The 72,089-nt window shown below is 39.2% G+C and overlaps 3 protein-coding genes across 4 annotated transcripts; all 3 read right to left on the bottom strand.

Moving 5' to 3' along the window:
* Window positions 1-43,180: 43,180 nt before the first annotated feature.
* LOC116180827 (glutathione S-transferase-like) lies at window positions 43,181-43,983 on the bottom strand. The gene is given in 3 exon segments (XM_031500964.1): window positions 43,181-43,429; window positions 43,481-43,623; window positions 43,674-43,983. Coding segments are annotated over 3 exon segments (615 nt in total). The 5' UTR covers window positions 43,978-43,983; the 3' UTR covers window positions 43,181-43,261.
* A 3,244-nt stretch (window positions 43,984-47,227) lies between these two features.
* LOC116180694 (uncharacterized protein DDB_G0290301-like) lies at window positions 47,228-47,958 on the bottom strand. Its single transcript, XM_031500810.1, has 2 exons — window positions 47,864-47,958; window positions 47,228-47,819 (listed from the first exon to the last, which is right to left on the bottom strand). Exons 1-2 carry the CDS (start codon window positions 47,956-47,958, stop codon window positions 47,228-47,230), a joined length of 687 nt encoding a protein of 228 aa, XP_031356670.1.
* Window positions 47,959-57,488: 9,530 nt separating this feature from the next.
* LOC116180929 lies at window positions 57,489-67,394 on the bottom strand. 2 transcript variants are annotated; one of them, XM_031501114.1, is made up of 11 exons: window positions 67,269-67,394; window positions 62,857-62,943; window positions 62,505-62,807; window positions 62,188-62,459; window positions 61,944-62,140; window positions 61,781-61,900; window positions 58,653-58,731; window positions 58,263-58,607; window positions 57,962-58,218; window positions 57,707-57,916; window positions 57,489-57,659 (listed from the first exon to the last, which is right to left on the bottom strand). In XM_031501114.1, exons 1-11 carry the CDS (start codon window positions 67,278-67,280, stop codon window positions 57,616-57,618), a joined length of 1,926 nt encoding a protein of 641 aa, XP_031356974.1. In that variant the 5' UTR covers window positions 67,281-67,394; the 3' UTR covers window positions 57,489-57,615. The 2 variants fall into 2 exon arrangements, with proteins under 2 accessions (XP_031356974.1, XP_031356973.1); XM_031501113.1 differs by lacking the exon at window positions 67,269-67,394 and having other exon boundaries at window positions 62,857-63,334.
* Between the last annotated feature and the right edge of the window lie 4,695 nt (window positions 67,395-72,089).

Raw genomic sequence — 72,089 nt, 5'->3', positions numbered from 1 at the left:
GTTTACAAGGGCATCCAAGGTATCGTAAAAACCCATCCATTTGTCATAACTTCCATCAAATTCGGGAAGATGCATTGTGGGTAATTTAATAATGCTATTGTGAGGGTTAAACGAGCTCTGGTGACCCTGAACGCTATTGGAATTTGTACCGTTAGAAGAAGCATTTGCAGAATGGCACGTTTCAATAAGTTTTCGTGCCCTAGACATAACTTTAAAAAAAATTATTTTCAAATTCCATGATTTGATCTGAATCGTCTAATTCATCTGAATGTTCCAAAGTTTCAATACGATCTTGTATAGATTCAAACTCGCTTAAAAGGTTTTCCGATCTGTGCACCCTTGCCTTTAATTCGAAAATATCGAAAGATTCTTCTAAACCGGCAACGTAATTTTGAAAACGAGTAAGAGAGGATTTTAAATTCTTACGTTTGTTTTTAAATAATTTTAATGATTCAACGCTACCACCTGCTAGTTCTTCCTGATTAGGCATGATTGTTATATTTACGCAATACAAGAATATAGAAATATAAATCGCAATATTTGTTCAAATTGAGTAGTAAGAATAGGAAGTAAATAATTAAAGGATGACTTACTGGCTGTAAATCGTATGTATCGCTTTTCCGCATCCATCCCCTCGTGTTGACGTCCTTGAGTTCACCGAACAGCAACTTCGCATTGATTTAATGGAGAATCGAAATTCCACAAATCACAAATAATTTTCACGAACGCGTTAATTGAATAATATCCGGCTACGTATGACCAATTTTATGTTACAAAAAGACTGGTTCAAGGATAAAAAATACGAATATTAATAATTCCGTTTAATGCAATGGACTGTATCGCTTGCAAGTCAACTTGCTAATGACTGCTATATTACAAAAATACATGAATCATACAAATTCCTGTCCCTTACCTGAAACTGGTTACTGGCTTGGGATGCAAACAATATATTATAATAAAAAATGAAGAAAATAAGCCATTATTAGATGAACTTCTACAAGCGCTAAATAAGATCAAAGAAGCAGGAATTAAAATAAATATTATTAAAAACATTCAAAGTATAAATGATAAAGAAACACAACAGTTGATTCTGAATGATTTTCACATGCTACCAACAGGTGGACACGCGGGGTGCAGTAGGATGTATAAAAATATTTGTAGGTATTATTATTGGCCACAACTTAAGAAAAATGGTGATGAATTTGTTAAACGTTGTGACGGGTGTCAAAGGTACAAATACTCAAATTTATGTAAGTATCCTTTAAGTGTAACGACCACAGCTGCAACGGCATTTCAAAAAGTATTTCTAGATTTGGTAGGACCGATGCCACCAGATCAAGAGAATAATAAATATATTTTAACATTACAGTGTGAGTTAAGCAAATTTGTCGAATGTTATCCACTTCATAATAAAGAAACCGTTTCAGTCGCAAAAGTTTTTGTTGAAAATTTTATTTTGAGATATGGAGTTCCATTGGAAATTGTAACGGATAGGGGAACTGAATTTTTGTCAAATATTTTTAGAGAAACAGCAAAATTATTAAACATTAAACAGTTGAACTCAACTGCGTACCATCATGAAACGTTAGGAGCTTTAGAAAATTCGCATAAACATTTAATAGCTTATTTACGCATTCAAACTGCCAAACATCCGAATTCATGGGGTTCTTGGCTAAATTTTTGGAGTTTTGCATACAATAACACAGTACATTCAGCAACTAGGTATACACCTTATGAATTAGTATTTGGAAAAACTTGCTTATTACCATCGAATTTAACTAATAGAATAGATCCTTTATATAATAGTAGTGATTATGTTTTAGAACTAAAATATAGATTACAAACGGCATGCAACGATGCAAAAAATAATTTAGTGTACTCTAAAATAAAGAGAAAGATAAGTTATGATGTTAAAAGTAAAAGAACAGTGTATAGAAAAGGTGATAAAGTGTTAGTGAAAAACGAATAATGTGAAAAGTGAACCAATTTTTCAAGGTCCATATACAATAATAAAAGACGATGATGTAAATGTTTTAGTTAGAAATAAAGATAATAAAGAAATGTTAGTTCATAAGAATAGGGTTAAGCTATATCATGAATGAGAAAAAAATAATAATAGTTTTTTTTCTTTTCTATCAGTGGGGAGGTGTGGTGCCATATGTTACGAAAATACACAATAACTGCAGGCACCGCATTTTCACCCAATAAATAACTAAGTAGGTTAACTTGTAAGTAGAGTAGATTACAAGTAGACTGTAAGTAAGGTCAAAGCGAGTGAGCAGTGTGTAACAATAAATGTAGTCGAAGATAGACCGTGTTTCCTTACAGAAGATAATAGGAGATTATCACAAAATAAGAAGAAGCCAACACGCAGCCGGGGAAAGTATTTACCCAAAAGGGGCTTCCGCAGAATCAACTGACTTTCAAACCAAGTAATAATCACAACATGTTAGTATCAAAAACCAAAATGTAATCAAACGTTAAAAGGGAAAAACGACGAAAACAACTAAATTTACCTTTGAACTACGGTCGCAACCTTCTGAGCTCAGAGGACTCGGAATTGCAAATCTGTAAACAGACAGACACACAAACAAAAAAAATATAAGAAGGGTAATGATTCGCGTTGCACAATATATCGCATAAGCAATGGTTAACGTAAGACACGAAAGGTTATTCTTATACGTAGAATTGCAATCAATACTAAAAAGAATCAAAAACTCAAATGACTTTGCAACAAAACAAAATTTGGTTCGACTAAGGGTTGGTTTTTACAATCGGTATAAGATATCAAAAAGTGACATGAAGTCAAGAAAAAAATACTATAAAATACAAATAACTGAATCTCTCTTCAATAACAAAGCAATCTTATCAATTCAAATGAAAACAAACTTACACGAGCAAGTTCTTCAGAGCAAAATACATAACGTGAATTTGTAGAAATTTACTTCGGACAAAGTCTCTGCAATTTTAAGAACTAGATCACAAACAAAAATAGTTAATATGAAGGATAAAATACAGTAAACTAACAAATATAAGTATCGGAGTAACACAAATATGATGTCGATCGTAGATGATATTATAGTTAATCTAAACTTCGGTAACGACAAAACTAAACGTACTTACTCGGTAACTGGGTATACCAATACATACGAACGATTTACACAGTACCAAATCCACACGTCTTGTTATTTAGGTCAACGAACTTCACAAAATTGGTTCATCAATTCAAATCGGTTTCGCACGAAATGGCGGTAATTCTTCAGTCGATACGGTAGAAATATGCAGGGCGTTTTTGACGTAATGGCGTCGAAATGTTAATGGAATTCTCTTGCACAATATCGAAAATCGGGAATTCGCGTTTCCACTTAGAAATATCAGGATCAGGAAGCAATTGGTAACTCCAAAATAAGAAGTAAGAAAACTCAGGCAGTACGAAAGTAGCCTGAAATGGATTATTTAAAGTAAAAAAGATAATGCGTCAGAGATAACATACCGTAAACGGCCTTAAACTTGTAAGATAAATCCGCTGAAATGCGTCAGCGAAGTTGGAGTAAGATAATAAGAGAAAAACTTCACTAATCTTAATACAACCACCACATAATATCCCAAAAAGGTAGACAATAATATCAAGTAAGTGTAATAGCGTGTAGCTCAAGTACATGTAAAGATCGATTCGAGTTGTTCAACACGGTCTGCGCGCGCCAACAGCAAGTGGGAGAAAACGCGCAACGGAAATCTAGACGGGAAGGTTTTAAAAGAAAGCTATATCACAAATAAAGGATCGGGTTACAATGTGAACACCTAGATGGCGTAAGGATTGCTATATAAAAGTAAGAGTTCGCATAATGTTATTCGAGATGAATTCCACATAGTAATTCAAATGCAAGCCGAAGCAAAGATTAAACGGTAAAGAAAAGAACGTCACAATGTCATCCGCGAGATCTAAAAAAACTCACATCAGTAGCTACAACGTTTAGTGCTCGAGGTTTTATAGATTAAGGCACAAAGTTTTAGGTAAAAAGTTCAAGAAGCAATGTTCAAGGTTTTGGCACAAGCCTTCATGTTGAAAGCTCAAAGATTAGTCTGTATGGATAAAAAAGGCACAATTTTTAAGGTTTAGAGTTTAAGGTTCACAGTTAACAAGATTTAAGGCTCGAAGATTCAAAGTGAAAGCCGGGAAGCGGAAGTTCGAAAATGAAAATTTCAAGGGTCACGGCTCAAGGCCATAAGATAATGGTTCATGTCCCATGTAAAGGGTTTAAGGTTAAAGGTTAAGGACTAAGACGATATACAAAACGTTTGAATGTCCCAGGGGCAAGATTCAAGTTCCGATGCTTAGGGCCCAAGATCCTAGCTTAAGCGGCGTAATACTCAAGGCCCAATTCGGGTCATAAGTTTCAAACCTCAATGGTAAAGGCACGATGCCGATGGGTCAAAGTTCTAGGGACCAAAGTTTAATGTTTAAGGTTTAAGGATAAAGGATCGAGATTCGAACCCCAAAATTAGTCTCTAGGATCAATGTTGAAATGTTGAAGACACAAGTGCTATGGTTCAAGACCCAAAGGTCAATATTCAAGGTTTAAAGTTAAAAGATCATCGATAATATCGGTCTAAAATGCTTAAAACCCAGGATCCCTTGATATAGACCAACGGTTCACAGATTAAGGGTAGGTATGACTGGAAAAGTGCGCCTGAAAACTGATAGGGTTTGAAAATAAAGGTTCAAGGCACAAGACTCAAACTTCAATAATTGAATTATTGTTTTAGAAATAACCGTAAGGTTGGTGGGTCAAAGTTTGAAGTTTAAAGTACATGGATAGACATTGTAGGGTTATTATTGAACACTGAAAGTGCAAGGTTTATGTAAGGTTCAAAGTTCAAGGCCCAGGGTTAGAATCTAAGCTCAATTCTCCTGCACACAATTTATTATTAAAGATACAACGTTAAATAGTCCACGCTCAAGACACGTACAGGGTTCAGTGCTCGAAGCCTAAGCCACAAAGTGACTCAGGACATCTACCTAGAGGGTTAAGGTTCGAGACATGGAGACTGGAGAGCCCTAGAGATCAAAATTCAATGCATAATACCTCCTCTAGGACTTAATGTCTAGGCCTTTGAGTTTTATCCTTCGGGCCTAGGACACAAGGCTTAAAGCTGAAGGTATAAATCCCACCGTGCAAGAATGGAGGCGGAACGTGTAAAGGCTGAAGCTTAAACCTCAAAATAAGAGCTCAAGGTTTAAGGTTCAATGTTCAAAGTTCAGGTTTAAGGCTCTAAATTTGAAATACGAGGGGTACAAATTAATGCTGAGGTTCAAGGTTTAAGCTCAGGTTCATGTCGCATGGTTCAAAGCTCAATACTGAAGGCTCAAAGATGACGTCAAGATTTAAAGTTTAAGGTTTTGCGATCAAGATTGGGATCCGAAAGTTAAAACTACAAGGGTTAAGGTTCAAGCCCAAGGTCTACGGCCCAAGGTCAAGGGTTTAAGGTTAAAGACGGAGGTCTAATACGCATACTCAAGGTTTCAAGCGCAACGTTTGTGACAAGACTCAATGCCTACTAATACAAATCAATGTGTAAGTTTAAGATGTACTGAACGGCCCTGTTTCAAGGCTCAAAGGCCCATTCAAAGTCATTGATTCAAAGACTACGCTTAAAATTAAGCAGTATTAGGGTTCAAAGCCCAGTGGTCAAAGATTGAGGTTTAAGCTCAGGTTTTAAAAGTCGTGTCAAAAGCTGGGGAATAGTTGGTATTAAGAGAGAGGTAATTAATTAATTCGTTTTGAGCCATCATAGAGCTCAAGATAGGGCAATTTGCCTTGAAAGGGCTCATATCAAAGAAACCGTAATTAAAATTAGTGCAAACCCGTACACCAATGCAAATTCAAGTAGGTAAATTAGTTTAAATGATCTCAAAACATTAAAATAGGACACTGTAATACCAGGATCTGAAATGTCAACGTTTAAATTTAAAATCAATTTTTAGCAGACAGTTATCAACTCGTAGTCAGGGAAATTATCAATATCAAAACTGGCTTCCGCAGAACACAACGGATCTATAATTGTTAAATGACTAATTACGTAATTACAATGCGATTGTATCAAAAACCAATATGTAATCAAACGTTATATCAAGGAGTCGTCAAAATAAAAATCTTTGAAAGTCTGCTTTTAACGACATTTTGAGCTCAGACGGGTGTTTTTCCGCCTTATCTGTAACAGAACCATTTATAACGTGCCGTAGTCAAATGTCAATCTCACAAAGATGGCGGATTCATGTAAAAATGCCTTGTGATTCAGATTCTTCTTCGAAGTAAGTCGAAATACTGAGATATATAGTAACGAAAATGTAATTCCGAAGAGAAAATTATGACAACAAATGTAAATCCGCTAAGCGTATTCAATGGAGCAGCCACAATACATCAGAAATAGGGAGAAACACTCCAAAGAAATATAAAGGTATTCACTACAAAGTACCTTTTCAGGTAGACATAATTTAAGTAAAAGTAATGGCGTACCAAGAAAAAAATTGCAAGTAACCACTATGATACAGAATTTTCTCTGAACGAAACAAGTGCAATGAATGTGCTAGACAAAATTAAAGCAAGAGTAGAATTATGCGCAAAAACTATGGCCTCTAGCGGCAAACTAAAGAACCAAGGTAATAACAAATCTACTAAAGAACTAACTTACATGTTAACTAAACGGGTTTACAAAGGAATACAATAGGAATAGGTAATTGGTAGAACATTGAGCTGGGTTGGGACTTAGGTTGCACAGTTTTGAGGGAGAAATCACAAAGTATGTAATCTTTCTAGGCCTGCCATTAAACAAAACATAGAAGGGTGTGTGATTCAATTCCACCAATAAGTCTAAAAAGATCAAGCCCTGGATAGAAAAATCTCTCATACGTAACAATAACAAAGGAATAAAACAAAAAAGGGAATTTCGCAAGCTGAAACTTTCCCTCGAATGTACAAAAAGCGCGCTACAAGTTCCAACGAACAGAGAAAAAGAATATAAATATAAATAAATCTCCAAAGATGAAAAAGTTAATTTCCACTACACCGCATAATTCATGTTTCGGATTGAAAACTTGAATAGTTTCTACGTCTGCAACTCGAGCATAATGTTAATGGAAATATATTACGACCTTACAAACCTGTACGGCACGGCTGAGTTACTTAACAAGAAAAGGAACGAAAAGAAAATTCTCATTTCCCTCGCAGTCAATAATACGAAAATATACTGAAATAGACAATTTCAGAGCTCTCGGGAGTAAATAAGGACCAAATATAATTTAACGCCTTTCGTAATAAGAAACTGTTACATTCTGCGCGACCGGCTGTTATTGATAGTTTCTACCTGTTGTTGGGGGAGTCTGCTCGAATTAGAACGGGCGCGGGGACGGGGGACGTCAATACCAGACGTCTATGCGTGTTCGTTAATGTAGGCTTGTAATTATGCAGTATCTCGGTACCCTTACGTTGCCGTGGTAACGGAAGTGTTCCGATTATTATTGTCCAATAGGAAGTTTCTAGATTCATTGAATTTGATCGGACAAGTAAGCGACACTTGCGAATCATAAATTCATCTTAGATGTGCCCTAATTTTGTATAAGCAATAGACTAAACTATTATCGACAACCAAACTCAAATTAATTAGGCTCACGTGCGCTACAATTACATAAGATTCAGTACAATTCTTTAAAAAGCTAATAAATTCAATTGTCTCAAAAAAATATTGACAGAAATATTTCAAAATGGCAACGTGTGCACGATTCTAATCGAAAAAATAAAATAATTGCAATTAAAACCCGACATTTTACACGGGTCGCCGACCAGAAGTTTTTCGTATTTACTCACATATGTTGAAGAGCTGTATTAAGATTTTAAGGGCGATTAAAACATTTGATTAACCCCTAAAATCTTTTGACACACGTTAAAGGCTGTTCTCTAAAAGCTTTTTAAAACATCTAAGTGGCTTCAGTTAACACCAGAGGTTTTCTCTCCAAGAATTTCTAATGGTTCCCGCAGTCTATAAATTTGGCCCCCACCATACTTTTTAATGGTTTCTAACAGCCTCAAACAGTTTCAAAAAGTAAGTGATGGTAACAGAAGTCTAATAAAGGGTTTGAGGGCATTAAAAAACGTTATCAATTCTTTTAAGGTACTCTGATGGCGTTCTAGAGCCTTTAACTTACCTTTGGTTTTTGAGTCTGTATTTTCATAATATTCTTTGAACCCTATACAGTTGAAAGATATTAGAAACCGCTTTTGTAGGGTCATTAGAATGATTACAAAGAGTTAAGGTGCCTCCGAGGGATTCAGAAGGTCCTTCCCCTTTAAGAGCTGGGCCATCGAAAGCTTTCATACGTCTCGTAAGTATCTTGGAGAGTATTAAAACCTCATTAAGTGCTTTAAGAGCCTTCAAAACTTTCCAAGAGCTTTTAACCACAGATTTATTAAAGGAAGCATGAGAAATAAAAGAGGAAGAGAGTATTATTTAATGTATGGGAGATCTAAACGTTAAGAGGGGTGAATAAAGAGGGGCGAAACAGGGTAAATAACAGAACAAAGAGAGAGAAAAAGAATTTGAGAACACAAAGGAGGATTTGAAAAGAATGACAGAGTACTGGAAATGCAATATCATGTAATTTATTATTAACAGAAACAGAAGGGAGGGAGAGAAAAAAAAGAATAGCGGGACAGGAAAAATATACTAGGTGAAAGATAAAAATGAACAATACGAGGATTTCGGGACCACTTTTAGTAGGTACCACTAGTAAATTTAAATGGCGGAAACCTAATGCATAAACCCTGAAACTTGAAGGCTGGAGTCTACAAGTTGAAAACTACAACGCCACCATGGCTTTCTCTTAAATTTCGGAGCCTAAAACCACAATGCTATGTCTAAAAAATACTGGAATCCGGGAACAGGTCACAGGGTTCTAGAAACGCAAAACAGACAAGGACCAATCAGAGAATCCAGTTGGTGAAAACCCTAAATTTGGATCTAGTAAAATATAGACTATTTCTGCTTCAAGCGCGTCATTAAAGGTAAAAGGCGAAACCCTGAAGCCTGTTTCGTAAATCTGGACCTCCACTTTGAAGCCCGTTACTTGGAATATAAACCCAAAAGACAGGTCGGGCTGGCAAATAAAAACTGGAATCGATAAAATCGATCACCTGAAACAAGCTGTGAGGACTTGAGTCTGATCCTGAGGCGTCAGGTTTCGAGGTGGGTAGATCATCTATGGTCGAATACACTGTTTGTTTCTGGCAATTCGTGCACTAAGGTCTACGTTTGTACTTTCAGTTTCCAGGCTGTCGTTTTTAGGTTTAAGGTTATAGTCACTTAGGGTTCAGACTATTGGTGATTTAGATTTCGCACACTTTGGACTTGGCTATAATAAGAGTAAAAATCGTCGGGGTCTGGGTTTAGATTTCGGTTTAGGATTAGCCCTGGATTTGGATTAAGGTTTACATTTTGGTTCGGGTTCGGGTTTGAGCTTGGGTTTTGGTTTTAGTTTTAGTTTTGGTTTTGGGTTTGGTTTTGGGTTTGGTTTTGGTTTTCGTTTTGATTTTTTGATTTCGTTTTCGTTTTCGTTTTCGTTTTCGTTTTCGTTTTCGTTTTCGTTTTCGTTTTCGTTTTCGTTTTCGTTTTCGTTTTCGTTTTCGTTTTCGTTTGTTTGCGTTTGCGTTTGCGTTGGGTTTTCGTTTTCGTTTTCGTTTTCGTTTTCGTTTTCGTTTTCGTTTTCGTTTTCGTTTTCGTTTTCGTTTTCGTTTTGCGTTTGCGTTTGCGTTTGCGTTTGCGTTTGCGTTTGCGTTTTCGTTTTCGTTTTCGTTTTCGTTTTCGTTTTCGTTTTCGTTTTCGTTTTCGTTTTCGTTTTCGTTTTCGTTTTCGCTTTCGCTTTCGCTTTCGCTTTCGCTTTCGCTTTCGCTTTCGCTTTCGCTTTCGCTTTCGCTTTCGCTTTCGCTTTCGCTTTCGCTTTCGCTTTCCCTTTCGTTTTCGTTTTCGTTTTCGTTTTCGTTTTCGTTTTCGTTTTCGTTTTCGTTTTCGTTTTCGTTCGCGTTTTCGTTTTCGTTTTCGTTTTCGTTTTCGTTTTCGTTTTCCTTTTTTTTCGTTTTCGTTTTCGTTTTTGTTTTCGTTTTCGTTTTCGTTTTCGTTTTCGTTTTCGTTTTCGTTTTCGTTTTCGTTTTCGTTTTCGTTTTCGTTTTCGTTTTCGTTTTCGTTTTCGTTCTGGTTCTGGTTCTGATTCTGGTTCTGGTTCTGGTTCCGGTTCTGGTTCTGGTTGTTGTTCTGGTTCTGGTTCTGGTTTTGGTTTTAGTGTGCGTAAGTTAATTAGGGTTCGGCTTCAGTTTCGGTTTCGGTTCCGGTTCCGGTTTCGGTTTGAGCTTTGTTTTGGGATTGGGTTTCGGTTTGGGTTTGGGTTTGAGTTTGGATTTTGGTTTGAGTTTGGGTTTGGGATTTGGGTTTGGATTTGGATTTGGGTTTGGGTTTATGTTTGGAGTTAAGCTTTAACCGTTACTATTGAACCTTAGACTACAAGCCGTAAATGATGGATATTTGATTCAGATCCTATTAGTATTTTGTTTCAGGTTGAAGTTTAGGTTTAGGGTTGGGTTTAGGGTTTGGGTAGTGGGTTTGGGTTTGGGTTAGGGTTCGGGTTCGGTTTGCGTTTGGATTTAACTTTGGATTTGTGTTTTAGCGTGTGTGAGTTTGCATTTGAATTTGGGTTCGAGTTCGGTTTGGGTTTGGTTTGGGTATGTGTTTGGGTTTGGCTTTAGGTTTGGGTTTTGGATTTGGTTTTAGTGTGGGTGTGAGTTTGGGTTAGGGTTCGGGTTCTGTTTCGGGTTCGGGTATGGTTTCCGATTCGGGTTTTATTGTCGGTTTCGGTTTCGGTTTCGGATTCGGTTTAGGTTTCGGTTTCGCTTTGTGTGTAGGTTAGCGTTTGGGTTTTGTGTGTTTGACTCTGCTCGCTATGGGTTTTTGGTGTCAGTTAAGGTCTATGCTTTCACGGTTTTAGAGGTTATGTAGACGTATTTTAATACGAATTCGCTCATGTTTGAGCATTCGACTTGTTCTCAAGTTTGAAATCTAAACCTGAAAAAAACCTGAATCCTAACTAACACTTACACCACAAAATTTGCCTCTGAAACTTGCCTCTTGAACATCTGAATTCTAAAAACAGCATTCGTTCTGGTGAACCCCATTCTTAGCAACAGGCAGAGCTGGGCCTAGCGTTCTAAAAAACCTCTCGAGCGACGAGCGCTCTAATTGTCTCAAAAATGCTCGCGAACATCGAGCTATTTTGTAAAGCGAAACCGTTTGCGAGCTCCGGGCACTCCTAAAAGTGCTCGAGCGGTTTATTGCCAGCGAAAAAAGAGCTTGCGAGCGAAACAAAAACGCTCATGAGCGGAAAAAGGCTCGCGGGCAGAAAAAAAAACGCTTTTTTCCGCTTGGAGCGCTTTTTGCGAACAGTACCCAGCTCTGGAAACAGGATCGGTGGTGGTGGGTAGGTTGCGTCCTGTTTAAGCATTTTTTTATATTCTTAAGCTAAAAATCTAAATCTGGGAAAACCTAGAACACCAACGAACATTTGCATCACAAAATTTTCCCCTGAAACTTGCCTGTTAAGCAGTTAAATTGTACATTCTTATCAAGAATTGCCTCATTGATTGTAAGTAAAGTATACCCCTCCTTGAGCAACTTTTACATTCTTCAGTTCAAGAAAACCTGAATCTTAGCGAAGGCCTAGATCACAAATTTTTTTCCTGAAACCTGCCCCTTGAACAGCTAAACCCTAAACCCAAAATCTAAAAATGCGAAAGCCAGGATCGCAACGAATACGTGAGGTACAAAATGTACCCCTCAAAATTGCCTTTTGGACAGCTAAGCCATAAATTAAGCAATCGTTCTGGTGGACTGCATTTTTAACAATAAGATCGTTGGTGGTGGGTAGATTGAGTATACTCTCTTTTTTTCAGCATTTTCTTATACTCTTAAGTTTAACATCTTGAACTGCAAAAAACTGGATCCTAACAAACAATTGAATCACAAAATTTGCCCCTGAAACCTGCTCCTTGAGCAGCCCTAAATTAAGCAATCGCTTTGGTCGATCTTTCTTCATAATGAGATCGTTGGTGGTGGGTAGGTTATTTTATATTCGAAAGTTCAAAATATAAAAATGCAAAATCCCGGATCCAAGTGAACATTTGCGTCACAAAATATGCCCCTGAAACTTGCTTTTTGCACAGATAAACCCTAAATTAAGCAAGCATTCTGGTGGATCTCATTCGTAGCAAAGCAACATCAGCATTGGTGGTGGGTAGATTAAACCCTTTTTTAAGCAATTTTTATATTCTTAAGTTGAATCAAAGACTGAGAAAACCCGGATCCTAACGGGAACGCAGCTGAGATCTGTTGTTTGAACCCTTTAAACTTGAATCCCACAGCCCTTTTCCACTATGACAGATTGGTGAAAATCCTTCTCCCCCTTCTCGGCCACAAAAATTTTTGGTGGTTGGTCTTTGTTTTTCTAATTTTGTATTTTATTGCCTTCCCTCGATTTTGGTACGAAACGAGAGCGCATTACGTTTGACCCCCGCTACGAACGATTAAACTCTTCATTACAACAAAATCAATTTCGCAATAATTGCTTTATGGTGGCTTTTAGTGTGTAGTTCGGGCATTAAATAGATTTTTAATCGCTCGCTCGTGTAAAAACCATTAATTTCGAATTTCGCGTCGCGCGATTAAAACCAATATGTCAGCGGTATAATTCGCGCGGCGCGTTTTTTCCCCGTCCTCCCACCGCCCTCTCCCGACGGTTCGAACTTATGGAAATCGGAAACGTAATTCGGCCTGCTTTATTATTTTCGGACGGCGCCGGGCGTCTTGCGAAGTTTTTTTCGTTATTATTTCAAATTGTATATTTTAATATATATAGAGCTTTGAGCGATGTCGACCGTCCGTCGAGAGCTGGTGCCAAAAAGAGGGAAGTTAAGGATTGCATAAACGCCGGGTTGTCCACATTCATCACGTTTAGGGCATTTACGATTAATGGTTAGTGGGTGCGTTTACATGACCGCTTTTCCTTTCCCCAATGATATCTAAATCAAACTTTTTCAGACCCGATTAGCGTCGTGCCGATGGGGCGCGTGCCTGATATTGATGACACATTTAAAATACGATTTAGTGCCAAAGGTGTGTAATAATTTAATGGTGGTTAAGATAAGTTTTCATTTAAACTACTTTATCATGTCACCCTGTGCAGTTTATTAATTCTCCTGCGGAAATTATTGAATGAATTACTAATTCATTTGCTTATTTATTTATTTATTTATTTATTTATTTATTTATTTATTTATTTATTTATTTATTTATTTATTTATTTATTTATATATTTATTTATTTATTTATTTATTTATTTATTTATTTATTTATTTATTTATTTATTTATTTATTTATTTATTTATTTATTTATTTATTTATTTATTTTATTTATTTATATACGTCGTCAGCGCAAAAAAATGCTCCATGGCTTTCTACAGTTCCAAGGCAAGGCTTGAACCCCAAACGCCCCAAGGACCCTAAGTATTTCCGGATTTAGAGAATGCAATGGTTCGGTACTACAACGTTCCAAAGCACGAAGTCCTCCCGACTTCCCAGAGCTTCAATCTGTATTATAGAGGCTTAGGGATTTAAGGTGTTAAAGGTGCCCCAATCACCCAACATGTCAAGACTCTATAGTGCCAAGCCTTGAAAAAACCTAGGCTTCAAAAGGTAAGGTTTTACTTTGTAGGGTTTCAAAGCGTCAAAGCTCTTCAAGGTATAAAAGGCTCAAAAGGATTCAAAGTTTGAATATATCATTTCTAAGGTTAGTAAAAGAAGTAAGGTTCAAGGTTACATATCTTCCACGCCTCCAAAACCTCCAAAACCTGAAAACCCCTTCGATAGGGTCAGAAGATCTTATGGTCCTCAGTACACAAATGGTTTCAAAGCTTCAAGGCTAGAAATCACTAGGCTTCCTAGGCCTTAAGGCTCCCAGTACTTTCAAAACGTAAGAGCCCTAAATATTTTTAATTTGTTTCATAGGTTTGAAGAGCTTCGAGGCCTTTAATCGCAAAACAATTGAAGGATGTGGGTTGCAGAGATTCCAAAGATTCAAAAGTTGAGAGCTTAAAAGCATAATACCTCAAACATGCAGGTCCTCATCGCTCTAAGGCTTTCTTTCTAAAGACCTAGGGTCTTCAATATACAAACGATCTATGGTTTCAAGACTCTTTCATTTACTCAAAGTTAAAAGAAGCACTAACTTTTCCAGGTCTTAAAGCTCTCAAATCTTTCTACGCAAAGCTCTTAAGATTTATAGTTAGTGCTTCAGAGTTATAGATGGTGGTTACAATCAGGGCCTTGGGACCACATAACATCAAAGACTTAAAGCCACAGCGTTTCCGAACCCCAATTGTCAGACGTTCGGACCTTTTTCTCCCTCTCCATCAAGCTTAGTAGTAATATATGGCCGCTCCTAAATCACACTAGATGAAAATCCCTAGAAAACTCACTAGAATTGCGTGGTTCTGAGCTGCGCTAGCGAGGTTTGCGCCTGTGCTACCGTCAAGGTCAAGGGGTCGAGGTTTGTGCTCGAGATAAAGTATCGGAGGTTTGCGTCCGAGCTCAAGTAATTTGGTTTGCGCCTGAGTCAATGGTTCTTATCGATGGTAGTGTACGGCCGATTCTAAATCACACTAGATGAAAATCCCCCTAGAAAAGTCACTAGGATTGAGTGGTTCTGAACTGCGCTAGCGAGGTTTGCGCCTGTGCTAACGTCAAGGTCAAGGGGTCGAGGTTTGTGCTCGAGATAAAGTATCGGAGGTTTGCGCCCGAGCTAAAGTAAGTCGGCTTGCGCCTGAGTCGAGGGTTCTTGTCGATGGTAGTGTACAGCCGACTCTAAATCACACTAGATGAAAATCCCCCTAGAAAGTCACTAGGATTGAGGGGGTCTGAACTGCATTAGCGAGGTTTGCGCCTGTGCTAATGTCAAGGTCAAGGGATCGAGGTTTGTGCCCGAGATAAAGTATCGGTAGTCGAGGGTTCTTGTCAATGGTAGTGTACGGCCGATTCTAAATCACACTCTGGGACCTAAAGGTATTTGCGGTGCAACGAAATTACTTTAGCTCGGACGCAAACCTCCGATACTTTATCTCGGGCACAAACCTCGACCCCTTGACTTGACGTTAGCACAGGCGCAAACCTCACTAGCGAAGTTCAGAACCACTCAATGCTAGTGACTTTTCTAAGGATTTTCATCTTGTGTGATTTAGAAACGGCCATATATTACTACTAAGCTTTAAAGCTTTATCGCTTCAGAGTTTTAAAGCTTCAGAGTGTCAAGCTTTCATTATTTTAGGATTCACTACCTAAAGACATCAGGGTTCCTAGACCTTATGTGGTTTCGTAGTCTTAGAGCTTCAAAGCACCGATTCTTCAGAGGGCCAGGATAACTGAGTTTCAGTGTCTCAGGGATATTTTCACATTTTCAAGGTTTCAGGAATTTAGGACCGATATTCAAGGCTTTATGATGTCCCCAGCGTCCAAAATCTCGGGGTGTCATGGTCTAGGGGAACCAGAAGATTCAGGGTTTCGGTTTTTGGAAGCTCCGAAACGTCAACGAACTTCCGTGTCTCATATTATAGTCATAGTCACCGAATTTGTGAGGACTTGGAGCCCGATACTGTTAAAGATTCAACGAATCAGAGCCTTAAAGTGCCATGGTCTCAGGGTTTTGGAGCCTTCTGAGACCCAACGCTCACAGCGTCTTAGAGACTGCCAGCGTCGAAGGAATTCAGGGACTTGAGGACCTAGAAGTTAAAGTCCTTGGAAAATTAGGTGCTTACAAAGTCAGCACCTTCGCATTCCAGCATCTTTGAAAATCTGTGACCCGAAATTTCCTGAGCTTCTGAGCTTGGAAGCTGTAGAAACTGAAACGCTCAGATTCTAAAAGTTAGATTCTAGATGCTTGGAATCCCAAAGCTTCTGAGCGTCAAAACCCCAGAGCATTAAAGCCTCAGAACGTCAGATCCTAAAAGTTTTGAGGATGGGGCAGAAAGTTAAAGAACCTCGGTGTTTCGGGGCCTTGGAGCTCCAGACATTCGGATTCAATTACATTATTCTCCTACAACTTTAACCCTATTTAACTAAACAATGGAGCAGTTCATCAACCATAGAGAGCATGAATCTACACGTTACTTGGACGTGTGATCATTATGTCTATATGTCAACAAGTACGGTAAGTACCCTGTCGGTCATTTCTAGCTTTAAAGCTTTTGGATTTACGTGACCTTAACCACGGAGTCTTCGAAGCTCTTTAATCCATGATTATGTGTTTCGGGACTATAAGGTAGCAAAGTAGCATAAAAGGCGCGTTGCTAAATGTAAAGGAACCATGGTTTCCAACGTTCAATACATTTACACAGTTTAGGGCTTTAAGTTTTTCAAGACGCCGTGGAGAAGACACCAAAGCACGAATTCTGCTCATCTGTTCCTTTCCCTTTCTGCTGCCCTTTGCAATTCTTTAATTTTATAGATCGTTTTAATTTCTCGGAAACCATAACCTGAAAACCAAAAGGTTTTAAGTATTGAATCATTAGCTGTAATACCCATAGCGACCGAGATGGCCCATTTTTCGGTAGTACACCAATTTACTTCGGTCGCGTCTTCCTTTTTCCTTTCAAAGGACACGATCGTACTACCCCCTACGCTCCTGTAATCACAAGAACGCATCCAATAAAAACTACCACCCTAATAGCAACTCCCTTTTCAAGTAATTATAAACATTAACGCGCTCTTTGCTTGTTACCCTCGTTATCTTTCGAGTCTAATTACGCCCCTACTTAAAGACTTAATTTTCGAACTAAATTACCTGTTAATAACAAAATTAATGGAAGGTGGCACGATTAACGTCGAACGTCTTCTTCGGGAGAAATTGAATTTCTTTAGAGCACCTAAAAGTTAATTGGCGTTAAGAACTATCGCGAGGATTCCGCCATTGTTGGTCAATTTTTGATAAGAAAACCGCGCGTTCCTTTCGGTAGTTTAACCGGCAAGGGGGTTAGAATTTTTCTGCGGCTCAGGTTTAACGACGCGCGAACTTCAGCCGAGAGATCGGTCGCCAGCTGCTGTGGCAATCTCCGAGTGTCTCATGAAATTTGAATTGGCAGAAGTGGGATTTCCCAAATTAAAATTGTATTTTGGCGGAAATAAGTTGCGCGATGCAATTTCTTTCGTTCATATCGTGTACGGCGAATGAAATTTTCGACGACGATGGCGCACTGACCACAAGAGAATTGGGTCAGAATTGCCAATAAAATAAAATAGACGCCCTCGACCGGCTACAACACAAAAAGGGAGTAACATTTCTTCCGATTTATTTCGTTTTGTTGTTCCGTATAAATGATTCATTTTTATCGAGGTAATTCTGTCATTTTCTTATTGTTTAGCGCGACACAAATTTATATTCTCTCCTTTTGATTATATTCAGACTCGCAAATGTACAAAAGTTGTTGTTTTTTTAAAAGAAATTATAAGTTAAGGGTGCCGTCTAAATCAACTTTTTTAAAGGGAATATTATCTTTATTTCCTAATGGCTTTTAAATGTATACGAAGTTTTCGAGGCCCCCCCGGGATTTAAACATTAACCACGGATATAAATGGAAGAAGACGCATCCGGGAATTTAATTCAGCCCAGTCGAACCTGATTTTGTAAAAAAAACTGTGCGTAGGACCTTCACACGACAGAAGTGAAACTGCCCTAGTTTGAAATGTAAATCCAATGCCCATTGTTTAGGAACAATAGCAATGGCAAATACACGAGGTAATTAACTGGATTCACAAAATAAAATTACAATTTATACTTTTCATGGAGCATGCTCGAAGTCTTTGCTCGGGCGCCATATGTGGGGCTACCAAACAAAACAGTGTAATATAAAATAAAACTAAAACTTTGTATACAGTCCTCGTATGTCGGTATGGTCGGTACTTCTCTCTAGCTTCGAAACTTCAAAGCATGCCCGGTCAGCTGCCACTGTTCGCAAGTGGGAGTATATCGGCGGTTGTAGCTGCAATTGAAAGGTTAGTAAATGATCGGTGAGGAGTTCAAGACCACAAGGATCCGGGGTGTATTATATCGCAGCGGTGGCACTCTTTAGTCAGGACACCAGAACCGTTTAGTTGAGTGTGATATGGTGAACTAAGGTTATTTATTAAAAAAAATTTCTAATAAATAACCTTAGTTCAATTACAAGTCTCCCACAACTTTCACACTACTGAACTAAACAATGGAGCAGTTCATCAACCATAAAGAGCATTACTCTATACGTTACTTGGACGTGTGATTATTATATCTATCTGTCAACAAGTACGCGAAGTACCCTGTCGGTTATCTAAGGTTTCTGGTTTTAAAAGCTTTTGGATTTGACTGAACCAATTCTTTCAGCGACTTCTGAATAGGGAGGCGTAATCATAGAACGTCAGTTAAGTCTGAAGTAGCCCAAAGGTTTGTAATTATCACATGTAATATGTGAATCAGATAATTTGGTCAAACCAGAGACGCTTCGATTTTATCCGCAGGAATATGGACCGGGGGTAATTTAAAGGGGGTAGGTATAAGAGGTAGATGTAATTGGTTGTAATAGTAACCCGTCCGTTTGAGAGTTCACCGAGGAACTGTGAAAAAGCGGGAAAAGCGACAGATCGAGTTGATACAGATAATGGTTCTTTGCTTTAGATAAGGTTTCGAAAGAATGGTCGTTCTATCTCTCTTACCTTAAAGGGGCCCCCCACTGTTCAAACCTAGACACCCGTAATTCTAAACTCTCACTGGGTCGCATTTTGGGTTCGATTAAACACAATTTAAATGACTAAGAAAACAATTTATTCCGCAAAACATGAAAAACAAGGAGAAAGAGGCTTTTATAGCTTGTTTTTCTACACATACCCCGTACGCAGTCGGTCGACAGACAATTAAATAAAGGAATCTTAATTTCGTACAGTTATTAATTAATCTAATCCCGGTCTTAAAAAATTTGCAATATTCAAGCGCACTAAAATTGGCACACAAACACTATGCTACAGGGAACATCGCATATTCTTGATAACACTGAACTTAATGACAGAATCTGGCACACGTACTTTTTCCGAAAATGGACAACACGATGTCAACGACTTAAATCTTTGTTTATCTGCCACTGCACACTTTATTACAATACTGACGATATACGTTTTTACGTCCATAGGCTGAATGTCCGAAAATTTAGCGTAAACAAATTTACACGCTCCCGAACCGTCGCAAAAAAGAGCACAACAAATCGCTTTCTTTTCGTTGTCTGCAGTATTTAAAGAAACACCACTTCCACCATAAAATAAACTCCTTTTTCTTGAATTTTTAAATAAATCGCAAATCACAATTAGTTTAGGTACATGCCAGCCACAAAAAAACCCGAAATTCTACTTATCCCCCTCTCATATCAACGATAACACATGTGCATTAATTAAATTTCGCCTAGCAACCAAACTTCTTATCACAACGACCAGATGTACCTTACTTCTAAGACCTTACCTAAATCAAATAATTTTCAAAAACGTACAAAATTTAAGCACCACATTTCTAAAAGGGCAAAAACACTGAGATACAAATTCAAGTAGAATAGAGCAACTTTGCGCTTATTCGTAAATAATCCGCATTGCGTAAAGATATTTAAGGGCCTGAACATACAGATACCAGAAAACTCCAATACCCCCAAAGTGACTCTCAAGGGCTCATAAAATTCTTTCAAAGCTGCGCTGTCAAATGTTACTAAGGTCCTTAAGTTCTTACAGGGTTATTAAAAACCTTAATGGCTCAAAGTAATTGAGCACTAAAGCCTTGTAAAGGCTATAGACCTTTTAGAAGGCTCTTGGAGACTGAATGTAACCCTTAAGAGCCCTTTTGGTACCTTTAACGAGCCTAATGTAGGGTATTAAAGGCTTTTCAAGGTGTGGCTTTCACGCGCACTTAAAGGCTAAGGTTTTTGAAGGTTCTTAAAGACTAAATGTCTATTAAAAGCCCTAGAACATTCTTGAGAGGCTTTGAAACTATTTGGGGTAATGGTAGGAATTTAAAAAATGTTCTTAGATGTTTATAAGACCCCTTAAAGCTTGTTTAAAACACTGGAAGGTTCTCAAAAGCTTACAATGCTTTCTAGAGGCTTGGTTCTTAAAATAGCTCTTGGAGACTATTTGAGATCCTTGAACTTAAAATCAAAACTCCCACCGAAACTAACTGAAACGCACGGCACATGATCGTCTAGTGACGGGATCTACGTTGTGTTGTGTGTGGGTATCTGTCGCTCAAAGGATTCACATGAGAGTAGCTCTAGGGACTTCATTAGTTACAAGGAAGGAAAAAAGAGCTATCGAAAGCCTTTTCAACGGCGTTTTGTAGAGCTCAAAAAGTAGCAATGAGAAAGAGTTTTTTTTAAATTTTTTTGTCCGTTCAAGTAGCATCAGAACAAAATTCAAATGGTTTTATGGATTTTAAAAATGGCCAAATTAGATGAGGTGCCAGCAGTGAAACACATCTGGTCAAATTTTGCGGCGTGGTTTGTTAAAGGTTTTATCTGGTCGTTTGCGATAAGAAAATTTATTGTTAGGCCAAATGTACGCGTTTCTTGGCGTAAGTGGAGACGCTGGACGCGTTTTGATGAAACTGGCTGTACTTCAAGTCTAATTGTGATTGGTGGTTTATGCTAAAATTCATCAAGAAGGAGATTATTTTATGGTGGAAGTGGCGGATGCTTTAAATATGTAAGATAATAAAAAAACAAGGCTTTGTTGTAGTTCGACGAGAGTTTTAGGATCATTTCATTGAAAATCATATGACCCTAAAGCCACCCCGCATCTTACCCAATTCACAGTTTTTAAAGTTTGACGTGCAGTTTATGAAACTAGTTAAAACAACGTTAAGAGTAATTAGAGCGAAATTGTAATAGTTATAAACGGCCGGATAAGTAAATATCTAAATAACGATGAGCAGGGCACGTATCGCTGTAACATTACAGTATATTACAACAAAACTTTCTGAATTACGGCAACTAATCCGAACGTTCCGTTGGGTATAATAAACAGTATTAATAGAGGAATACCGACGCACATAAAACAAAATTAATTATGGATGATCTGTTGAGAGCGCCCGTTCGCCGGGGGTCGCGATCATCCCCAACCTCCCCTCAACCAAAAATTGCATAAGCGCCTTCAAAGTAACTTTCCACGCTAAATAGATAGAAAGCATCACTTTATTAAAATTAAGAGATGACTGTCACTAATCCGCAAAGTTCCTCGAGATTTACCTTTAGACGCGCACACTGAAAAGAGAAATTGGATTATGAAATAAACTGCGCAGAAAAAAAAGGGAGCATGCTTTATTTATTTCATCTGCCGCAATAACAGTAAATAAAAGTTAGTGGGCCACAAAACTTCAATTTTCCACTTAATCCCATTTCATTAACTGTCGCATTGGAAAAGATCGGACAGTTTAAGTACAGTTAAAACCGCAAAATCAATAAATAAGCGACATTGCGACCCCTTTTGTTTCGCACGCGGGAAGAATCGAAATTACGACTTTCAGGATCTTTTTGCATGTACGATATTACACCGAAAGCGCGTGTTTAATTTCGTTACGGATTAAGCGGTATAGTTTCCGGTTTTAGCGATGATAGATTGAACCGGATTTTTTTCTCTCGGAGTAAGCCGCTATTCACATTGAATTTGATCTCGGTTACGCCGGAATTAATGCCGCGACATTATAATTAATTGTGGTTTAAAGCGGGTTGTAATGAGATCGAAATTAGTCACGTGGTGGTACACAATCGATTCTTATCTCCAAAATGTAATTTGTACTCTTATTCTCAAAATCATGGCTTTACCGTATGAATTCGTCGCATCACTTTGCAATACTTTTATTGTAATGTGGATAGTTCAGAATCGATTCAGATTATTACATCCCGACATCAGATCCAGATTTTGGTACAAACCTCTGCTTAAACTACATCTCGAGTATAGGAGCGGTAATATTTCCATGCTCAAACACAAATTCAGGGTCAGTCCATGATCAGACTCTGACAACGGCTTAAGAACTGATTCAGGTTCAAAATGACGCTAAAGATCCCTCATGTTTTGATTTTGATTCAGTTTCGGAGGTAGATTCGGATTCGCATTGAATTTGAAATGGGGTTGAGATCCTCAATCGAAGTCGTATTTATGTTCGGGCCGGGGTTAGATTTAGATTTAGGTTTAGTAAGAGTCAAAGACAGATTCAGTCAATTCTTATCTCTAAAATGTTATTTAGACCACACATGCTATCTCAAAATCATAGCCTTGCCGTATAAAACACTTAGGTCGCTGTGTTTTTGACTTAAAAAAGGTTTTAAGGTTTCTGAATATCCACTGTCCAGACACTGTTCCATTGTTATAAATGTGGGGGAACCGGGTACATTTCAACGATTGTCCCTAATGTTCGGGAAACGATTCGAAAAGTAGTTATAAATATGGGAAAACCGAATACACTTCAAGGTTTGTCACTAATGTTCGGGAAACGATTCGAAAAGTCGCTGTGAAACTCCGTCAAAACCGGGTACATTTCAACGATTGTCGCTGTGAAACTCCGTCAACAAAGAGAAACACTGTTACCTTACTGAGTCCTAGCTTCTCCGAACAAACCAAGAATTAAGTTCTGTTTCATTAATTTATGGGTCCATGTCAGTATAAGATTGACTGTTCAGAATCGTTTCAGATTACTTCCTGGGATCAGATTCGGATTTTGGTACTCACACAGTACTTCATCTCCAGTATAGGTGCAGTATCATTTCCATGCTCAAACACAAATTGAGAGTCAGTCCATGATCAGACCGAATTGTAGACTGTGACTACGGCTTAGGGACTAATTCAGGTTTAAAATGCGGTCAAAGACTACTCATGTTTAGATTTTGATTCAAATCCGTAAGTATATTTGGAATCGCCTCGAATTTCAAATCGGAATCAGACCCTCAACCGAATTTGTCGGGGGAGATCGAGTCTATGAACGCCTTGAAGTCCTAGCCTGAAGCTCAATCTCACCTTTAGTTTGTGTGTGAATCAGTATACGGGTCTGAAAAACCTGGATATTAGGCTTTGAGCCTAGTCTAAGTTTCATCTCAGGCCTGGGGGAAGTTTGATTTCCAATCTGGATCTAGTCTGATGCGGATCCGCAGCCGCGTCTGGGTTTGGGTAGGTGTCTAGACAGTGTTACGGAGTACCACATATCTAATCAGGTTTGCAAAAATATATACGAATATATATATACTCCTATAAAGTGGTTGTCTATAACACACATTCACACGGATATTTCCATACATTCAGAGGCTTCTCGGAATGTTTCCAAGAAGATTTCCACAAGGCCAGAAAGTCCAACCAGGTTTCTAAGTTTACTAGCTTTTTGATTTCTAAGAAAACTTCACAGGTTTCTGAATCTTCTGCCCTGTCAGTTTTATTGATATAAATGTGGGGATACCGGAGACACTGCAAGGGTTTGTCCCTATTACTCGGGAAACGAATCGAGAACCACTTACGTCGCTCTGTTTTTGACTTTAAAAAGGTTTTAAGGTTTCTGAATATTCACTGTTCACACACTGTTACATTGTTATAAATGTGTGGGAACCGGGTACACTTTAACGAATTGTCCCTAATGTTCGGAAAACTATTCGAAAAGAACTGTTATAAATGTGGGGAAACCGGATACACTTCAAGGATTCTCACTAAAGTTCGGGAAACGCTTCGAAAAGTCGCTGTGAAGCTGCGTCAACAAAGAGAAACACTGTTACCTTGTTATAAATGTGGGGAAACCGGATATACTTCAACTAATTTTCCCTAATGATCAGGAAACGATTCGAAAAGTAATGTTATAAATGTGAGAAAACCGGATACAGTACAAGGTTTGTCCCTAATGTTCGGGAAACGATTCGAAAAGTCGCTGTGAAGCTTCGTCGACAAAGAGAAACACTGTTACCTCATTATAAATGTGGGGAAACCGGATACACTTCAACGAATTGTCCCTAATATTCAGGAAACGATTCGAAAAGTACTGTTATAAATGTGGGAAAACCGGATACAATTCAAGGATTGTCACTAAAGTTCGGGACACTCTTCGGAAAGTCGCTGTGAAGCTTCGTCAACAAAGAGAAACACTGTTACCTTGTTATAAATGTGGGGAAACCGGATACACTTCAACTAAATGTCCCTAATGTTCAGGAAACGATTCGAAAGGTACGGTTATAAATGTGGGAAAACCGGATGCTGTACAAGGTTTGTTCCTAATGTTCGGGAAACGATTCGAAAAGTCGCTGTGAAGCTCCGTCAACATAGAGAAACACTGTCACCTTGGTATAAAAGTGGGAGAACCGGATGCACTTCACCGAATTGTCCCTAATGTTCAGGAAACGATTCGAAAAGTACTGTTATAAATGTGGGAAAACCGGATACACTTCAAGGATTGTCCCTAAAGTTCGGGAAACGCTTCGGAAAGTCGCTGTGAAGCTTCGTCAACAAAGAGAAACACTGTTACCTTGTTATAAATGTGGGGAAACCGGATACACTTCAACTAAATGTCCCTAATGTTCAGGAAACGATTCGAAAGGTACGGTTATAAATGTGGGAAAACCGGATGCTGTACAAGGTTTGTTCCTAATGTTCGGGAAACGATTCGAAAAGTCGCTGTGAAGCTCCGTCAACATAGAGAAACACTGTCACCTTGGTATAAAAGTGGGAGAACCGGATGCACTTCACCGAATTGTCCCTAATGTTCAGGAAACGATTCGAAAAGTACTGTTATAAATGTGGGAAAACCGGATACACTTCAAGGATTGTCCCTAAAGTTCGGGAAACGCTTCGGAAAGTCGCTGTGAAGCTTCGTCAACAAAGAGAAACACTGTTACCTTGTTATAAATGTGGGGAAACCGGATACACTTCAACTAAATGTCCCTAATGTTCAGGAAACGATTCGAAAAGTAATGTTATAAATGTGAGAAAACCGGATACAGTACAAGGTTTGTCCCTAATGTTCGGGAAACGATTCGAAAAGTCGCTGTGAAGCTTCGTCGACAAAGAGAAACACTGTTACCTCATTATAAATGTGGGGAAACCGGATACACTTCAACGAATTGTCCCTAATATTCAGGAAACGATTCGAAAAGTCGCGGTGAAGAATTTGGAATCGCCTCGAATTTCAAATCGGAATCAGATCGTCAATCGAAGTCGTATTAAATGTTCGGGACAGGGTTAAATTCAGATTTAGGTTTAGTAAGAGGCGAAGATACTCAGGCGGTATTGAAGGTTCTGAATTAGGATATGGGGCCTAATGCCCATTCAAATCATCGACATTTAGGTGTATGTTCAGGTTGAAATTAGGATCGGATTCGTATGTGTGCACTCAAATGCGGCCTAGTCTCAAATTGAAACTGAAACTCAGGTTTATTTTTAAGACTCAAGTCTTTGCCAATATCCAAATCGTGAATGTGTGAGAACAGATGTACCAAAGTTAGTTCCCATCGGTTTAGTCGTTGAGCCGGAAATGAGACAGTCCTACAAATCGACAAGCAAACCTCAATACAATGCCTCCCTTACTAATGTTCGGGTGGTTCAAACATTAATAAGTCCCGGCCCAGGCGAGTTTTGGATAAACAGCACCCAAGAGCAAAAGATAAAAAGCCGATTTCAGCTGTGAACCAAAACTTGGAGTCATGATTGGTTACCACCGTCTATGACATAATCTCATTTTTAGGGTCAAGCAGGTTCAGTGACCCTGTTTTCAGTTTTTTTTCCACAGTTTGACTCAATGACCCATTTCGATTTAGGCCAGTTCAACATTCTTGACACGTTTTTACAGGTACCGAATGCTTGCCCGCAAGTGGTTTAACCATACGAGTTAGTTACATCACTATAACCTGTAAATATTCCAGAAGACCGCTCCATTCAGAAATTTACAATTAGCGAGCTATTTTCAGGATGAACAACACGCATCTTAAATATTTAAGAGCCTTAGATTTTCACCAATAATTAAAAAAAACTACACGTTCTAGTATTCCGCAGGGTAGGTACCAACTTAATGCAAGCTTCGCTCGTAAATTTCAAACCACTGGTGTTGGACAACTATGACAATTCAATTAAAAAACGAAATCAACGCGGTTTTAAGAATTATAATCGCATAGACCCTATACCTTGTAACCCACGGATTGCGTACCGCTTTATATTGCTGACAATGTCGCAAGAACGTTAAAAAATGCAAGGGTTAGTTTTATGGCTTCCCATTTTCATTAATTTTATTCTTGTTACACCGCCGAATGTCGCAATGCTTCAAGTTTTATTGTAATTCGGCGGTTTTAAACGTAACGGCACTTCCCTTCGTAGTGTACTAATCGATGTTCTACAATCGGCGCGTGTGTTTTCGAAGGTTAACTGATGAAAGAGAACGTGGCGCGCGGTTTTGGAGGGGTAGGGGTATAGCCCGCAATAATGGTGTTAATCCCTTTCGTGATTGGATCACGTGCTTTGATTCGATTTATTTGAGCCGTGTGTCTGAATGTAATCCCGAGATGTTTTTCTCCGTTCAAAGGCGCTATTCATTGAGGATACCTCAATAACGCCTTTCAGAATCGCGCAGTAATAATGAAGGGAAATGTACATTAAATCGGTTGTATGTATTTTGACCTCAGCAACTAGTACGGGTTGGTTATGACCTTCCCAAAAAAACTATACACATTGGTTCTAAGAAAATGTTGGTAACGCACTCTGAGGTCATTTGAGTAAAGGATTTTGGCATCTACAACTTCATTCCTTATAGATTTTATTATGAATTTATCACAAACCCAAGTATTATGTCATATTTCCTACGAGCAATTCCATTGTATTAATTTTAAGTCTGAATTCGACCACAAATCCGAGTTGCACACTAGAGATATCGATTAAGTCTCTAAAATTTGGTCTGTAGACGTTACTTCAGTCTAAACACCAAAACCAATGACAGAACCTGGGATTACTTCCAATTTATTAATCGAATCTGGAGGATTATCTGCGAAATATGCACAGAATGTTGGCGGAAGTGGAGACGTTGGGCTCGTTCATCGTGATTGGCGATTTATTCGAAATTTCTAAAAGAAGATTATTTTATGGTGGAACTGGTGTCTCCTTAAATACTGGAGACAACAAGAAAACGCGACTGCTGTCGTTGCTGATAGTTTTCGCGACGGTTAAAAAGCGTACTTTTTAGGAGAGAGAGGATAGTTTCTTACATTCCTATTTCGTTAGTCGACAATCTCGTTGGGGTTGCGAATAAATTACAACTCTGGCGTTTGCCATCACCCCCTAGTGATCACGCGCCTGTTTACCTTACGTAACTCACGCGAGCTTATCAATATTTGCCTTGAAATGATTTGCGGTGGTAGCTGATAGTCGATAATGTTAATTGCGCTTAGAGGACATTAAGATGGCCGTTTGACTACCGCCACCATTAATTCAAATTGTTTGCAGTTGTGCTCGCTTTGTAATTACAAGTGGGAAAATTGATTTTAGTAACCACCAATCTATCGCTCAAGAGCTGAAAGCTAATTGCTTCTCCGATCGTAACGCCAACATGGCGGCTGCTATTTTTATAGAGCAAGAATTTCTGTATTTCCTTGCTCATCTGCGTTGCCATCAATTTTTGTTAATTTTGTTAATTAATGTTGAATTCATCGATTTGAAATTCCCGCGCGCAACTTAATAAGACTGAACATTCGTCCCTCTAACACCCATTAATTCGGGACAATGCCCTTAATTGTTTTGCGATTTCCCAGAAAAGAAATGGATTTCGTCTCCCGAGTTCTAAATGAGGACAAGACTAAATGCCTCGAAACAAAACGCAACTACATTCACCAAGCACTTTACGTTTTTGGAGTGAGTTTTCGAGTCAAAACCCGAATGCCCCCAAAACTGTCCTTCGGATTAATCCCTGCCTATCTTTACTGGTTAGTTAAAGCCTCAAGGTGGAGCTTTATTACCTAACACGGCCATCCTTGGTCATTGTTACGTTTGTTACGTTACTGCCCAACTAACCCAACCAATCACATGAGAGCTAGGTTAATAACTTAAAATTCCGCGTACGTTTAATTTCGGCATTATTTAAAGCTTGCAGCGAGGCTTGCAGTGAAATCTCCACCACCACCACATATTTCTTGTTATCGCCGACAGTCTGGAGCCAACGATTTCCTAAAGCCATTAAACGGTGACTGAATACATATTGATCTGATCAATTACGTGTAAAAAAAGACCCAAAAACTCTTTTTTCTTAAAAAAAGGAACTCCGATTTTAGACCAAAGCTTTCAACTGCACTCGGTCTTAGGACAAGACTCATGCCTGGGTAGTTGCACATTTAGATCCAGATCAAAATCCTGACTGAAGTATCGGATCGAAATCTGCACCGCGTTTGGATTGGAGATATAGTCGAATTCAGATGTAAAATCAGGTTCTGGTTCATACACAGTATTGGACTGAACCTGAACATCAACCTGAATTTCAATACCATAGACTTGACCTAAACGCAGATTCTAGACCAACACTTTGAACTAGATCCAGTTTAGAACTAGACTAAGTAGGTGCGGACTTGGATCGAGATACAAACCACGAGCTGTAACTCGGGCTCAACGTCGGAATTGAAACTCCACAGTGTTCGACTTGGATGTGTAGTCGAATTCAGACTTAAAGCGCTTTTATGGTTCAGGAGCAAATTCCTTCAGATTCGGGAATCAGACTCATATATCGAATAGTTACAAAAACAAGAAGATCTGGACAGAACCTCCATTAGAACCTGAATTTAAAACCACAGATTGACTCAGCCATTCTTAGAGATCAGGTTCTAATTCAGAAAGAAATCGGATCCAACATTGGATCTAAACCTGCACATCATTCGGAGTAAGTATTCAAAGTGATACATCAATTTATTACAAATTTATATTCTAATACAGGCCAAATTTAGGAACCGGAACCAAAATAGTTATGCAGATTAAGATCCAAACCCAGGTTCAATTCTCGTTCAGCCCCGATATTGGTCTAGATCTGAGCGGGTTTTGGATTGACTCCTAAGCAAATAATTGACATTTATGTTCAGAACTGGGATCAAGTTACTCAGGCCCCGATATTTCCGCAGATTTAAAGCCAGACTGGACATACACTCAGATACAAAATAGATGTCAGGCTGCTGCAGTCTTTCTAATTTCTATAACCCCTGCAATTGGTGCAATATTTGGGGTCTCCAATAGAGTCTGTACTAGTAGCCTTTACAGTTTCCACAGATCGGGTGTGGTCCAGTATCAAACTCACACTCAACCGAGATTGACATGCAGTTTAAGTTGCAGAATAAGACTACACTTCAGAGATTCTGAATCACGCCCAAACCTATGCTCGATCTAGTTTCAAACCCAGATTGAAATCCAAGAATATCTAGTAATATTCCAATAAAGATTGTGCCGTCTACACAAATTCACAAGGATGTTTCTATACCTTATGAGGCTTCTCGGAATGTTTCCAAGAAGATTTCTACAAAACTAGAAAGTCCAACCAGGTTTTTAGGTTTACAAGCTTTTTGATTTTTAAGAAAACTTCACAAAGTTTCTGAATCTCCTAAACTGTCAGTTGTATTGTTATAATTGTGGGGTTACCGGAGATACAGCAAGGCTTTGTCCCTATTACTGGGGAAACGAATCGAGAAGCACTTGACACGCCGTGTGTCAATCAAGGCGAGTTTTTTTTCCTTTAAAAAGGTTTTAAGGTTTCTGAATGTCCACACTGTTTCCTTGTTATAAATATGGGGGAAACGGGAACACTTTAACGAATTGTCCCTAATGTTCGGGAAACGATTTGAAAAGTACTGTTATTAATGTGGGAAAACCGGATACGCTTCAGGGTTTGTAACTAATGTACGAGAAACGATTCGAAATGTACTGTTATAAATGTGGGAAAACCGGATACACTTCATGGTTTCTCCCTAATATTCGGGAAACGATTTGAAAAGTAGCTGTGAAGCTTCGTCAGCAAAGAGAAACACTGTTACCTTGTTATAAATAGTGGGTGAACCGGAAACACTTCCAACGAATTATCCCTAATGTTCAGGAAACGATTCGAAAGGTACTGTTATAAATGTGGGAAAACCGAATACACTTCAAGGTTTGTCCCTAATATCCGGGAAACGATTTGAAAAGTCGCTGTGAAGCTTCGTCAGCAAAGAGAAACACTGTTACCCTGTTATAAATGTGGGGAAACCGAATACATTTCAAGGTTCAACGAATTGTCCCTAATGTTCGGGATACGATTCGAAAAGTATTGTTATAAATGTGGGAAAACCGAATACACTTCAAGGTTTGTCACTAATGTACGGGAAACGATTCGAAATGTACTGTTATAAATGTCGGAAAACCGGATACACTTCAACGAATTGTCCCTAATGTTCGGGAAACGATTCGAAAAGTATTGTCATAAATGTGGGAAAACTGGATAAACTTCAAGGTTTGCCCCTAATCTTCGGGAAACGATTCGAAAAATCGCTGTGAAGCTTCGTCAGCAAAGAGAAACACTGTCCCCTTGTTATAAGTGTGGGGGAACCGGATACACTTCAACGAATTGTCCCTAATGTTCGGGAAACGATTCGAAAAGGAAACGATGTCGATAAATGTATTGTCATGTTCAGTATACGATTCGAAAAGTACTGTCATAAATGTGGGAAAACCGGATACACTTCAAGGTGTGTCACTAACGTTCGGGAAACGATTCGAAAACTTCGTCAACAAAGAGAATCACTGCTACCTTGTTATAAATAGTGGGTGAACCGGATACACTTCCAAGGAATTATCCCTAATGTTCAGGAAACGATTCGAAAAGTACTGTTATAAATGTGGGAAAACCGAATTCACTTCAAGGTTTGTCCCTAATCTTCGGGAAACGATTCGAAAAGTCGCTGTGAAGCTTCGTCGACAAAGAGAAATTGCAAAAAAACCTAATTTAATTTTTTGTTTCAACGTACATTGTTTATGACAACGAACGAAAAAAGATAAACGATTATTTTAATAAAATGTGTCTTTGAAACCCTAAACGGGATTTTCTACACATTATATTAAATTTGCTTTAGAAATCAATACTGTTTTAAAAACTACGCATCTTATTTTTAAGTAAACTTCTAATTGAGTTTGAAGAGACCGGTTTGCACTTATGGAAGTACCTGTTTTGCAAAAAGCTACCCCAAAGTGATACATGCATTACATCACAGAGTGCATTGTACCCCTTTGCAGTTAAACGCTAAACTAATTGTACAAAGTTGTAAGGCTGCCAGCGGCATTTTCACTTCAAAGTCTTCGGATGAAACAATTTCAGAACGTAAGTCGATAACAAATCCCATTATCGTTTCCGCCACGATTCCAAGGCAGGAACAGGAGAAATTCTTTTTAAACAAACTTTTAGTACACAATTAATTCATTCGGACAGATACCGCCGATAACGGCCCGGGAAAGAGACATTCATCCCGATGATCCCCTTAACTGGGTTACTACTTAATTTTATTTCCCTTTCCTTATAATTTATCGGTTTGGCGTTCGCCTTTTTTTTCTCGCGCACAAGTTACCAAATTGATAAAACATAAAACGGACTCCATTTTAACATACATTTTAAGCTAGACTGAGTCCGAACATAAAATGCAACCGTGCATAAAATTGCACTTTTTTACTCTTGTTTCGGTAAAATAGCGTTTCGCGAGCACGACCTCAGAAAGCTTTGGTAAATTACACAAATGGAGTAACGAGATTCTCATTTGTTTTAGGTGCCATTTTCACCGAGGATCAAAAGGATACGAGCGTCGAATTGGCGTTCAAGTATGCCGTGTATCGAATCAATAAGGATAAGGATTTGCTGCCGAATACGACGTTGGTCTACGACATACAATATGTGCCTAGAGACGATAGTTTTCGAACCTCCAAGAAAGGTATGTGTCATCCTTTTATTGTATTTCGAACGGTTTATGACCGACTTTATTGAATTTTTTGCCATTAACACGTGACGTAAGAATGCGGGCGGGGGCGCGCAGAAATCGCCATTGTTCTGTTGAGTGTTTGCCAAATATTCTTGCGAAATGGGTCAAATCCGTTCTCTTGTCCGGCTATCGATTTGAAACTATGTTTGTTCGTAACAAGAGCGCTCATTATAATCAGACAATAAAAAAATTCCTACAAAAACTTAACGAAGTAGAATACAATGGTCCGTATTGCAGAAATTGCTCTCGCTCCGTGGGGGGGTCATTTCAGTAAATTTGAATCATATGATTCACAAAGTTCAGAGCCGGATTATCAAAGGTGGCCTAAGACGGGTGATTCGGATGCTTTAAGTTATCCAGATGGTCTAGAGGGAAAATCAATATGATAAAAGAGTTTCTCATAATCAGATAGTGCCACCCGGGGAGCTACTTCCCAGTCCGATCGGACTTGCACCGATCCGGGTAGCTACTTTTGGTGGGTCCGAAGTTACCTAGTCCCCAGAGCCTGGAAAGTGTGTTTTCAGGAGACATCTGACAGCCTCACCCACGGTAGACGTATATCTGCCGCATGAAAGCCTCAGTATCGCCACTTTTTACTTCGGAACCTTCAAAAGGGGCTTACGAGGTTTTTGAACTTCAGAAAGATGCTCCATGTTTCCACAGAAGCTCATGGGCGTCACCTCGTCGCAGATTCTCGTTAGATATGCCTCCAAACCTCCTTCGTCCCAATGCATCCCAATCTCGTCCTTACTGTTATTAGTGTTTATCTGAATGTTTCCCCATTGGTTCACGTTAATTGTGGCACCCCGCACTAGATGCTCCCCTGTCGCTCACCCTCGCGGTGTTGTGCCAGTATACACCTTCGACATGTGATTTCCGGGTTACAGTTTCTCGAGCAGTGCCCAGAGTTCCCGCAGTTGAAACACTAGACGCTGCGGAATCTCCCCATTTTTGTGTTGTCATATTTGATTTTAAAGGTTAGAAAAGTTTAACAACCCCATTTTTGCAGTATCACATTTTACTCCCAAGGTTATTTTATGTGTGTCCCTTATTTCCTTTTCAATGTCTATGGATCAACGACCCCAATGTTTTGTGGTGTCTTAAGGTTATCGGAGATCAACTACTGATACTTTTTTGGGGTGTCATAGTGATCTACGGTCCATGACCTCATTTTTCTCTGTATTTATTTCCATTTCCAAGGTCAATCAATGTCAGTATCGATTTTCATTTCCAAGGTCATCCAAACCCAATTGCTTATGCGTGCTGAATTTCATTTTTAAGGTCATCGGGTGAAGATGGCCCTATTTGCTACGTGCCAATTTTATTTATTTCAAGGTCACCCAAGGTCAGTGACACTTTCCAAGTCTCGCAGGTATGGGGATCATCAAATGTCAATGACAATTTTTGCGGTGCGATGTCACCTGCAAGATTATTAGAAACCAGTGCCACCTTGCCCAATTTGACTTTTAAGGTCATACGCTGTCAATGACACTATTCTTTCGGTGTCAAATTTGGTTGAACGCTTTCTCTCTATCAACTATATTTTTTGTCATTAGTTTACGTACTTTAGGAATTGAACTCAGAAAACCAAGTCGCTTATTAGTTACGCTACCTGGAAGACTCAGATTCTTCAGACTCCTCAAACTCGACAGACTCCTCAGACTCCTCAGGTTCCCCAGACTCCTCTGACTCATCAGACTCGTCAGACTCGTCAGACCCGTCAGACTCCTCAGACTCCCCAGACTCCTCAGACTCCTCAGGCTCCTCAGGCTGCTCAGACTCCTCAGACTCCTCAGACTCATCAGACTCTTCAAACTTTTCAGACTCTTCAGACTCTTCAGACTCTTCGGACGATTTAAGTCGATATTACGATATTTGCTTATTGATTGTAATGGAACTCTACTTAATATGCGTTTTCCCCCCCCCCGCCGCTACGGAATTTTCGGAATCGAATTTGCAGACTTGATTAGCATGATCGACATATCGAATTTTTGTTAGCATGATCGACATATCGAATTTTTGTGATCATTTAGTCATAATATCGACTTAAATCGTTATTTTTTTTTGTTATGTAACACATTTTCAATTAACTAATTAGAAATTAGATCACTCATTAGTAGGCGGGGGACACTTTGTAATCCGAAGGGCCAATTTTCAAATCAGTATAACTTTTGTTTGAAAAGTTATTTTAAAAAACTGTTCGACAAATTTGTTTCTTAACCCATCAAGTTATGTACAGGATGAGTCAACGATTGCGCGGAGTAACTTAATGCCTTGAAGATAGATTTTTCGATGGAGTACTTTTGTATTATGATATGGTTCTCTCCATTTTCGTTGTCCGGCCAAGAATTGCAGTGGAACTTTTTTTTTCGAATTTTCAAAAACTAATTCCAAATTCGTGATTTTTATGTTCAAAAACCCCCAGATACCCAATATTTTCGCCAAGTAGGGGTGCGCCCTTTCATGGTACGAATTTTGAAAAAAATTTTCAAAATTGGGTAGACCATAACCGAAAACCTATTCAAAGACGTGCCACCCATCTTTGTAACTGCTTTGTTGCCGAGAAAAAACAAGAATTCCAAATTTCACCACTTCTTTGGGGGTGGCTCCCAAACGAAACGCGTTGGACCCTCGGTTTATTTGGAAAAAGTGCTTGTCTTGATCCCCTCTATCATCCATTTTTTTACATGCGGTCATGTATATGAATTTACACAGTACCAACTTCACACGTCTCGTTATATGGGTACTTGCGATTAAAGTTTCGGACTAACAATCGGAACGTAGGTTAACGAACTTCGTGTAGTTGGGTCATAAGTTCCAATCGGTTGTTTAATTTCGCTTGAAATGGCGAGTAGTTCTTCAGTCGATAAGGTAGAAATTTTTTTTTCTTGTAATGGCGTTGAAATTTCAATGGAATTCTTGCACAATATTGCGAACATCCAAAATTCAGGGTTTCCACTTAGAAATATCGTTGTTAACAGCACAATCAGGTAGATATCAGAAAGCAATGAGTAAACCCAAAGTAGGAAGAAAGAAGGAAGAAGCAGCCTAAAAATGGTTATTCAAAGTAACAAGATAATGCGTAATTGATAGCATACCGTAAACGGTCTTAATCTTGTAGGATAAATCCGCAAAAATGCGTCAGTGAAGCTTGAAAGTAAGATAATAACAGAGAAACTTTACTAATCTTAGTACTAAACCAATATATCCCATAAACTGGTAGACAAAAATGTCAAGTAACTTAATGGCGTGTAACTGCTTACAAAGTAAAAGTCGTTTCCGACAAGGACTGCGCGCGCCGACAAGAATGGGAGAAAAACGCACGACAAGAAATCTACTACGGGAACATAATAAAAGAGAGCTGTATTCAACATCTAACGAAATAATCACCTAGACGGTATGGCATAAGGATTGCTATATAAAGACAAGAATTCGCATAATGTTAGTTGAGCGGGATTCCACGTCGTAATTTAAATGAAAGCCAGAGCAAAGATTAAACGGTAAAAAAATATTGTCACAACATGATGGATCTATCAACTATATTTTTTTAAATTAAATCCATTTTATTTAAACAAATCAAAAATTGTATAATAAATAATAAATATCTTGTATTGTAAGGGTTATATGCAGAACTAGTTTGGACTCCTGGATGACGTAGATGAAATTCTGACATTTGATTAGATCCGCAACATCAATATCTCTAGTATCTAGTAATATACCCGTTACTGTGTGGCGTAGTGATCGAGCGTTGGACTACACACCCGGAAGGTCGAGTGTTCGAACCTGGGTTGAGGTGAATTTTTTATCTGTGGCAGAGATGGGAATTACCTTAGATCAGTTTCGAGCATTCTGCCGGCTTTTCCGAATTAGGTTTTCCTGCAGATTTCCTAATGCGTAAGGTAAGTACCGGAGTAAAACCTTCTGCAGGGGCACCTCTAAAAAGCATTATGCTGAGGGATAAATAAATAAAAAACGAGCAACTTCAAAAGGAATGTGTGAACTAACAGTGGTAGAAGTTAAATTATCCCGGTTTGGCGCCCAACGGCGCAGGAATGGTGAAATAAATCCTTGTCATTCCTCCTCGACAAAAAAAAACAATCGCAGATTTCGCATTATCGTCTCCTTTGAAATAACTCTCACCTCTCCGACATTTCATTCTATTTGCACAATTTTATGGTCTCCTCCGATCCCGTCTCTTTTTGCAATTTTAATCTGGCGCGCATAAAAAGGTTGCTCGACGTAATTGGGCTCTCAGCTTTTATTCGCTTTTAAAAAAATTGGAAAAAAATTGACGATCGCTCGTTAGCAAGAATGGCAGAATGTTTTTATTATTATTCAAACGAAATCAAAATGACTTCGAGGAATAAAAAACTTTTTATATAAATATAGATGGGACCCCCTTCTGTCGCAATAAAGAATTTTACTGCCCCCCTTCCTCGGGAGAATCGAACCGATTCGTTTGCATGAAAATTTCATTTTCGCGTTTTTGTTTGGATTCGGCGAACGCGTTGTGCTCTTAAGTGTGCCGCTTAATTACAAAGTTCTTGTAGGGAATGATGCTTTAAGATACTCCACGATACTACAAGAGAGGGATTAGGGGGAGTTTACCAAAACCGAGGGTCTCGAGTTTCTTATGTTCGCTTTCTTGTGTTCGTCGCGAGCCCTCTCCGAAAATCACATCTCGAGAGCTTTATTGATGACATAAACTAATCAATTACCGGGAGGCTTTATGTTTTCGAATTTAAAACGAATTTCAGATTATGGCCGAAAGTCGTTCTGGTGTTCGATTAGGTCGTAACCTTTAGTAATTACTTTTTATCACGATGATTGATGGCGTGCACATAGTTTCCATTCGTAGGAATGGCACAATTCGGGAATTTACATTAAGCCATTTAAAACGTGACGCGGGTTTGGATGTGGTTTCATGTTCCAAAAGAATGATGATCGCATCTCCACTTTAAATCCATGTGATTTTGGCTACTTTGAACACGCCTGGGAGCCCAATGTCACCCATACAAAGAGACCAAAACGAGCCACAAATGAATCTGTTACTGAAAATTACTTCAAATGACCAAGACGCTTAAAAACCTTAATTTTTATTGACGTGACATTTTTCAGTTCGACAGCCAAAGTCACTACCTTCTCACCTGAATGGTTTCATCAACTCTCAATCCCACAGTTCCAAAAAAAATGTACACAAACTAACCTCTGCCACCAGCGTCTCAACGGCAACACTGTTCTGATAATTCGGCTCGCCTAACATACGATGAAGCTCAAAATTTACTGGGTTCGTAACTCCACGTGATTTTACCGATTATAATTTCTTTGCCGATTGAGATGATTCCTCGAGGTACCAGCGAACCTGAGAGCTACTCTCGAGCTATGTATACTTGAGTGTTTGGTTTTCGCGAATACGAGGAGTCTGAGGAATCTGAAGAATCTGAAGAGTCTGAAAAGTCTGAAGAGTCTGAAGAGTCTGAAGAATCTGAAAAATCTGAAGAATCTGAGGAATCTGAGGAATCTGAGGAATCTGAGGAAACTGAGGAATCTGAGGAATCTGAGGAATCTGAGGAATCTGAGGAATCTGAGGAATCTAAGCAATCTGAGGAATCTGAGGAATCTGAGGAATCTGAGGGATCTGAAAAATCTAAAGCATCTGTAGAATCTGAACAATCTGAACAATTTCAACAATCTGAACAACCTGAACAATCTGAAAAATCTGGACAATCTGAACAATCTGAACGATCTGAACAATCTGAAGAATGCGAAGAATCTGAAGAATCTGAAGAATCTGAAGAATCTGAAGAATCTGAAGAATCTGAAGAATCTGAAGAATCTGAAGAATCTGAAGAATCTGAAGAATCTGGAAGAATCTGAAGAATCTGAAGAATCTGAAGAATCTGAAGAATCTGAAGAATCTGAAGAATCTGAAGAATCTGAAGAATCTGAAGAATCTGAAGAATCTGAAGAATCTGAAGAATCTGAAGAATCTGAAGAATCTGAAGAATCTGAAGAATCTGAAGAATCTGAAGAATCTGAAGAATCTGAAGAAATCTGAAGAATCTGAAGAATCTGAAGAATCTGAAGAATCTGAAGAATCTGAAGAATCTGAAGAATCTGAAGAATCTGAAGAATCTGAAGAATCTGAAGAATCCGAAGAATCTGAAGAATCTGAAGAATCTGAAGAATCTGAAGAATCTGAAGAATCTGAAGAATCTGAAGAATCTGAAGAATCTGAAGAATCTGAAGAATCTGACAAGTCTGCAGACTATGAAGAATCTGAAAAGGCTGAAGACTATGAAGATTCTGAAGACTCTGAAGAAGATGTAGGATCTGAAAAATCCGAAGGATGTGAATAATCTGAAGGATCTGAGGAATCTGAGGAATCCTAGGAATCCAAGGTTTCCGAGGAATCCGAAGAATCCGAATAATCTGAGGAGAATCTGAGGAATCTAAAGAGTCAAAAGAACTTGAAGAATCTGAAGACCCTGAAGAATCTGAAGGATCTAAAGAGCATTATGCCGGTCACTCTGTAATTGGGCCCAGAACAAGGGGAGGGATAATAAATAAATAAATAAATAAATAAATAAATAAGTAAATAAATAAATAAATAATTAAATAAATAAATAAATAAATAAATAAATAAATAAATAAATAAATAAATAAATAAATAAATAAATAAATAAATAAATAAATAAATAAATAAATAAATAAATTTCCGGAGTATACCATAAAGAATGGTTAAGATCCTGGCTTCGTAGGTGATTAGTGGAGTGATGGTAGTTTTGGATCTGGAGACTCCTGTACATTTGTCCGGTTTTTCCTCAATAACTTTTATCTTACGTGCTACGCCAAAAGCATGAGTACGCATTTTTATAGAGCGTCACAGAGACGACAGAGAAAGCTGTTTGCAGTTGAGTTCCACAGAAGTGGTGATAGCACCCCACCTTAGCTTTGCTCTTCTTCGTTTCCAAATTCGAATTAACTCCAGAATGCTACCGACGCATGAACGCGCTCCTCTACTGATCTCCCGAAAATCGCGAAAAGAAATCCGGTAACGTTTTCGAGCTACGAATTTTTTCTAAAATTTTCGTTTCTCATGGCAGCTACCCCGACGGATGCCGTAGGAATGTCAATTCGTTTTGGGCCGTTGTGGAGCTCAAGACAAGGAAATCGTATTTAACACTGTCCGCCACGAACTCTAATTCAATCCAAAATACTTCCGCGTTATCGTTTTTCGCAGTTTTTTCGAATTGTTTCACCAAACAATTCGAAAAAACTGCGAAAAACGATAACGCGGAAGTATTTTGGATTGAATTAGAGTTCGTGGCGGATTTTAAAAATAAATCTACTAGAAAAGGAAAGTGCCTCAGTCATACCGAGCGCAAAAGTTCATTTTCATAACGAAGGGATTAAGTGGCGCTATTTGTGATATCACGAAGGTTTCGTATCCAAAAATTCTAAAAGCACAAGCGCACTTTTCCGGCGAGTTAGAGTAACAGTTCGATAAATAAAAGATTCTAATTCGAAAGCAGAAGTTAAAGGAGATAAATTAACAGTATCCCAAACTGCGAAAGCGAAAAGTTGGGTGATAGCAGACGATATAAGTGAAAAGTTCATTGCTCCATCATTTGCATACGAAAAGGTAGTCGTACAAATGTCCAGAAAGCTTTAGCAGTATTCCATCTGGAGATCCCGGTTGCATTCTATGATGTATGGTTTTGTAACTCCTCCAGTAAAGATTGCCGTGATAGAACTTTCATGGTAATCTTTGGGAACAGATATTTCATACCCACCGGTAATATGTTGTGACACAAAAGCCTTCAACATAATCTTTGAAGAAATCCAGTCAAATCTTCCATACACCGCTTTTCTGGGTATTAACACTAAACGTTTTGTGTAAGAACGTAATACCGGTGGGTCGCGGGGTTATGGAATTCGTGTTAGCTGAGAAGAGAGAGTACCCTTTCTTCTCGCGAAAGCACATAATTTACATAATCCCAATGGACCTTTTTCAAATTACCCGCTCTATGGTTAATTACAAAAGCGCTCAGACAATTACTTTTTGAACCACTCTCGTGAATCAAAAACGGATAGCGAGCTTCGCTCTCTGACGGCCCAAAACCGAATGCCCTCAAAATTTCTCGTCTCTGGACTTGTCCCTACCCTTTTCCATTTGACAGGACCACCCAATTTCCTTAAGCTATTAAACGGTCATCAGGCACACGTAAACCGATGGCACCTATAAATCTGTGGCATCACCCCTCGCGACCTAACTTTTCGTAACCTCCGAAATATAGAGGACGACATACACACTATAGCAACTACTTAGTTTCTAATCCCCGTTTTTTAAACGTAATGCAACGAAGTTGAGGTAACGTATGTGCTCGATTTTCTGTCGTCTGTCTGTCTGTCTACCTGTTCAATCGAGATCTCGGCCCCTGGGCCACGTAGGGCTAGAGACTTTGTGTTTTCACTAATTGATAGCTGCTATGGTCCATATTTGCCCGTTACTCATCATTTGCAGTTATGTTACGCGGCAACACCCACGAGTGGGCCTTGAAACATTTTTTTTTCTTTAACCTCTAAACAGCCCGGTAGAAAAACCGTTACGGAACCACCGAAACAGGAAGACAATTCGCACGCAAGCGCAAATGTACTTCGATAGGTTCCGCCAATCTCGAACTTCAATTTTTGTCGTATCTGTAGCGGCTATAAAAACCGACACTCACGCATTTTTAGCGTCTTGTGGTCGTCATTAAACCTACTCGGGCTTAATCGTACATATGCAAATTTCCACATTTCTAAAATTCGAAAATTTTTTTTCGAAAGGGATCGGAAAGGTGACTCCATTTCTCACTTTATACAAGTTTTGGAAAGTACTCCGCTTCCAAAACAGCTTTGGCACCGTCCAATTTCCTCTTCTTATCTGCTAGGGATGAAAGCCTTCCACCTTCCAGCAGCGCTCCCCATCCGGGTCGCACAATGGGTTCGAATAATCACACAAATGACAAAATTTGATTGAATCACATAAAAAGAACGTTAAACAAAACTTATTTGGACAAATTACCTACCTCGCTGTAACCCGTTTTGATGCCGAGACGTGTAGCAAATGTTAATGATCACTCTGTATAAGGTCAACGCGTATTTGAAACCGATATAAATTTAGGATTCGTTACAAAGAAGATTGTGGCGGCTGAGCTTATTTGTTTTGATTTAATTAATTTTCGTAATTCATAGAAAGGTGGCCTTCGATACTGTCACAAACGCAATAATTAAGTCACCATTTGAAACCGGACCGGGCAAAATATTAAAATTATTTTTGCAGCCTGAGAAAGGCGAATTAATATTTTCAAATTTCAGCGCCGTTAATTAATTACTAATCACTTTAGTTTCGAATAGTGAGTGAAAACCAGGATAGAAGCGAGTATTAGCCGTAAAAACAGTTGCGATAGAGCGATATCCCCGATTGAAATTAAATTCCACTTAGGCCTAGGTGTTAAATGGATTATCGGATATTGCAGTTTGAACGCGCCTCATTGGTTAAGTCTAATTACTGACTGACGTTATAATGAGTTGTAGAAAAACCCCCAGGCGGCGTTCAAAGTGGTCTCGAAAGAAGCGCGCTCAAAAAACTTGAAGTCTGATATCGATCCCATATTTTTCCGATATTGGGGAAAGGTGTAATTAATTAAAAACAGAATTAATTTGGATCGCTATCGTATTGAATAAAGGATTTTCCATTTACCACTTCCCAAAGAGCCGGATTTCTTTATAAGATAAACGCTTGATTTTGTGGGGATCTTTTTTGCTTTTGCATCCTCGCTAGTTACATTTGTAAATACCATATTAAATTTTGACATTTCCGTAAGTTCTTTTCCGCAACCATATCGTTCTTTGATCTTTTCGATTTTTGCACGTATCGAACTGTTGAAACTTTCCGGTAGATAACCGTACCCTATTTATTTGATTTAAATCTTTTTCTTTACTCCGCACCGTAGTTTCGCCGTAATCAATTAGTTAAAGAGGTAATCTTTAAGGCCTAGTCTTCCGTTAATTGTGGAAGAGGGGAGGAAGGGGAAAATCATTGGTCCGCTTTCCCACATGTGATTTCCTCTAGATACCGCTAATTCTCTCAAATTCTTAGCACCGTAGCCGATAGCTGCCATTTTCTTTAGCTCTCCTGAACTCTGGAACTACCGTCGTCTCCGTCTGAGTGCCTTGGGACTTCCTAAGCCGTTTTTCCTGAACCGACCTGATCAGAAGCAGGGTTTCCTTCAATCAATCAATTAGGCCAAACTCCCGAATAGAAATAGCGCGAAGAAACCTACACTTTCCAACCGTCGCGAACCAGCTCGCTTGCAGCCTCTCGCTTTCCGTATTTAACGAAAAACCGCTACCTTAATAAAATAAATCTTCTTCTTCCTGTTTTTACAGATAAAGCCTTCGACAGAACGTGTCCCCACTAATGTGCACATCGTTGAACACCTGCATTTCCGGTTATCTCTCGTAACAGCGGCAAAAAGTACGCGTCTTAATTAAATCTCAAGCGATAACGGAGACTCTTATCGCAAACGACCAGATGTTCCTACTTTTTAACACGCAATTTCATGTTACCAATCATTAAATAAACAACAATATGCACTTGCAAACAATACTAAAAGGAACGATAATACTACAGAAATACAAATTCTAGTGAAATAAACCCACGACGCATACAATGCTCGTCCAAAATAGGCAAGAAATGAGCGCGATATGGCAACTAACATGCGCAGACGATGTAGTAAAAATATGGCGGCAAAAGAAATGCAGATGAAGGAGGTTATACAACGAATGGGGTTAAATGTGGAAAGTTCGGCGATAGTGGATTTGACTCCTTGATACTCAACACCATTGCTACAGAGTTCTTTTAGGTAAACGGCGAGTTGATAAACATGAGCCTTTAAAAAAGTGATGAAACAAGGAAGTTCTACCCCTGAAAAAGGTATCTGGCCCCTCGTTCGGGAAACGAAATGGAAAAACGGCGAATGTGACGAATCTGATGTCGGTTACAAGACGCCGACGCAACAGTTGTTTAATTTTAACAATAACTGGTTGTTTACAAGCACATCCACAATAGCTTTATTTCATTTTTGGTATAATTAAAATTCTGTGACGGGACGTTTAGCCACCCATTCCTTAATTCCAGGAAGATTCAAAACAGTTTTCTGCATGGCCTTAAGGCCTGAGTAGTCCGCTATCAGATCCCTTTCGATCATAAAGTTTAAGTAATCCATAATGCCAACAAAGTGCAGATCGGCCCACGTTAGCTAGAAATAGTAAATGCTAAAGCGATACAAATTCGTACAAAAGTTAGTTACCTTTCCCGCCGCAAGGTGGCCCTTGTTCTTCTTAGTGAATGACTCCATGCGTTTCATATAGAACGGGAGAGTCTCCTCGAAAAGCTGCTTTCTACGTTCTTCTTTAACCGCCGCACCTGTTTCGTAGAACTACTCGGCAATTTCTAAAACGATTTTTGTACTGACAAAGCTTCAAACGACTAACGAAACTTACTTGCTTTCAAATCCATTACGGTATCAACCACCGCATCGATTTCCAAGTCCTCGATGTCGTTGGCCCCCGTCAGTTTTACCTGTTTCGCCAGGTAACGACAAATGGCGATACTTTGGTGTGCTTCGACGCCCTTAAATTCCAGCACCGGAACCTGACCGAACGGCATTGTCGGTTTAATTTGGGGCCAGTCATCCCTATCAAAGCGGAAATCTTCAAATTCGAGCTTTCCGTAGCTCATTAATAGGCGGATCGGTTCGGCCAAAGCTTTCACCGGGAAGTATGTCAGCTTGTATGCCGGTGCCATTGTGTAAGCGCTACTGCAATTCCAGTTTGAGCAACAAAACTATATTTCAGATAAGGAAATGACCTCTGTGCAGTTGACCCGACCTCTTTGCAATGATTACCAAAAGTTTTCTGAAAGGTTATCGTATGTTTGCGGTTGTTTAGCTAAAAAAAGCGATTGTTTTGCAAATTCTGTTAATATCCCAAAGTTTCGCAAGGATTAATTTATATAATCTCTATCCGATTACAACCTCATACTGGTGCATATTATGTACTCCGCTGGCTTTTCCGCCTCAAAGCAGAGGCGGCATGCGCCGCTCCGATATTCCATAAGCAGCTTGGAGGTCATGTAAGAACTGTGTAGCGGTTTATTTCCTCCTTTAAAGTATTATTCTTGTTTACGGTATATTTTGTTGAAAGATCCTAGTAACTATCTACGCAGTTTTAGCGCGCAGTGCGTTTCTTTCTGCCGAGGACTGTATTGGGTGACACTTCATTAACGAACAGTTGAGGCGTTAGTTGAGAACGCATGGAATTTTAATTGCCATCATCCATGTATTATTAACCTCTGGCAATTGGATTCATTAAATTGGGGATTCTGGAGTAGTTAGTGAACGGATTCGCCTAAAAACTCCAAAATGAAGGTTATAATTATGTTTTTCTTCTTTATCGTAAGTACGCCATTGGCATTTTCAGTAATTAAAGTGCACATTTTCTCGTGGTTTTGGCTGATATTTGTCATATTACAATTTCTATCGACGATGGTTGCATTCATCTATAATTAGACCTCTTACTTAAGAGGTTTATCAAAAACGAGTGGTTACTATTGATTTTCTTTTAGGGTTTTAATTATATTTGAGCGGTTTGGTCTGATTGCTTTTTTGTCCAACTTTTCTTTATCTACGGGTAAACGGAACTTTCCTGGGCTGGAAAGCCGAAAGGACGGAATTTGGGCAGGGATTTTTGACATTGTGTTGGTTGGGGTCCGGGCGCCAAAGTCTAGGTATTTCTTATGGGAATCGGCATTCTATAAAGCAACGTCATGTGAAAGTAAACAATAGACTGATTCTAAAATCTATTACAAGGAGAGATAGCTCGTGAGGGGGTTCCAATCTTGTATGACTATCTAATTGCAGACTCTATGTGGAAAGTATCGTTACAGTATCTCCTTATTATCCACCGGATAGTGTATCATTCATAGTAATTTGGCTTGTTGGAGATTACTCCTTTACGGCATGTAACCTGACACTTGCGAAGGACACTAATCTCCTAGCTTGCAAGGTAAATGAATCGTAACACTTTCGCGATAAAGTTCCGTCATCGATTTCGTCGACAAATTCAATCATTTGTTTCCATTTGTAGACGCGAGCCGTTCAGGAACGAATGAGATTGATATACGGAAAGAACGGGTAACAAATTGATGCAAATTAAGGCGGAATGAGAGGAGGCATTCTAAATTTCTCACTCGCTAAGGCCCTAAGCTCCTTAAAATCTGACTATGATACTCTAAATCGGGTAAAGTAGTTTGCTAACTTCGGAGGGAATTGGGAACAAAGCGATATTGAAACCCGCACGGCTTTACATAATGTCTTCCAATTTAAAACGGAGTGCGAATTTTTTTTTCCGGCACGTTTCGTGCGACGTTTAGTTGCGGATTTCTGGGGTACATTTTATGTTAGTAACGTGTCGCTTTCAGTACGTAGATTGTGGATGGGTTCCATCTACCGACTCGAAATTTATTACTTACAATGGAAGAATTGCCATCCTATTTATCAACTTCAAGGTGAAAACATAGCACCCCAAGCCAACTTTGGTGCATACAATTCTGAACAGATTCAAGTTACGCAAGAATAAGCAGACGATGCTATTCAATGCGACAACACAATAATTCAACTCGAAATTACATATTGGGTGGATGGTCTTAAGTGCGGTCCTGACTTTACCGTACGTTCAATGCTAAAGGTGCCTTAGAGTCGTGAAAGATGGTGGGATTGTCTAAGGTTCAAGAAAATTGCTGCCCGTAATCCTTATTTTTTATTTTTGGGAAAATTGAAGACTCAGAGAACCAAATAAATTTTGGGACCAGAAGACAGTAATTCGAAATTATAGGCGTTAACACTTTCCAAAGATTAGTCTCAAATTCTCTTGAATTTGCAAGAGGTTAAAGTAATAACGTCAAGGTTCTAACAACTTAAGGCTGAAATTCTGTTATAAGCTTCTGAGATCGCAAGCTCCTAAGGTTCCCGCATTCTAAGGTTTCAAAGATTCCACAGTATCAAGATACGTTACAACCTCAATGTTCAAGCTCTTGGTTTGGGTTATTTATGGCACCCGTTGCTCTCCCCTGTCGCACCCTCGCGGGGTTGTGCCAGTATGTAACCGCACCTCTTCCGTTCCGCGCGTGTCAGACCTATGTCAACTTCTCGCACCTTCGACATGTGGTTTCCGGGTTACAGTTTCTCGCGCAGTGCCCAGAGTTCCCGCACTTGAAACACTGGACGCTGCGGAATCGTCTCATTTTTGTTGTTGTCATATTTGACTTTAAAAGTTAGAAAAGGTTAACAACCCCATTTTTGCGGTATCACATTTTACTCCCAAGGTCATTTTATGCCAACAATCCCTTATTTCCCTTTCAATTTCTATGGATCAACGACCCCAATGTTTGGTGGTGTCTCTTGTGATTTTTAAGGTTAGCGGGGATCAACTACCCCTTTTTTATGATACCTTGTTTTATTCTCAAGGTTATCAAAGTTTAACGATACTTTTTTTAAGGTGTCATAGGTCAAGGACATCAAAAGTCACTGGGCCATTTGTTGTGGTGTCTGCTTCCAAAGCGATCCAAGGTCAATGACCTCTTTTTCTCTGTATTTATTTCTATTTACAAGGTCAACCAATGTCAGTACCGATTTTAATTTCTAAGGTCATCCAAACCTAATGGATTATGTGTACTAAATTTAATTTTCAAGGTCATCGGGTGCCCATAAGCCATTAACATTTGTTACGTGCCAATTTAATTTATTTCAAGGTCATCCAATGACGGTGACACTTTCCAGGTCTCGCAGGTATGGGGATCATCAAATTTCAACGACACTTTTTGCGGTGTCATGTCATCTTCAAGATCATGATAAACCAGTGCCAAAATGTCAACTCTGATTTTTAAGGTCATAGTTTTGGTTGAGCGCTTTTTCTTTGTCAGCTATATTCTTTGTCAATTTGTCATTCGTATACGTACTTTAAAATAAATTCAGAAAAATAGTCGCTCATGAGTTACGCTACCTCGAAGACTCTGACTCTTGAGACTCTTCAGACTCTTGAGACTCTTGAGACTCCCGAGACTCCCGAGACTCCCGAGGCTCCTGAGACTCCTGAGGCTCCTGAGACTCCTGAGACTCCTGAGACTCCTGAGACTCCTGAGACTCCTGAGGCTCCTGAGACTCCTGAGACTCCTGAGATTCCTGAGACTCCTGAGACTCCTGGAACTCCTTGGACTCTGGAGACTCTTGAGACTCTTGAGACTCTTGAGACTCTTGAGACTCTTGAGACTCTTGAGACCCTTGAGGCTCTTGAGACTCTTGAGACTCTTGAGACTCTTGAGACTCTTGAGACTCTTGAGACTCTTGAGACTCTTGAGACTCTTGAGACTCTTGAGACTCTTGAGACTCTTGAGACTCTTGAGACTCTCGAGACTCTCGAGACTCTCGAGACTCTCGAGACCCTCGAGACCCTCGAGACTCTTGAGACTCTTGAGACTCTTGAGACTCTTGAGACTCTTGAGACTCTTGACTCTCGAGACTCTCGAGACTCTCGAGACCCTTGAGACTCTTGAGACTCTTGAGACTCTTGAGACTCTTGAGACTCGAGACTCTTGAGACTCTTAAGACTCTTGAGACTCTTGAGAATCTTCGTACTCTTCGGACTCCGGACTCTTCCGACTCTTCGGACTTTTTGGACTCTTCAGACACTTTACACTCTTTGCAATGTCACATTTTACTCCCAAGGTCATTTTACGTCAACAATCTCTTATTTCCTTGTGTCTATGGGTCAACGATCCCAATGTTTTGTGATGTCATTTGTCAATTTTAATGTTATCGGAGATCAACTAGTTCTTTTTTATGATGTCTTGTTTTATTTTACATTTCACATTAGCCTTGACATTTGTAAACAACTTGATTTTGTAAAACATGAACAATAAATTTAAAAAAATAATTTCAAGGTTATCAAAGTTTAGTGAATTTTTTTTAGGTGTCATAGGTCAAGGACATCAGAGGACACTGATTCAATTGTTGTCGTGTCAAACTTTGCTTCCAAGGTGATCCAAGGTCAATAACCTCATTTTTCTCTGTATTTAATTCCTGTTCCAAGGTCAACCAATGTCAGTATCGATTTTAATTTCATCCAAAGCCAATGGATTATGTGTGCTGAATTTAATTTTCTAGGTCATCGGATGCCAATGGACCCATTTCTTACGTGTCAATTTTATTTTCTTCGTCAGCCAAGGTCAGTGACACTTTCCAAGTCTCGCAGGTATAGGGATCATCAAATGTCAACGAAAATTTTTGCGGTGTCATGTCATATTCAAGATCATTGGAAACCAGCGCCAACTTGTCAAATTTGATTCTTAAGGTCTTACACGGTGAATGACACTATTATTTGGGTGTCAAATTTCATACATGGTCAATTTGTTTTAGTTCAGACTCTTCAGACTCTTCAGACTCTTCAGACTCCTCAGACTCTTCAGACTCCTCAGACTCTTCAGACTCTTCAGACTCTTGAGAATCTTCAGACTCTTGAGAATCTTCAGACTATTGAGAATCTTCAGACTCTTCACTCTTCAGACTCTTCACGCTCTTCAGACTCTTAAGACCCTTGAGACTCTTCAGACTATTCAGACTCTTCAGACTCTTCAGACTCTTCACACTCTTCAAACTCTTAAGACCTTTCAGACTCTTCAGACTCTTCAGATTCTTCAGACTCTTCAGACTCCTCAGGCTCTTCAGACTCCTCAGGCTCTACAGACTGCTCTGACTCCTCAGACTCTTTAGACTCTTCAGACCCTTCAGACTCTTCACTCTTCCGAATCGTGTGACAAAATAAGTATAGCTTGTTTAAGGAGTAAACTGGTCTATACGGGATAAAATTGCGAGTAGGTACAACTTTGGTAAACAACTCACTCCAAGATGCTGTAGATCGTCGTAGATCCCCGTAAATATTATGAAGCTTAAAATTATAATTAAGTAAACGTAAATTAATTGAAATAATCCTAAAAGCCCGCGCATGAAATTTTTGATTTGCTAATGTAACGTAGGCCTGACATCGATATCAAATGGCTCAAATTTCTCCGATATTAAGTTTTGCAGTGTTTAAAGTAGATCGAACGCTGGAAGGTGGAATTTGGTAGGCTTTGAGGTAATAGACTGCTTTGGGGTTTAATTACATTCCCCCAACCACCACAGCCACCTTTCGCGAAACCGCCCCGTGCCGCTCTCTCTTCCTCTCTCTATTTTAGGCGCGCACTTCGTCATCCCCAAAATGATATTCAAAGGCCATGTTACTAAACATTAATTACTATTTATTTTGCGCTGATGAGATGTCTGAAAAGGGAACAAACCACGCGACACACGCGCGTGGCGCGTGTGGGAAAACTGAATTTTGAACAATTTGGTTAAAGTGTCGAAGTTGTTCTCTAATTGGCGGACTCGTGCACGGTTTCTAAATTACTTCGATATTTGTATATTACGCGAAGCACACTCATATATTCAAATAAAATTACAACTCGTGCCTCGGCTCTCGCCAATAATTAAAATTGAAACGCTGGCGGTATTTTCCTTTCTCCTCCAAACTGAACGGAAACGTTCGCTTTACAACGCATCGTAAACAGATAACTGTTTAGTTTATATCATTTGTCTGGCAAATAATTTTTTATTGCTAATAATAAACACGTAGGTACGAACGGTTTTACAGCCTCACATATTGGATGTAAACGCAGATGCGAGCGAGCATTTACGTCCGAAGGCGCTCCCGGTATAAAATGTATTATGACGGATAAGGAGCAACTTAATGTAATTTTTTTTATTAATATCTACTCAAATGTCTCTATGAGGCGGCGAGAAAGGGAAACGGCGTAAAAACGTAATAACCGTAATCACGTTACGTACCAGTAGGCCCTCGTAATCGTTACGTTTGAGTTAATGTCGTAAACGCACATGTTGGAAGTTAAAGGAAAGAGCAAATTTGGCCAAATTTGTTTTATTATACTTATATACCGTTTTTAGATGCTTTCGCCGTTGGTACTCATCTTCTGTGTGGCTTACAGTCCCTTACCCTTTGCCTGATTATCGTAATCTAACGTGCTCGTCGCTAGTCTGTGGTTCAATCACATAAAGAACATATCACGAATAACGGTTCCCAAAATATCCGAAGTAAACCTAATTCAGTTACACTTGCTACTGGGCTTGAAGTACTAAAATTTTGAATAAAATCTGAAATAAACTCGTTCTATTTAAGCTACTACTTCCTCTAAGAAATTTAACATCGTTATTATCTCGACGACACTCGAAATTCCTCTACACCGCCAGAACTAATAAAACATCTGCATCGCTTATCTCGCACGTGACATTGTTTGTCGAAAAACCAATTAATTTTAAAACTTTAAACTCACGTATTAATTTAGACAAAATGTTCACTTAGTTATTCCTTTTTTAATTTATCATACAAACTAAATACGACAAATAGAATTAAATAAATGAAACAATTACCGACTAAATTTACAAGAAGAATCTTTCATTAAAATGGCAATTGTGTGTCTATTAAAGAAAATTTCCCCAGATCATGACCATTCACGTTTCTTTTAAACTGCACCCGCCCACAGTCTGGGAGGTGTCATTTTGAAATCTTGGCTATTATATATTCGCAAAGCTGAAAATTGATCACTATCAATCTACATATGTATACAGAGTACACACGCATCATGATGTAATATTTTTGGTCTTTTTTACTGTTTGAGAGCGATCTAGGCGATGAACGACATATAAAAGACTAAAAATAAAGATTAGAATGTGCTTGCAAGTTTGAATTTAAGTATCATTACTACAGATAAGCAAGGACTATTTAACACACGCTATTCCACGTGGTTGCCTAATATTAGCGATACTGTTCCGAATAATTTCAATAATTGCACTGTTCGTCCAGGCCAAATGGACACACTCAACGACTGAAAGACGACCACGAGCGTAACATGTTTCAGTGACTCGGCTACGACGCAATTAGCGAACGTTGGAGATCGAATACTTCGATCCCTCATTATACAGAAATGTTTGTCTGATGTTATCTAAATGTTGATAAAGGATTGGATACCAGAAAGTAGCCTTTTCCCGCTTGGAATTCCGAGGGAGGTCGAAGATCTTGCAGGTTTTAGAAAAGGACAGATGTAAGATTGTAGTCGCAGCAAATTGCAAAGTGGCTGTGAGGTACTTAAAATGGAAGATTGACATGTCTCACTATATTTTCATTAAAAAACCAGTTGCGAGTTATTTTCTTGATTCTACTCCTATGCCTCCAAAGATGACCAAGATCATCTAGAACCTTTTAGAACTTTGAATTGATACTTCCAGTTCCAGTCAGTATCCAAGAGTTTTTCGAGATCCCTCAAGGATAACCACGGGTTTTCTAGGAGCCCGTGATATTCACTCTTGCATTTGACACAAAGGTTGTAAGGGCGTTTCAGAAATTATCAAAAGCTTCTAGAACCCTAAAGTGTTTTTATTTATTTATTTTATGTTTTTATTTATTTATTATCCCTCTCTTGTTTTCAGGGTTCCCAAAATCGTTGCAGAACCTCTAAAGATTGAGCCATTAAATGCATCTATATTAATGCCGGCCCGTGTGGCGCAGTTCAGTTAAAGCTAGACTGTGGTGCGCTAAGAGTCCCTGGTTCGAATCCGGGTTGGGGCATGCATATTTGTAAATGTATAGTAGGTTGGGTTGGTAGAGCAATCTTGGCTGAAACCCCGCACACTCAAAAATAAAATAAAATAAAATAAAATAAAATAAAAAAATAAAAAAAAAAAATAAAAAAATAAAAAATTAAAATAAAATAAAATAAAATAAAATAAAATAAAATAAAATAAAATAAAATAAAATAAAATAAAATAAAATAAAATAAAAGTAAATAAAATAAAATTTGCGGTGGCTAGCACACATAGTACCCACACACCTGCGAATGCGCGATTTTTCCCGTTTATGTCCGAGAATATGTGTCCCAAATTTGGTTCCAATCGGTTTAGCCGGTTAGCCTGAAATGAGAGTACACACGGACCGACAGACCGACATCATCGAAATTTTGTTTGATTTTGGTGCTTCAAAACGTGTATTCCCGTCACAAAAGTGGAGAGGGGGGGGAGGTCATCTTTTAACCCAATGCCATATACCTCCCATACTAACGTGCGGGTGGTAAAAAGGTAATCGGATATTCATATACTGGGGGCTACGGTATTCCATACCTCCAGACCCCCCGGTAATACGTTCCTGCACAGAATAAAGGCAGCGCGGGGTCCGGGGAATATGGAATGCCCCCCAGGAAACCAAAATTGATTGACCTTCTTCCCTGAAGTTATCGCTCATGAAATGACCAGTAAAAGTAGCACACGACAACTCTTTCCCCATTGCACCTGCCGCTCGCACAATAGTCTTAGAAAAAAGGTAATAGGGCACATACTCTAACCTTAAATTAATAATCGCAAACAAGAGTTTCCAAGAGTTGCAAAGGATCTCTAATAGTGTTTTTGGCTTTTAAGAAAATCTAATCTGTCTTAGAAGAAGAGCCTTTAAAACCTTCAATCGAGTTAAGAACCTTGAAAGCCTTAAAAAACTTTCAAAAATCTGCAAGCATTAAACACTTTGTCTTCAAAAACCTTCGGGAGTGTGTAAATTTTTTTCAAAACCTATAAGATACTTCCCGAGCTTTTTCAACGAGAGCTACCCCTAAGGTTGTCAAATTCGAGAAGCTTTTAGATTCCTTTCTTTAAGAGCTGAGCCTTTAACAGCATTTGTAAGGCTAGGAAGCTTTTCTGAGTATTCAAGTTAAGCAACCATGAGTTATCGGCTTTGTAGCTCAGGGATAAAGCGTTGGGCTACAAAACCGGAGGTCGGGTGTTCAAACCTGAGACCTTAAGACCTTCTAAATAAATAAATAAATAAATAAATAAATAAATAAATAAATAAATAAATAAATAAATAAATAAATAAATAAATAAATAAATAAATAAACAAATAAATAAATAAATAAATGAATAAATAAATAAATAAATAAATGAACTCAAAGAGCCTTTAATGGGTGCAGACACTTTTACTCCGCAAAAAGGATCTTTAAGGAGCCCTATAAACCTTAAATGTCGCCAGGAGTCTATAGGAGCAATTTAATGGAATATTAAGAGTCTTTTAGAACCTCCACGAATCCCCAAATGATTCTCTAAGAAACAATAAGAGCCTTCTATGCATTTTCAGTCGTGCAATTAGTTTTTCAAAACTCGTGGTTGATCCATACTCTAATTGGGGTAATGAACCATACAGGAAATAAACAACTCAATTCCTCAAAACCTTCCCCGTGGATATTTAATATTTAGTAATTATAATAATAATAATAATTAAACAAATTAAATAAATAAATAAATTTGAAAAAAATAAATAAATAAATAAATATCCATGGGGAAGGTTTTGAGGAATTGAGTTATTTATGTCCAGTACAATTAGTTTTTGTAGTTTTCTAAAAAAAACACTTCAAATCATTTAAACCTTCAAAATCGTAAGATCGCGTTTTATATGATTTAAGAGTATTTAAGGTCCCTTAAACGAATTTCAGATTCCGTAATTCCGATCTACAACAAATTCCAAAAGTCGATTAGTGGGTTTGGGAGCCTCTATTGGCTTTTGAATGTCTTTAAAAACCCTTAGTACAACGTATGCGTGTTAGACGTGCATTTTAAGAGCTTTTGAAAGCTTTGAAAAGCACTTATTGGGTTTTAGGGGTATAGAATGGCGCAAACGGTTTGCAGGAGCTTTCAAGTCCCCATGATTTCTTCTCCTCTCTCTTAGAGTGGAGACTTTACGGGCTTTTGTAAAATTTGGGACCTATCAAGGGTGTTGGAGGGCCATTAAGCATCTTTAGAAGCTTTCAAACACATTTAGGAGCCTATGGGTCGATATCCCTTACCCCTTGAAGCCCCTAAAACTCTTCAAAGGCCTCCAGGAATTTTTGTAAGGTTTACGATCCTCTAAAACCGTTTATCGTTTTGTTCTAAGAGACCCCCAGAGACTTTCTAAAAGCTTGTCATTTTGTGGACCCTTTGGATAAACTTGTATTGTTGTACCAAAGCCTTTGAATGTCACTAACAAGCCGTGTGTGACTTTTAAAGGCCAACTAAGACATTTGAATACCTATAAAGGTCTGTAATGCTCTGTATAAGAATCGAAAATGGTTGTCAAAGGTTTACGATTCTCTCCTCTGTCTAAGAGCAGAACGTTGAGCAGACTTTACGAGTTTTTAACCGTCGATTCTATGTCCAGAATGCTATTTCCAATTTTAGAAATGAGGCTATGAAGGACGCTCTCCGTAAAGCCTCCCTTTTGGTATACTTGTTGGTTGGTGTGGAGGTTTTTTTTTCTTAAGGAACTCTTCCATTTATGTACTGCCCTGTCTCCATCATTTTAAGGATGAAGGAGGATAGGCTGATAGGTCGGTAGCTCTTGGGTTGATTCCTGGCTTTCTTACCTGCCTTAGGAATGAAAACCACCCCTACTCCCCTCCAGTCCTTGGCGATATAGCTTAGAAGGCAGTTCTCCCTAAAACGTTCCACTAGAATGGACATTAATGTCTCAGTCACTTTTATAAGTAGAATTCCATTTTCGCCGGCCATCTTGTGGCAGCCTATCGCCTAACAGGCGCTGCTTGGTGTGGATATACGACCACTGAGACTATAATCAAATTTGTTGGCAGGCCGGGGAGGTCTTCAGATGTCCTCCCTCTGCTCGACGGAACCGGGAAGCGAGTTCGCATCAAGAGCTGCAAGGTATTTCTGGCCTACTAGAAAAGAGGAGGTAAAGGTAATGTCCAGGACTTCTATCCTGTTCCTGGTTCCTCTGACAATGGAAAATCTAAAAGGTACTCACCTCTACGGTTGGTGTCCCTACTGTCCCATTCCGAGCCCGAATCTCTTCGTCGGAGCGCGCTATTCAAAAACTTCGGTTTTTCTCCTCTCACCTCCCTCGGGGGTGACCCTCGTTTCGTAGATCTCATCGAGATCTACAAACGCGCAATTTGACGTTTTGCTCTCTCTAACGGTTTGGCCGGTAGAAGTCCTCATATTTGGAAAATGCGAAAAACCCCCTTTTCGAGAGTGGCGCCCCAAGTCGCGCAGTTTCCAAATTCGAATTAACTCCAGAATCCTATCGCCGCACGAACACGCTCCTCCACGTCTCCCGCGATCTCCCGAGAACCGCAAGAGGAAATCAGGTAACGTTTTCGAGTTACGAATTTTTTTTGATTTTTTCGTTTCTTGTGGCAGCTACCCCGACGCATGCCGTAGGAATTTTCTTAACTTTACCAGAAGTTGCGCTAATTATAGGAACCCCCCGAGCCGGAACGGCGACTTCCTAACTCGACCCGTATGGAAGAGGCGAATTTTCAAACGCGCCCGCGCACCTCGACGACGATGCTCCCCAGCCGCCCAGCGAAATTTCCCAGGTGCCAAATTCTCAGAATCGATACAAAATCGTCTCAAAAACGTCTCATAAAAATTTCGTCCAAATGACCGTACGAATTAAAAAATTAAAAATGAAAATTGAGTTAACGGTTGACTATACTATGTTGGTGCCAAATCCTATCAGAAGACACAGTCCCTTTCCCTTGTACTTGTAGTATTTGCTCAGCCTCCGTACTTCCGGTGGCGGAAGCGCTGCTGTCTCGTTCTCTCCCACGGAAAGTTTGCCGGCCACACTATTTTGGCCACAGCCACCATCAATTTTTGATTTACCAAACCGCTCCCTAGACCGCTCCCATTCGTAAATCAGAGTCTCTGCAGAATTAGGATAACCCTTGATAGGAGAGTTACCTATCCATGCTTCCTCTAAAAGGGCCACGTCTAGATTTTCTTCGTTTGACCTTGTGCACAGTCCGCTGGTGGCCGATTTCGCCCTGTGTAGGTTTACCTGTATCAATCTCATATCGGCCATTATGCGATATGGGGCTATCTTCTGTTTCTCTTGCGTCCACCGTAACGTAAATGAGGAGAGACGCCTCTTTCCTAACTCTGCCGGTGTCTTTGACCTTAACGAAAACCTTTGCCTTGACTTTGGTTGAGCGACGATCAAGGCTTGCTCGTTTGGTTGGGGCCATTGACCTTTCCTCGACGTTGAGTAACCATTTTAAAATGTGGTCGGTTGACTCTTCCGCCTCTCTCGGAAAGTGAGCCATGAACACGTTAGGCTTTGGAAGATCCTTTTCCTCCCGAAGCTCGTGTTGAGCTCCCTTCCACGGTGGGCTTTAATTGCGTACCCTCCGCAACTTTGATTAATTCACTTGTTTCTCCTAAGCCTGCTGAGGATTTTTTACCCGATGCTTCGCAGTCATCAAGTACCTAGTCTTCCTTCAGAGGGAGGGATCTTGGGTCCTCCAAGTGTCAGTTGGGAATAGGTACCTACAATAGGTCCCACGAGTGTTGGGGTTTTAAACGTTCATTGACAGCTTGCTTTTACCTCCAGAAGGCTAATTGAAACTGGAGGGTGCTCTGTACCCAGAATTCGCTGACAAGCGATCAAGCTCTCCCTTGTCTATGCAATCCTCGGCGCCAGCTGTTCCACCTTGACATGGATTTGATTCGCCTTACTGTCATTCGCCAATCTCCAGAGTTCCAAGATTAAAAAGGTCTTCCGTCAACTGCAAAGCAAAGCCTTCAAAAGTCCAAAGTTCCTAAAGATCTTCAAAAGTAATGTGTACTAGAGAAAACCGATTTTCAATGTTAGGGGTTCCACAATTTTAGAATTTGGAAATTTCGGAATTAAAGGTTTCCAAGCATTTCAATGGTTCCCGAGATGTGCAAAGACCATCAAAGAACTCCAGAGTTTTCCAATGGTTTCTAGAAAACTCAAACTTCTGAGACTACAAAATTCACTAAAAAAAAAGTTTGAGCTTAGGAATTCAGTTCAGAAATCAGAGATAACGTAGTCCTAGAGCCCAATTTAGGAGGAGTTAGCGTTTAAATTTGTTGACTATTCCTAATTAATTTTAAACATTCAGAATTTTAAGAGTCTAAAAAGGGTCAAAAATTCAACACTCGAAAATTAAAATTTGACACCCCAAATCTGAATTTCCAAATGCAACATCCAAAAGCTAATTTCCACAATTCAAGGTTAAAGATGCAAAGCTCAAAACTCAAGAATCAACGAATTCCAGGGTTTGGGAAGCTCAAATATCCAGAAATTTAAAAAAAATGAAATAGTTTAAAATTTATTTTTGAAACTATACACATTTAAACCGGGATGCGAAGATTCAAAAAGTGAGAAAATAAAAAGCCCAGTAGTAAAAAACGTAAACTATTCTTGAATTTGGAAATTTAGAGGGATCCAACCCCAGAATAGTCTGTGTCAAAAGGGACCAATCATTTCTGGTCTATATCCAATAGCTTTTATTCTGTGGCAATCTTCTCTGCATACCTAAACATAAGCATACAATAAAATTATGGCGAAAGGAATGTACCTACCTATGTTAGTGAAGCTCTCTGGTAGCTTTCGAAAATGATTAAAACTGTGACGCCCAAACCGCTTGGTGCTAATTTTGTTCCTTGACCTAGTCAGCTGAGTGAGTACTGACCTTTGGGTGTACAGAGTCCGCCTTTTGAACACCAAAATAAACGCCTGGATCCCGACTCTTAGTAGATGGCTAACCGACAACTCACCCGTGTGGTATTCACCTAAAATTTCACCCGTACACCCAAAGCTCTTTGGCAGTACTGTACCTTTGTGTTTCTCCAAGGTGCGAAGAGCGCATACCGAGTAGGCGTACGCGACCTTCCTCGCGAGATCGCCCACCAAAGCGTAATCGACGATTATGTTTTTTAAAGCCATCACGCCGACGTCGAATTTGAAAGCAATGTAGACCATTGCCTCAAAGAAGTTCTCCAAAACTGTACCCTCCGAGTTGAAGATCGTGTTCAGCTCAATCTTTTTGAAGAAGAAGTTGTTCAGTTTGTACCTCATGGGGCGACTCAGAAATCTGAAAACGCGCTGATTAAGCGAGCCGTTGTGAAGGGAGCTTACTCGCGTATGGATCTGGATCGATCCTTGTGATAAATGGCCTGACCGATGTTCCACAGTCTAAACCGGTGACGAATTTCGGCCCGTTTGTCCCAACTGTACAAAGTTTTCACCTCCCCCGTTTCCAAGGAGATGGTTTGTCCGTAATAGTGAAGGAGCTGGCTCTCGAATCCGGCGATATTGCTCTGAGTCTTCCGCTCGTTGATCTCGTGTAACGCTCGCATGGTGGCAAGAAACTTTGATACGTCGTCCTCGCTCGTTGAGCAAAAGAGGTAGTCGTCAACCGTTCTGTGGAGGAAATTGGTCGGCTTGTACAGATCGGCTAGGTGAGTCGAGTCCAGGTAACTCCTACAATAATAGTAAAGTCGAGGTCGCCATTGTCAATCCACCTACATGTATAGTTGGCACAGAGCGCTAGAAAAGCGGTCACCCTGGCACAAACCGCGGTTCCACCTCCACGTCTTCGGCTTACCTAGAGATTTTGAAACGTGTTGGAAATTCAGAATATTGCGAATGTGTGGGTAGCCTTTGGGAATATGGGAAATAACAGGATCAGTCAAGTTTTGGAAATACCGAATGGATTGGAAATATTAAGTGACTTCGGTTCACTCGGCACTGGTTTAAAATTGTCACTTTTCCATGCCTTCGACTCGTTCGGCAGGAAAATAGGCCTGTTATTAAATTTCAATGGTAAAGTGCGCCTTCTCTAGAAGTAGCCGGACAAGGCTTTTAAGACATTCAGAGCATTAAATCGTTTTGCAAAGTATTTGAAGGCCTTTGAAAGCATTAGACGATTTCATGCAAATGTTTCTCATAGGTCGATTCCTTTGGGAAAATTAAAATTACTTCAAACAAACTTAATATGCAAAGTCCTAAAATAAGCAAATCCAGTTTCAATTTAAAAGTAATACGTAAGAGCAGGTTTAAGCACAGAAATAGAATGCGAATATTCCACTGTGTCGATGTTAATTTTGCCCAATTTACTAACTAGGTTTTGTTGTCCGCAAATGCATCAATTGTCTATAAATTTTATGCCATACGACGTTATATGCAACATTTTATTTATCACACAAGGTGTTGACCAATGACGTCACTCAACTTTGAGAAACTTGCTTTTAACCAGTGGTTGTTGTTAGAGATCCGAAAAACGTTTATTTTTTTAATCACGTTTTTTAATTCAAAAGCGAATCTCCGACTCGAAAATGTTCCTTCGCGCGAATTTTATCACTTAATTGTTTCTCAACGACGTACTCAAATTTTAGGAAGTCTCTTTCTACTCGAAGGCATTTTCCGTGAAATAAGCCAACAATAACAAAATAATGTAGCGTGCCCCAATTGGTACTGACTCGCACTCGTAACTTCTGTAAGAATTTAATGTCGCGTACCTAACACAGTACGTGATCGCTCGCGAAAACCAGCTTAGAATGCTCTCTCAGATTTATTCTACTATTTCATTTTTGCCCAAGAAAAAAACCGAAATGGGAGTTTTTCCTGTATGCAATGGCCTCGACTAACGTACATTTTTAAAAGGCTCGGCTAAAACAGAACGGAGCGGAACATTTTGGTCACAAGAGCTCACTTTCCCCAACACGTTTATTGTTATCGCCAGACATACATTGGTTTACGTTCACTATGAAGCGGTATATGTGTAGATTTCCCTATGCTGAACAAAATATAAATTCAAGACCAAATTTATGAAATGACACAAGCGGCCATCTGTTACACAGGACGCATCAAAATCTTCCCTTTCAGGTTTGTATCAGGAGAATATAATGTGCGAAGAGGTATTACAGCACCTAATACCTAGGGTAATCGTCTGAAATAACCTGAAAACTTCTACTGGTTGCGAGGAGGGTAGATCAAATGAAAAGATACCCTTCTCCCATAAAAGGAATGTTGAACCCTTACTTTTAGTTGTAACCAGGAGTAGGTATATAATGGGCAGGGATGTAACCCTGATCCCAATTCTTATAGTATACGTCAGAAAAACTCTGCAACCTGCTTACTAATTTAAGTAACAAGCGGGAAAATATTGAAAACCTGTTTCGTCTGCCAGGGGAACATAGGCAAGAAACGGGTTATTAATTTGTATCTGGAGAATAAATGTGCGAGGATGGATGTCTGCTGCTAATACTTAGGGTAACTATCAGGTTGGGTCAGGATAACATAATGTCTCCCTATCCCTGCTCCTAATACTTATGGTAGTGTCAGAAAGATTCTGACACCTTTCTCTTGCTATCAGGTTTGCATGATAAATGAAGAGGTCACTTTCGAACGATAACGCGCGAAGACTTATTTCCGGTGCAACTACTTAAAGTAAGAGGCTGGACAATTTTTGATACTTCCCTGGATGCTACGAGAACATAGGCAACTTGTTTTACAAAGAAGTAGGAGTAAACTGTCAGTTTGTATCAGGAGAACATAATCTCGGGGTAGCTATGGTATAACTGTAAAAACAATTTTGCATATTTTCTATGGCCAGACAACACCTTACTTTGTTATGTGGTTTTGATTTCAATCAAGAGAACATAATGCGAGAGGAGCTATCCATGTTCCCAATACTTATAGTATCTATCAGGAAGATTCTGGCACCCTTCTTTTGCTATCAGGTGTGATAATGATTGGTGACTTTCTAACATCAGGAGCGATTTATATCTAATTTTCAGTTTCGCTTTATAGTTTGTGTGAGGAGAATATAATGCGCGAGGGTGTCTTTGCGAACTTAATACAGTATCCCACACGATTTTTTTGAGAATTTCTGGATATCAGAGACTTGTTTGCTTCTAATACGTAATAGACAAATTTTTGGCTAATAATGTACTACAGAGGAAGGTATTTTTGCTCTTAAAATCTGCCAGACATACTAAAAACTTCATCCGGCTACCAGGAACACATAATAAGTTGTGCTTTCTTTATTACGTCAGGAAAGTTTTCTCTGTCAAGTTTGTATTAATAGAACACAGTGTATGTAGGAAGGGGGGGGGGGGGGGGGGGTAAAGGTGATACTCAAAGATCCGTTAGGTAGTTCATCCCTAAGCATTTCCCACTCGGTCGCACCTCACCCCTCAATGAGAGATCTTGGAAGCTAAGTCAAGTTATCTATCAAAGGTTGATCACCACTGACCTGCTCCTAACAGATATGCCAAGACGAAGCTTAACGGCCGATCGCCTCCTGAGCAATCGTGACCAGACTAAATTCTGATTCCGTCAAATTTATTTTGCTCCTCCTCCTGACGAGGACTTTCGGAACTAAATAGTAATCTCAAAAGTTAAATATGTGGCGGTCTTCGAAATTAAGCCAGTGTAAAACTCAAAATTTGCTCACCGTTCAAAGTGCAATGTTCGATCGCCGTTCAAAGTCCAAAGGTTGGTCGCCGTTCAAAGTTTGCGCTAGGCATTTACTAGATAGCATTCTGGAAACGTTCAGGAAACTTGGGAAATATTTGGTACTCAACTGGTTTCAATAAATTTAGGAAATTTTTGGAATACCCAAATGTTGAAATGGAGATATCACCACTTACCATCTTTATCCTTGCCACAAATAACATATTGATTCTTGATATGATTGGTCAGATACGTACGAACATTACTCGAAATCTGCCCGCGCTCGTACAACCTCTCCAAGATGTAGCACATAAAATCTAGGATACACGCTCAGAGTAACCACAAAAAGAAACGAATTACCTATATTAATATTCCCAAACGCATCCTGAATGTCAATTTTGATCCCGTACACTTTTCCACCTCCCACTCGGTCCAGGTAATCCTTCCAGCAGCGAAACAGGTCCGTGGTTTTCGTTGCGGATAACTTTCGCGCGGCGTGACGTATGTCCCTCCCAATTTCGCGGGTAAACAGCTTCTCTTTGCGTCTCCTTGCCTTTCTACGGGTTAAAAGTGAGCACTTACGCGTAGATAACACGAAGCATACGTTTGAGGGGTTAGCCTAACTATCAGCCTAAACCGTTCCGGATCAAAGTATCCACTCTTTGGCTTTATTTGTAGCGCGCCCAATGGTCTTGAGGGGGAGTTAGAAGGGAGGAGGTGGCCTTTCTTCAATAGCAAGTTGATCACCTTTTGTCGGTAGGATGACCAAAGGGTTTTGGGCACCAATTCCAGTTCGTACTTGTCTCCCTTCTTCACAACGGTATACGCCTGGAGAATTAGGGGTTTTACGATTTTTTCGAGCAACCTCACTTGCCCCTAAAACGAGACTTAACTCAAGAGGTAAAGCTTGAACTTTTTTACCTGGCACAGGTATCGCCGACAGATCTTCGCGGGAGTGGTACGCACCAGGTCGCTGAGCCAGGGAACCGTGTTCAAGTTGTAGCCAATGACGAGCTGCCTAACGTAGATGCACTCAAATTCAGATTGCGTTAAAATTAGTTTAACAACATCGTAGAACAATTTGCGATGACGTCGGTTGCCAAAGTAGGCCGTGGGTATCACCTCGTCAAGTGTTTTGAGGAAATTGCGCGGCTTTCGGTTTTTCCTCAGGAACCTTTTGGCTCTCTCGGAAATTTCGGTCAAAATTTCGCGATATTTCTGAAACTGAAACTGATAGTATAATAAAGGGCTTAAAACTCGAGGTAGTACTTACGTGCTTGTGTGAGAAGCGTACGTTTTTTGTGGACAGCAAACGTTTTGAGGCTGACAGAGACAGTTGATAGTACGGAGACTGTTTTGACTGAAATAAACGATTCGCTGAATTATTCTCCGATTTAGAATTACATACTTGAACGTACATTTAATTATGTACAATTAATTATGAATGAAATTTGTCCTTAAATAGATTGATTTTAAAACACACCAGCCCTGAAGTCAGTTTTCACTTCGACGTAAACACGATTCAATTTGCTTATACAGCAAACAAAAAAATTCTGGACCATTCTCGAATACACATGTCATATTTCCCAAAAAGAGTTCGTCACATCCAAATTCATTCCTTATCGCCGGTAACTAATCGTATATCGAGTTGGTGGCGACCTGATGGCGCCCCGATGTCGCCCTGAAAATATTCGCTACAATACTATTCAGGCAGATCACATGCAATAGATGCACGTGAGATTCCATATGATCTAGTTGGTAATAGAATCTGAATTATTAGATGATTAATTAACATGGATCGGGTGATTTCACACAATTCAGATCATTCCATTCATGATTCATATTCAAAAAAATGATGATAAATTCGATTCAAACGATTCCAGTGATTTTGATGGTTCAGGTGGTTCGCAGGATCCAAAAGGCTCAGATCCACATCTTCAATTGTGAAACAGAGTATTCAAATGGTCCATGCCGGAGATCGATTAAGATCATTCATGTGATACAGGTGCTCCCAGTAGTTCAAATGTATATCCGAATTTGAGTTTTAATCCGAATCTGGGTTTGGTAGCGAATATGGGATTGAATTATCTGATTTTAACCTTGAGGCTGGCCTGATATCCATACTGTATCTGTGAGTAGGCCATGGCCCAGTCTGCCTATAAATCTGTGGCGTACCTTCTGAATCTGAATCCCAGCTAGAAACTAAACCTGTTTAATACTGCGCCTAACTTTTGGTGCTGAGAGTTGCCTAGGAGTGAATCCAAAATTTCAAAACTCGCCCAGATCTAGACTTTCATTTGGATCTGGACAAGACTAGATACTGGGTTTGAATCTTAATCTGCATATTTTTTTTAATCTGGTTCTTAAATTGGGTCTGTATTTCAATTTGAAATTGTAACCAATCGAAATGCGAATCTTACGTCTGGATCTGACTACAACCGTTCGATCCGATGTTAATCCCGATTTAAATCTTGATTTTCCACCTGAATTAGGATCTGGATTTGAGTTTGTACCTACCTAGGATGCCTTGCCTTACACTAAGAATCTGGGTTTACGTCAAGTCTGTGGTTTGAAATTCAAGCCCTAATTGAGGTTCAGTCCAGATCTTCGGATTTTTCGGATTCTTCTGATTCTTCGGATTCTGCGGATTTTCGGGATTCTTCGGATTCTCCAGATTCCTCAGATTCTTCTTTTCTTCAGACTCCTAAGACCCTCCAGGCCATTCAGATCATTCAGATTCCTCATATTCCTTGGATCCCTCCGATTCCTCTGATTCCTCCGATTCCCGTGATTCTTCAGGTTCCACTGATTCCTTCAGAGTCCATCAGATTCCTCAGATTCCTCAAATCCCTCAGATTCCTCAGTTTCCTCAGATTCCTTCATATTCCTTCAGATTCCTTCATATTCATTCATATTCATTCCTTCATATTCCTTCGTATTCCTTCATACTCCTTCATATTCGTTCAAATTCGTTCAGATTCGTTTAGATTCCTTCGGATTCCTTCGGATTACTTCAGATTTCTTCGGATTCCTTCAGATTTCTACACATTTTTCAGATTCCTTAAAATTTCTCCAGACTTCATCAGATTCCTTCAGGTAGATTCAGGTTCGTACAGCCTCCTTCAGGTTCCTTAAAATTCATTCACATTCCTCACATTAATTCACGTTCCCTCACATCCTTCAGATTGTATACTCATCAGATTTTTCGGATTTTTCGAATTCTTGTGATTCTTCGGATTCTACAGATCCTCCAGATTCTCCAGCTGCTCCAGATGCTCCAGATTCTCCAAATTCTCCAGATTCTTCATTTCTTCAGACTCCTAAGACCCTTCAGGTCATTCAGATCATTCAGATTCCTCAAATTCCTTAGATCCCACAGATTCCTCAGGTTCCTCAGATTCCTCTGATCCCTCAGATTCCGCGAATTCCTCGGATTCCTCAAATTCCTCAGATTCCTCAGGTTCCTCAGATTCCGGAGATTCCGTAGATTCCTCCGATTCCTCAGGTGCCTCAGATTCCTCGGATTCCTCAGATTTGTTTGACAAAATCAAGCGATAAATCTGAACTCATGTCCAAATGACAAATACCACGCAAAAGCGATCGATTAAATTTAATAATCCTTGACATCCAATCAATACTGTCATTCACTTCAATTAACACACAAGAACACATACGCCAAACCGATGGTGCTTCGATCAAAATTAAGGCGCGTATTTGAATAACTGAACACCTGCGTTATACGCACACTTGCTTATATACACTAATTAGCTTTATATAGAGATAACGAACTCTTATCGCACTGACCGGAGATAAGCTTTTACAATACCAACACGCAATTATTGCAAATGATTAAACTTAATCTTTTGGCACGTAGTTTAAATTTACAATAACAAATAAAAATAAACAAAGCGATTATTTAAACAAGAACAACACGAAAAACAGTAATAGTCCTGAAATTAACTTGGCAAAAGAGGGGAATTATAGAGGTGACAGAGAGGAAAGAAGAAACGGCAAGATATAGAAGAAGAAGATGAAGTAACAAAGAAAAAGGACTAGAGAGAACAGAGATTAAGAGAACTGTAGAGGAAAAAGTTGGAGTTGGAGGGAATAATTAACAGTAAAAGAGGATGGGGTGGGGGGTAAGAAAAGAGATAGAAATGGAATAAAAGTGGAGATGATTAACATGAAGATCATGTTTTGGAATGTGGTGGGGATAGCAATTAAAAACGTACAATTCTGGGACTTGGTAAAAGATTATGATCTTGTGGAGATGGTGGAAGAAGATAGAAGAAAAGAACTGAGGGAAAATAAAGAAAAGAACTGAGGGAAAATAAAGAAAAGAATATCGACGAACCATTCCAAGAAGATGGATTTTATAAAGGGAAGCACAAAAGACGGCGTATTAATAGGGGTAAAAAATCGATAAAAGAATGAGGAGAGGAAGTGAAAAAGAATGAAGGCATACGGGAAAGACAAGTGAAAGAGGAGGGGAAAAGAATTAGAGTGATAATTACATAAAACAGAGAAGAAATGAAAGAGTTAAAAAATGAAATAGAAAATATGGTAGATGAAAGGGTGAAGGGGCTAATATTAGGGGGAGATTAAAACAGAAAAGTGAATATAGGAAAATAAAAGGTAGAGATGAGAAGAGCAGCACAAGATCGAAAGCCAAGAGATAAAGAATGCAACAAGGAGGGATTAACAGAAAAGGGATGAAGAATATTAAACGGAAATATGAAGGAAGATAGGGACCGCAAATACGCATACCTACATGTGGGAAAAAGAGAGGTGGGTAATTTATTACATACGAGCACACGAAAAAATACTGGAAGAAACAAAAGAATTTAAGGGACAGTGACAGCTACTGGAACTGATCCTAAAAGGGAAGATACACAGATCAACAAATGCAAAGATACAAAGACAAAAAGAGATAAGTACAGATAAGGGCAAATCGCACAGTGCAGACAAATAAAAAGCAACTAAGGGAACAAAAAGAAGAATAGAATACAGTTCAGAAAGGGAAGTGGAAAGATATGAAGGAGAGTATTAAAAGGCAATAATATGAAACGGAAAAGAGAGATAACAGATAGGAATGATGGTACAGAGAGTGTGCCGAAGTAAGACCCAGATACACAACAGTGATAGAAAAAGGATGGAAAGAAGAGATAGGAGGAAGAATGAAGATAATTATAATGACGAAGAAATTAGGGACATAAAAACAGGGAGGGTGATAACCAGAGAAAAAGGGAGAAACATACTAAGTGGAGGAGAAATACAAGGAGGAGACAGGAAACGGCCCTTATCAAGGTAGTATAAGGAACGGAGAAAGAAGTTATGATACGGAAAGATGGAAGGGGGAAGGAGTTCTGAACAATAAAAGGACTGAAACAGGAATGTACACTTAGCTTTATTTAACATTTACTTAAGTGATATGGAGAAAATATCCAGACGGGGTCAAGATAGAGGAATCGCGGTTGGATGACGTCGGGACACAGGGAGGAGAGGATTGTTTCTTTTTATTTATTGCTAGCGATGGATTTTAGCAATATTAAATTTGTACTTTGCAAAGCAAATATGTAGGTACTCTATCCCGCACCAGATCAGGTTACCGTTAACGAAACAGACGACATTCAAGGAATTTTGCACTGCATACACAAGCAACATTTAATAATGTTAAGGACTCACCTTTTTCTGCATGGTTTACGTTCTGAAGGGAAGATCAACTAAACCAAACGCGTTCTACGCTAACTCTAGGTAGGTACCTCCATCAAGTTGTAAGACGACTATCCTGCAACCCTAGCATAATTCACAATGAGCGTCATTCATTCGTTTAGGCTGAAAAAGGAGATTAGTCGTATTGTATGTACAAAGACGAGAACAAGGCGCCAACTGAGTCTAAGGGTCCGACTACACCGCACCTGCCGCGGTCGGTCAACTAAGGAAACCGTTCGTATTGTATAGTGATATAGTCAGAACGTGAAATGGGCAGGTATTGAATTTTAAGATTAAGATAAAATTATGAGAGGGGCGCCTTTTACACTTTCTTTCTTTAAAGATAATGTACGATTGATTAAAGAATACCCACCCGTAAAATTAATTATTAAATTGATTTAATTACGTAATTAATTACTAATGTTCACTGAATCTAACACTATTAACGAGAAACTAAATTAAAATGGTTTAAATAGATTAATTTGTAACACTAATTATTGTTGTCGAAAGGTCTAGAAAACATGATTTTTCACAGAAATAAAGAGTCATATCCGCTCTCATTTCTGGTCGCCGGTGACTAATCCTTTATCGACTTGATAGCGCCTTCATGTCGCTCTAGAAAATTCGCTAAAATACCTTCAGAAACTAGTAGAACTGCAGAGACCACAGTAAAATTAATATCAGAAACAACATGCACTGCGAGAACTACAGCAATCACAAAAACGAAAGCAATAATCACACCGCACAGAAACCAATTCATTAGTGTTAAAAAATTCTTCCAAACAAATATTGTTCGTGGTGTAATGTAAACTAATTGTTTTGACGATTGTACGCCGAGGTGAGTCACTTTAGGCAGTTTTTTTGAATGAGTGCTTTGTTCTGTAGTTGACTCCGGACATTTCCAGCGCCTTTGAGTCGCGGTTTAATGTTAAATTTTATCTTTGTTCTGATTAACGGCGCGAGATCATTGGAGAATTCGGACATTGCTGAATTAGCAGGTTCACGAATGTGGTGAGTGAGCTATGTGTAAATTATTATATATTTAATTTAATTAATCAATGCTGAATGAAAAGAAATTACCTTCCCTTATTGACCGACCTATCGTACGGTTTAGTTTCTATTCGCAAACGAAATTACCACAATATTAAAACAAAGCCTTCGCCATTACTTCTCGCGCGTTTTACAAAATATCCATTAAACACGCTTAAAAACGAAATAATAACAATCGAAAGTAAAAATTAGGCTAAAACAAGAGAAACTACGGGAGTTGCTGGAAGATTGGAGATAGTAGAGATTTAGATCAATTAGAAGAACTAGAGAAAATAAGTAGCAAACACTACCAAGTTACAGCAACTACTAGGAAGGACTGCCTGCAATTTCAGTCTAAGGAAATCTTTCCCCCCTGAAAACCACGAAAGGGCCAGAAGCGAACATCAAGTCAAGAGAGAAAAAGAGAACATTACGATAGACTGGAACCACCGGCGGGTAGTTACAATGAAGTTTGAGGGACGCTACATGGCAACCACTGAGAAATCGTAGTGTAACTATAGCGCGAGTACAGAAACCGCAGAAATACTAAGATATATTATATAAATTAGAACAAAAACGAATTTTATACTATCCTATTCGTAAGTGGGGCAGCACTTGGCACACCTAATGCCCGTTTGTGACAACTCTCAAATATTTCACTAATATGGTCAGAAAAAAAAAGAGCACGGAGATACATTTGCACAACTGGAAACACTAAGACAATATACAGAAAAATAACGAGTTCATACTATAAAAAATAGCACAAAAAACTTCAAAGTTTCTAGGAAGTAACAGATGTTACACTTACAAATTTTATAGATGCTACAAGTGCTACAGAAGCTACAGATGCTACAGTCACTACAGATACTACAGATACTACAGATAGTATAGGTACTACAGATAGTACAGATAGTGCAGATAGTGCAGATAGTGCAGATAGTGCAGATAGTGCAGATAGTGCAGATAGTGCAGATAGTGCAGATAGTGCAGATAGTGCAGATAGTTCAGATAGTGCAGATAGTGCAGATAGTGCAGATAGTGCAGATAGTGCAGATAGTGCACATAGTGCAGATAGTGCAGGTAGTGCAGGTAGTGCAGGTAGTGCAGGTAGTGCAGATAGTGCAGATAGTGCAGATAGTGCAGATAGTGCAGATAGTGCAGATAGTGCAGATAGTGCAGATAGTACAGATAGTGCAGATAGTGCATATAGTGCAGATAGTGCAGATAGTGCAGATAGTGCAGATAGTACAGATAGTACAGATACTACAGATACTCAGGCAGGCAGAATACTATGCAGTTTTCAGCAGGTACAGATGGTACAGATGGTACAGATGGTACAGATGGTACAGATGGTAGAGATGGTAGAGATGGTACAAATGGTACAGATGGTAGAGATGGTAGAGATGGTACAAATGGTACAGATGGTAGAGATGGTAGAGATAGTAGAGATGGTAGAGATGGTAGAGATGGTACAGATGGTACAGATGGTACAGATAGTACAGATAGTACAGATAGTACAGATAGTACAGATAGTACAGATAGTACAGATAGAACAGATAGTACAGATAGTACAGATAGTACAGATGGTACAGATAGTGCAGATTACAGATACTACAGATACTCAGGCACGCAGAATACTATGCAGTTTTCAGCAGCGCTTTCAGGATGAATTTTAGAATAGCGTTGGCTAAAAACCTCCAAAAGTTATCTTGGTAGCTTGGTCGAATACAGATTTGAGAGTCTAGGAAAACTATAAACAACTTTTAATGGACAAAGAGGTTTCTTGAATGTTCCTTAAAAAGATTTTTACAGTCTCGGGGATTCTGGGAAGACAGCAGAGTATCTTGTTACAATGTTCCAACACTTGAAAGGAGACTTTGATAAAGGTTTCTGTGTGTTTAATAGTTAAGATGATTTGCAAATTGTTTGTGGCCGATCGAATGTTTCTAAGAAAACTGGCTGGCTGGCTGGCTGGCAAATAGCTTCTGGAGAGATTTTTTAGCAACGGGTTTCCGAAGACTTCAATGAAAATGTACTTATTGTATGGCTTTTCATGAGATCTAGGAACTGTACAAATTCTACTGAAAAGCTGGCACACGAACGGTATGTAAATAGCTGTGCAGAAAGGTAAAGAAAGCGATAGGTAGGAATCGGAAAAGGATTCGTACTTTTCATCATCGAATCATTTTTATTCTACAAATGTATCACATGTATGTAGAGGAAAAAATACTTTCTGAATTCGGATTTTCCACATCCAGATGGTCCGCCGGTAATTTCCCAGATTCGTTTTTGAAACGGGTATAGAATTAGATTATGTACTGCATTTAGAACGATCGAATTCTATTAAAGACCAACAATTTCGAGATATCATTGATGCACCCTGGAATCTTTTGGGCACGTTACAACTACAATTTAAGTGTAGGTGAAAGCTAAATTGTAGAGCAAGTTAATTGAGGGGAACTACATTCGGGGTGCGTCAATTATGTATATCAAAGCGAACACTCGTGCGTGCACTGCAAATGAGATATAACGGCGAAATCCGTAATCGGCGGATCACGTTTAACGTACGGGTACAAGGCGTCATAGTACAAAACGTACGTGTAATTTATTTATATCGCTCCGAATTTCATTATACCGTAGATGTCTCGGAGTGTTTCTTATTTCTTTAATTAATATCCACGTCCCTGAACAATAAGTTCCCTGACACAAAGATGTCGTTACGATTCACTATATAAAATGTAACTTGATTTTAAAGAACGTGCTTATGCAAATGAGGAATCAAAAACGTTCCCTATGAAAAATCGCCATTAAGTTTTTTTATATCGCCCATCGTAAAAAACGGGTGTAGTTTACATATTATTAAACCACGTCGCGGAATTTAAGTTTACAAGCAGTTTATCATTCCGGCGTACGTCGCCCGGAGAGAGAAAAAACGACAGAACGATAAAAAACTGTTTCAAAACTAATTTTATATTTTTTACGACCATCGAATGCAGCAGTCGCGAAAGGAGGGATAGGTTATGTTATGATACGTAAACTCCATCACGGAAAGGACACTCGTGGGGAATCTTAAAAGGACACGAGCCTGACAGTTTTCGTGTCTCATGCGAATACTTACAGACCTTCAGTGATTATTGCCTTTCAAAGCCGCTTTTAGACAACTTTCTGATCTAAGATTCAATCGAAAGTTCGGCCTGCCGATGTTCGTGACAATTTTGTTCGCAAATTTAATTTATATACTTTCATTTAATTACGAGTACACGAATCCGCGAACTTTCGATGGTAATGCGATAAACGCGAAAGTAATATTGTTGATACATCAATGTCGAATCAAGCTAAACAAAGTGTGATTGGTAAATGTAATCGAGAAAACGTGCCGGTGTTATCGAGCATCCTTACTGGGGGAAATGTACAAACGAGGATAAATTGCGCGAAATGGCGGCTCTGGCGATGAAATGAGATGATTGAGGAAATCGCGATAGATGTGGGGGTTATCAATCAATTTCCTTGAGAAATTACTTCAAATTAACGTGTTTTGTAATGTGAAAATACTCAAACAAATATTATGTAATAATAAAAACAATATATAATATAAGAGGACACCTCAAGATTGATATCTAGAGAAACGTTTCGCTTTAAATAGTCAAACCAAATGTATCTATTCTGTCACTCTGAATAATATATTATAGGATTGAACGATCGGTTTTCCAATAAAATCCCCATCGACAGCGTCCTGTAATAAAAACAACAAATTTTCAAAAAAAT

Source organism: Photinus pyralis, unplaced genomic scaffold (assembly GCF_008802855.1).
Source record: "Photinus pyralis isolate 1611_PpyrPB1 unplaced genomic scaffold, Ppyr1.3 Ppyr1.4_LG9, whole genome shotgun sequence".
Classification (NCBI taxonomy): domain Eukaryota; kingdom Metazoa; phylum Arthropoda; class Insecta; order Coleoptera; family Lampyridae; genus Photinus; species Photinus pyralis.
This window is presented reverse-complemented; position numbering and strand designations above follow the sequence as displayed.

Bases quoted from the DNA above. Each gene is read 5' to 3' on its own strand.
- LOC116180694 (XM_031500810.1), bottom strand. From the start codon at position 47,958: ATGACCTTGGGAGTAAAATGTGACATTGCAAAGAGTGTAAAGTGTCTG. The intron at 47,820-47,863 runs GTACGAAGATTC...AAGAGTCTCAAG, and splicing joins AAGAGTCCGGAGTCCGAAGA to AGTCTCGAGTCTCAAGAGTC.
- LOC116180929 (XM_031501113.1), bottom strand. From the start codon at position 63,003: ATGTACGTTCAAGTATGTAATTCTAAATCGGAGAATAATTCAGCGAAT. The intron at 61,901-61,943 runs GTAATTCGTTTC...CGTGTATCCTAG, and splicing joins GTTTGGGAATATTAATATAG to ATTTTATGTGCTACATCTTG. The intron at 58,219-58,262 runs GTAAGCTCCCTT...GCGCGTTTTCAG, and splicing joins CGATCCAGATCCATACGCGA to ATTTCTGAGTCGCCCCATGA.